The sequence below is a fragment of the Vitis riparia genome, unplaced genomic scaffold (genome assembly GCF_004353265.1).
Source record: "Vitis riparia cultivar Riparia Gloire de Montpellier isolate 1030 unplaced genomic scaffold, EGFV_Vit.rip_1.0 scaffold349_pilon_pilon, whole genome shotgun sequence".
NCBI classification, from domain to species: domain Eukaryota; kingdom Viridiplantae; phylum Streptophyta; class Magnoliopsida; order Vitales; family Vitaceae; genus Vitis; species Vitis riparia.
Genome location: NW_023269670.1, coordinates 283,466 through 355,554, shown reverse-complemented (window position 1 = coordinate 355,554; position 72,089 = coordinate 283,466). Strand labels below are relative to the sequence as shown.

General features: G+C 36.2%; 1 protein-coding gene and 1 pseudogene across 1 annotated transcript; one reads left to right on the top strand and one right to left on the bottom strand.

Annotated features, from left to right (window-relative positions):
- Positions 1–15,304: 15,304 nt before the first annotated feature.
- LOC117909787 (ankyrin repeat-containing protein NPR4-like) lies at positions 15,305–16,458 on the bottom strand. The gene is made up of 2 exons (XM_034823838.1): positions 16,398–16,458; positions 15,305–16,083 (listed from the first exon to the last, which is right to left on the bottom strand). Exons 1-2 carry the CDS (start codon positions 16,422–16,424, stop codon positions 15,481–15,483), a joined length of 630 nt encoding a protein of 209 aa, XP_034679729.1. The 5' UTR covers positions 16,425–16,458; the 3' UTR covers positions 15,305–15,480.
- A 12,055-nt stretch (positions 16,459–28,513) lies between these two features.
- On the top strand, positions 28,514–45,238 carry LOC117909784 (annotated as a pseudogene).
- The last annotated feature ends 26,851 nt before the right edge of the window (positions 45,239–72,089 follow it).

Here is a 72,089-nt window from a genome sequence, read left to right as displayed (position 1 = left end):
TAGAGTGTGCTATCTCTGTCGTGGAGATGAGGTCCTGAAGCTGTTTGGGCTACCATTTGAGGGGGATTTTGGGTTGAGCACTTACCCAAAAACAGAGCAGTGAGTTGTAGCCAGGGACGCCTAGTTGGAGAAGAAGCATTCAGGTATGATTATCACTCTTTTACATCTCTTGTGAATATTTGAATACTCCTTGGTCTGTTTGGGGTGGATAATGAAGGCCACCAGTTTGCTTGTTGAAGTATGACCCTACATTTGTGTTTGCCATTGTCCATTCCAACTTGCTCTGATCCTACTGTGATTATGGAATGCTTAAGATTCGTGCCTGTGAATACATTTGATGTGGCTTACTCACTCACTCAGAAGATCCATGGATGATTCATGAAGTGGATTTTCTGGGATTTTCTTTATTTATTTGCTTTCATCTATACTCTGTTTCTCCATATTCTTCTGTTTTCTGGTATCCCTCCGCGGCATGCGACAAATTTTCTATCTCTGTTCGAAGAGATAAAACCATGTAAGGGGTGTGTTCTTAGACCATGGGTGAACTGCTGCAACCTATTTGATACGGCTGGGTGATTTCATGTGGGTTCCGTGTAGCATCATGTTGGGCCTAGTTGTTTTTCATTGGGGTATTGTTGAGGGCTTTTTGTTTGGTGAAGAAGATGGGTTTTCATCACTCTGACTGCTGGTTAACGTTGTGAGAATTTGGCATGAGAATCCCAAGTGGTTTATGAAGGAAAATGGGGATTGGTGGTTACAGGAAGAATTGAAAATGGAACCCTGCTGTGAGAACATATGGGACAGATGAAGAAAAATAAGCAAATAGAGGAAGAACGTAATTAGAAATGCCCTTTGAGACTTGATTACAGATAAACAGGAAATGCATGGCAGCTCAAGTTCTTAGCTCACATTGCTTTCTGTTGCTGGTTCACTCACCAATCCGTAAGATTTAATCACCACTGTCTGTATTGGAGACTTTTGTTTCAAGGATGACACAACATTGGGTGCAGCTGACATTGACAACAGTGGAACAATGGACTATTTGAGCCATGATGTTCAGGCAAATGAGGCTTCATGATGTTCTTGCAGTCACCAGACTTCTTCAGAACCATTTGAGCCAGTTTGGTGTTGTTGGCCTAGACAAAAATGATGCAGAGCATTGACTTTTTCTCACAAAGAATGTTGTGGACAGTTATTTGGCCGAGAGTCATGAGATCACTAATTTCTGCAGTTCTATTCTCTTCCTTCAACTGTTCTTGGCAATCAGAATTATTCAGACTTCGAAGGCAGCTCATCACCATCAGTTCACAGCACGTACAATCAATTTAAACCTGCAAACAAGGCTGCCCAATATGGTTCGTCTTTCCGGCCAGATAATGCTCTGGGCAAAGGTTTCTATGCTTAAACTTGAGATAAATGCTCCAATGCTAGATCTTCATCTTCAGAGTTAGAGGTTAAAAGGTGATAAGGAAAGAATCAGACAAGGGAAACTGTAGGCAGATATGCAATTCAGTTGGATAAGTTTCAGTACTTCAAATCTCCCCCAATCTGCAGTTTCGGTACCTATTAATTCTTATAGCTCAAGGGGCATTGCAAGCATGATACTTGATCAAAAAGCGGGTGTAAGGACTGCCTCATTGTGCTCTTAAATTTTTAATCAATCTGACTGCCGATGTGATGGAAACATGAATTGGAGAGCATTAACACTAATCCTGCTACTAATGCTGCTGAACATGGTGCTCCTTCAGGTGGACAAATTTGGGGTTCAGGGTATTGCAGAGAAGCTTTCCACATCAACAACTAATGGTATTCCTATGGCCAATGATTTGTTGAATTAAAGAATGAAAATACTGGCCATGATAATATTCATGCCGCCCTTGCAAAAGCTATCAAGAATCCACCATAGCCAAGGAAGAGAAGATCGTGGTCATGGTTAAAAAAAGAATCAATCTGCATGGGAACGGCGTTAAACAATCTGGAATTATTGGTGGTACTTGTGAAGCCTGGTTTGGGGGTTCGAGGGAGCATGGTGATGGAAATTCTGCAGATGCTAAGAAGAGAAGTCCTTTTGGTGCTGATTTATTTGCTTCAGGTTGCTGTACTTTCCAACATTTTGATCCTAGTAACTTGCAGTTATAGTAATTTAGATTGGGAAGTTTGGTTGCAGGCAAAGCTGTCCTCAAACGACGCCGGCGGCTTGCCGCCGGCGGCGAAACGCCTTCGCCATCACCACCACCGCAGCGACCGGCTCCAGCAGTAGCAGCAGTACCAGGCTGCTTTCAATGAGGAGCTCTTTTTCTCTTCACATCCCGGGTTGATCAGCAAAAATTATTTATCACCACATTCAAAATCTGGAACCTGTCACGAGAGTTCGCTGATGGCGTCCTGCACTGGAGTGGGAAGCCTCCTTGCATGCATTTTGAATGAAGGGGTGCACCCTTTGGAAGTTGAATTCGTAAAAGGTTTATCGGAATTGTTGAGAAAAAGCTACTCTAATCCATATCCTCCTATTATCCATTTTGGTAGGATGCTTGGTGTTGTTAATGCATTAGGAGCAGATGCTGTTGGAGGAGAACTGAACCATTCCAGAAACCTTGATATTCTGATGTCTCCATTAACTGCAAAGCGGCAGCTAGTTTCCAATTCAGACAAGGACTCCTTTCACAAGCCCAAACCTGGGATGTGGCGCAGGCGGCTGCTGGTGTGTAAGGTTGTATCCTCCAGTTTCTTCCTCTTCTCCTCCTTGGTAGCTCAGGGCCTGAAGCTCGCCATCAATCTCCTCAACAGTAAGGATGTGGACGAGGCCTTTAGGGTTCATATCAATCTCAAAGCCCTGAGGTTTGGGGTGTTGAGATCCACCATGGGATAGGTGCTCGGGTGCTTTTCTTGGAGGTTTCTTTTATAACAAAGATGAGGAACCGGGTGCGAAGACTATAGAGTATCTTGCAGAACACTCTTAAGGCATATACGGGTTATGCATTAAACATGGGGATAATTGAAAAATCTGATTATGACCGAATCCGCATGGTGTTTCCGGTGCGTGAAGTAGCAATGAGGCTTTGTGGCACCTTTGAAACCCATTCTCTCTTTCTCGCCCGGCATGCATGGCCACCTTTGGTGGGCCACTGCTTAAACCCACGTGCCACACCCCTGTATTCCCATGCATTTGTTTTCAAAAATTGATTCTAATCATTTTCCACTAATCATGCATCTTTTACTTTATTTATTTATTTATTTATTTTACTTTTATTCATATTTTCGTTTTTATTTTTATTTTTTTATTATTTTTATTATTATTATTCTTATTTTTATTATTATTATTATTATTATCTTCTCTTTCTCTTTTCTTTTCTTGACTTTAAATATTTTCTTTTTTTTTAGAAATAAAATTGATTGCCATGTTTATTTTTGGCAAACTTTTTCTTTTGATTTTTAATAATTTCCAAATTTCCACATCTTCTTTGTTTTAAAATGTTTTAAAATAATTGTGAATTTATTTTCGTAATTCTTAATTATAGAATTTATGAAATTAATTTGCTAAAAAATAAACGGGCTTTGGTGGGGGCCCCACATATGTGACTTATTGATTGATTGACTGATTGATTTGATTTGATTATGATACATGATTGATTTATCCTACTCTATGACATGCTCGAAATTATTTCTTAATTATGCACTAACCCTCCTTTTGATAGCGCATATTGGTTCGCCATCCAGGTACGTACTTTCTCGCATCATGGTCACTCCTTATGCTTGTTTCTAATTCTCATACGTGCATGATCGATTTGAGTATTCATTGACTTTTTTCATTGGTTGCCATGTCAGCTTCATATTATTAGTAGAGACCCGACTTTAGGGACTTAGAGGGGTGCTATGGTCTTTACCGTACCTTCCCGATAAGTAACCTGACCCCCGAACCCGATCTGGTTTTTTCGAAGACCACCTTTTCCAAAAATAAGGAGTCACACTTAGGGTTTTTCTTTCTTATTTTGTTTACCCTTTAAAAATAAAACAAAAATAAGTGGCGACTCCAAGTCATTTTCAAATAATCAATAAAAATCAAATTCTCAAATAAAAATCGAGCTCGCCATTGAGTGGGAAACGCATTGAGCCGAAATGCGGGGTCCACACCTATACATAGCCTTGACAAATTTCCCTTACTGCCATATGACTGATCAATCATCCTCCTTGGGAGATTCAAGGGTTTGAATTTTAAAATATAAAAACTTTTTTTTCTTTTTAATTATGTTTTGATTGGTTAATTATCCTTGAGGACCGATGAAGCTTACATTTTAGATCTAGGTAACAATTGCTAGGGAGTATAAGATTTTGTGAAGTTCCTTGGAACAACTTTTGAGACAACATTTAGATGAGTTCTTATGGGTATGTTTGGTTCCAAAAATTTGTGGGCAAATGAAGATAAATAGAAAAAATGAAAGAAAAGAAAAAGAAAAGAAAAATAAGAAATAAATTTAAAGTTAATAAATTATTTTTATATACAACCTCAAACTCATTTAATTTATTTTTCATCTTCAAGCGTTTGGTAAAACTTGATACTTATTATTTAACGATTTAAATTAACTTTAAGTTAAAATATACTTAAATTATTGATTTTAAACTTATTACTTAATTTTTACTTCAAATATCAAGGTTATTTAATAAAATTAACTTAGAATTTATTCTAAATCATCAAATTGATATATTTATCCTCATAAATTTTAATTAGAACAAATGAAGTTGAGTAACAATGGAGGTCATGAAGTAGTAAAAAAAAATTATAGGGGTAACTAAGACAAATGAAAGTAAAAAGGTAAAATGAAGATGTAGATTTAAGAATAATTTAATTGTTTTTACTATTACTTAAATTTATTTTTAGTTGAAGTCATATCATTAAATTATTTACCAAATATATTTAATTTACTCAATGACATAAATTAAGTTATTAAGTCACTTTAAGTTATTAAGTTTGTTTACCAAACACCACATAATTTTAAATTTTAATTATATTTTATTTTTTAAAACTATTTTTCATGATAAAATTAAATATAAAAATCATTTTCCTTTTCTTTCCTTAATACTTTTCAGACTAATCATCTCCCGTAGGTTTTCTTGTGGTGGTGGAACATGTCACAAGTTTTTTTAGGATGATGTTACAAAGATAAAGGTTCTAATTTGAGAGGGTTGGAGAGCTCTAACTAGGAAGGTCGGATGGGACAGCGACTTTATGTGGCATAGTGTTGATTAAGTTCATAGATTTGAAATTCCATATAATTTCTAGTCACTAAAATGGCTTACAAAATCTAATTTTACTTTATATATTATGCTCAAAATATTTATGTGTTAATCCTTAGACCTATATTTTTCAATCTTGCTTAAGGCCGACTATGTTGAGTTTCTAGAAAATTTTACGAAATATACAAGAAAAAGTAAATAGAGAGAAGAAATAAACAAAATTTAAAATTCATAATTTATTTTTATATATATGTTACTTAAAGTAATTTAACTTATTTTAACCCTTAAATCTTCAACATATATACATGCTTTAATTAAATAATTAAGTTTTTGTAATTTCTTTGTATTTATGGACACTGTTGATTTTTTTCTCATAATATGTTTATGCTCTTAAATTAGTTTTTATAACTTTTTTTTTTTGGTGGCTATTAAAAAGATAAACTTTTTATATTAGACAAGATAGGAAGATGTGTACATAATTTCTCTTCCTCTTGATTCAACAAATCCATCTATTTTGATAACGAGACATATGCTAGGAAGGTTTATTATTGGACCAAATAAATTCGGCCAATCAACGAGTAAATTCTTCTAGAACATATACATAACAACTACAAATGAAAGATACATAAATTCAACTACCAAATTAAATAATTTTAACATGAAAGTTCCAAGAACTTCAAAGTTGTTATTTTATGCCCAACAATTAAAAAGTCAAATTTTATGAACAAATTTCAAAACAAAATTTTATTTATATGTAATTTAAAAAATTCAAACAGTGGAATTAATTAATATGATTTGATACGTGTTGAAGAGGTTGAGCAATTTTGACTAGTAAAAGTCCTCTTCAGAGGGAGTTTAAAAGGATGATCAAACTTTCTTCCACGCTTCGTAGTTATCCCTGATTCTTCTCCGGCAGAAATATAGCAATACCAGCAAGCAGCTATGTCGAATTCTACTGCCAAGTCATTCATACCAATTGCTCCACGAATTACAAAGAAGAGTATTGGAAAGAAATCTACTGGCAAGTCATTGATACCAATTGCTCCACGAGCTACAAAGAGGAGTATTGGAAAGAAATCTACTGGCGAGTCATTGATACCAATTGCTGCACGAGCTACATTAAAGAGTATTGGAACGAATTCTACTGGCAAGTCATTGAAGCATGGCAAGTCATTGATGCATGGCAAGTGATTGATGCATGGATAGTTTGAAGGTATTTTGTATTTTTTAGGTGCTGTTGTGTAGTTCTGATATGTTGTTCTTTGCGTACTAAGTTTGGGGTGTTGTTTTATGATTGAGCTAAAGTGTAAGTCTGCTTCTTTCTTCCTTGTCAAGTTCTGATGTGTTGTTCTTTGCGTACTAAGTTTGGGGTGTTGTTTTATGATTGAGCTAAAGTGTAAGTCTGCCTCTTTCTTCCTTGTCACTTCCTTTGTTGTTTGAATGAGTGCCTCAAGTTTATTTGGTTTGTCCTGAAATCTAAAAGTCTTCGTATTGATGACTAATCAGCCAGTGTTTGTTGTATTTTTGTTTTGAATTTCAGTGTTTTCAGAGATTAAAAATTTCCGAATTGATGTTCCCTTCCCCTGCTAATTTTCTTTATATTTAAAACCAAAACCAAATTGCTACTCAGAGATACAATCAACAATCCGTTTTCTTTGAAGCTGAATTGAAAAAATAAAATCACAATAATGAGTAGAGAAAAAAAAATAATCAAAATTCATGGATGCTTGGCTTGCATTCTAGACTCTATAAGGATTATGTATAATATTTGTTTTGGTCAGCATCCACCAAATGCTGCTTACATTAACTTCCAACCTGGGTTCTATTTTATATTACAAAAGGTCACAATCTGATTGAATAATGCAACCACTCCTTTCTTCTAGTTTTCATATACCCAATGGACCGGTCCATCCAAGCTGCAAAAACTTAAATATCTGAAACAATGAAATGATGCAACATGTTCCTACACCAAATGCCACCTAATACTCCCATTAATTTTGAAGTCAACTATCTCTTATTTGGAAAATGTTCACGATCCGTGGAATCATCCATTACATTAATTTTCCAAAGTTGAATTTGTTTTACTTGAATCAGCTAACTCTTTCGTGTCTCATTCAAATATGAAAGGAGATTTACAGTTCCTTCTCATATTCACATTAGAAGGACATCTTTTCAACATAGAATGTTTATAAAATGTTCATTACCATTTAATTTCCAATTTAATTTTTGCTTCATCATGCAATACGTCACTAATAATCGTAGACAATGATTATGGGATGCTTGGTTTGGGGTCCCTGCAACTGCCCCTCCCCCCTCCCTAATTTTCCCCTGTGGAGAAATTACAAACAAGAAAATCAAGAAAAAAAAAAGTAGTGGTTCTATGGTGGGCATAGATTCCAAGAGATTTGGCAACCGCTACACAATAGTCACTCCTACTTCTTAGGCCTCCCAACAGACGTCTCCAAGCACCATTTTCTTCTTTTATCTTCTTCCTCCTGCTTCCATCCTTTGTGCTTCTAATTTCTTCTTTTGCTTTGTTTTACTTCCATCGTTTGTGCTACCAATTTATTCCCAAGGTATTAATGTTAGACACTACTTTGCCTCGTCATCATCTGACAGATCCCTAATGTCTATGAATAAATAGGCGGTTCTTCAGTTATAACTTCAAAATCCTGATGAGTCAGGGTATCGAACCTCATGGAGATGATCTTGGAATGTAGGTAAGGTAGAGGAATCTAGATAGTGAAAGCTAGATTTTGTGGAAAAATCTTTCTTTCAATTTGATTTAAGCAAGAAGATTGGTGAATTTTTTGTTTTAAAAAAACAGGGAAATTTAAATAGTCTTAATTTCCCTGTTTTAAATAGTCTCCTTAAACAGGGAAATTAAGGAGAGGGGGATCGTTCCCTTCTCACCATGAAACGATCCTTAATTACAATAAAAATCTAAGACACCTACAAGTTTTTTGAGTTGGATTATTTTCAACAAAAGCACACTTGAATTGAATTGAAAATCTCAACTTACTAATTGGATTTCTTTGTAGAATATTCAAAATTCTCATTACCTCTTTTGTTTGCCAAATTGCAATGTTAAGGACTCAATAATGGTCAATTCAAATAAAATAGGTGCACCGCTTTAATTCCCAAACATTGAGATATGATGACCTCACAAGATTGAAGGAATTCGAATACTATGTTGAATAAATCTATTAATACCCAATAATCACAAGATCATTCCAATGATGGAAGGGGATGCCTAGCGTCCCCTTTCCTCAACCTACGAAACTTCTCAAAAGAAATTAAAACAAAATTAAACCAAAGGAATAAAACGAAGCATACAAAATTGAACATTAAAAACTCAAAACTCAAATCAATTAATGCATTGATCTAATGACAATGAAAATATAAGGAAAACAAGTTCAAAATAAAGAAAATAATCCAAACAAAAGAAGAAAAATAGAAAGAAACCTAAATTCCAAATGCATCCAAGATCTCGTCTTCCAAAAGTCTAGTAGTAAAATACCAAAAACCGGGAACAAAGTGATGGTTGCCAATCTTCTCTTTTATAGGCTCTCAAACCATGCTCTAAGTGTTTTGCCATGTTGAGGCATCCAAATGGTAAGTGGAATACCTAATGGTTGCTTGGAGTGTGGGCCTAGCTCCTTCTTCACTTTTAGGGGAAATTGGTGGCGCTAATGCCATAAGTGTGCCCACTACAGGATATGGTGCCATTGTGGCACCATATATCTTTAGGTGATTCTAGTTTGCTAACGATGAAAAGTGGCGCCAAGTGCAGTGGTGGCACCATTTTTTTCTAAGAGCTTTATATCTCTTTCTCTAGTTGTCTCCATGGGCAAATGACATCTACAAATGATTAAATTTGGCCAGAATTAACTTCAAGAAGTTAAAAATCCAACTAAATACGTTTCACTCATTTGAGCATCTCTAAACCCTTTAACTAATTCAAAACTTTTTATTGGTTAAAATGGGACAACACCTAAGACCTCCATGCAACCATAGTTTTTTGGTTCAACTCAAACCTTATTCTCACATCCAAGATGCTTGGAGAGGATCTCAAGATCATAGAAAATAGTTGTAAGCATAACTCAAAGAAAATATGAGAAAATCAGACATACATCAAGCACCATACAATTGACTAGTTAAAGGGTGCTTTTAATGTTATAAGCAAGCCTAACATGTGATAATTACCCTCATTTCCATGCAATATATGCCATTAATCATTACCACATCCTTGTGAGTATGAAGGTTTTGGGCTGGGTAAGGATAATATATGACCTTTGCATCTTGGAGAGGTTTATATGCCAAAGGAGCACTAAAGGTAAGCCTTTGCTTATTGTTGCTTCCCTCCACGTGTCCTTCACAGGCTCAAGACCCTTTGGTCGTCCAAGGTAAGTAGATAATCCGTCTGGACCAAGACAAGCTCCTTTTGGCATAAGAGAAAACATAGATTTCCTTCTTCCCCAATGCCAGATGGAATGAACAGACCAAGCCAACTAGGGACTTCCAGACAGACAAACCAAGTCAGTTGGAAATTCCAAGCATTGAGCGGATGATTAACCGCTGCCAATGCCTAAGTGACAATCAAAACAACATTTACGCCTGAAAATCAATGTCCATTAGTCGTTACACACAATCAGTGACATTGACAAACGTAAATGCACAAACAACGATATGATTCAGAATTCTTGCACAATAGACAATAAATGACGTCAATCAGCAGCTCTTATTTGGTTTGATTGCCCAATTCGCGCTGAGAAAATGGCATTGATTATCTTATTAAGGCATAATATCCATCATGATGGCATTCATTAGCGTAGATAGGACATGAATGCACAATCAACGTTGTGATAATGGTGTCATACGTTCTATGAAAACCCATCCAAAAGCATGAAAAAAGTACACATGCACATAGGCATTCAAAAAGTTGGATTCACTCTCGCTAGATTCTAACTTAGGTTTTGGAAGGGCGCGCCCGGACCATCTATCTGGGCATTCTTTTGTGCAAGGAAGCAACTCGTCTGACTTTGGTGAAGCTAGACAGGATTCAATCCAATTGGCACAACATCAACATTGGCATCGTCTATGGGAAATGACTAAGGATGTCCACACCCTCTAGAAACCAATCATCAACAATGGGTGTCAAAGACTATTTTGTCTAGTGTGAAAGAATGGAGAGACGCTAATGAGAAAATGAGTGGCGGATGCAGACTTTGCTTTGCCAAGTGGAACAACTAAGGGATGAAAATGAGGAGTTGTGGGCTTAAATGTCAACTGTGAGCCCCTCACAAAGTCGGCACACTCAAAGCTAACAAATAGTCTCACTACGAACCATTGAGGAATCTTTCCTTGAGGGCACAAAGCTCTCTTCTGGCAACTACTCGAGGTCATCCATGGAGGAACCTTCGCCAACTTGTCAAACATCGTCAGACGAAGGCACCAACTCCACCCGAGTATCAAGAAAAATGAGGCATGGCAAAGGGTTACATTTATCTGACTCTAGACCCTCCATTTTGTCTTCTTAGCACATACCCTATTAGGTATTTGTTCGGTACTTTACAACAATTCCTTGGTGGCTCATTACTACTTGTGTAACCCATCTTTTCTAAGCCACCTTGAGGACTTTGGTTGAGGGATTTGTCTAATCTCATTGTGACTCTTGGCAACCCTAATTTAGATTTAGGCACCCTAGGCCAATTTAGAGGCATTATACCCATTAGGCACCACCTTAGGCCCACTTAGACATCCTAGGCCCACTTAGGCACCTTTAGGCCCATTTAGATGCACTTGGCCCATTAGGCACTCCCTTAGGCCCACTTAGATACCCTAGGCCCATTTAGATGCACTTGGTCCGTTCAACATCACCCTAGGCCCAATTAGGCACCCTAGGCCCATTTAGATGCACTTGGCCCATTAGGCACACCCTTAGGCCCACTTAGACACCCTAGGCCCATTTCGATGCACTTGGTTTGTTAGGCACCACCCTAGGCCCACTTAGTCACCCTAGGCTCATTTAGATGCACTTGGTCCATTAGGCACCACCCTAGGCCCACTTAGGCACCCTAGGCCCATTTAGATGCACTTGCTCCATTAGGCACGCCCTAGGCCCACTTAGATGCACTTGGTCCGTTAGGCACCACTCTAGGCCCACTTAGGCACCTTAGGCCATTTAGATGCATTTGGTCCATTAGGCACCACCCTAGGCCCACTTAGGCACCCTAGGCCCATTTAGATGCACTTGGCCCATTAGGCTCCTCTAGGCACACTCTATCCCACTTAAGTCACCTTTCAAGTAATTTTTGCATGTTTGCATGGCTGGTATGGATTGCATTTTTGTGTGGTTTGCATGGTTGTGTGGCATTCTTGCATGGCTTACATGATATTGGTTGCATTTCTTTCTTGCATGATATTTATTTATTTTTATTTTTTAATGATCTTTATTTTATAACTTTCTAAAATACCTTTTATTCATTTATTAAATCTAATAATTTTATGTTTATGTAGGAAACTTACCAAAGGGGTTTGGCATAGGAAAAAGGGAAAAGGCAGCATGTATATGGATGGAATGAGAGCTTTGTTCAAAGAGGGGAATCAGTCCGGTGAGCGTGAATGTCATTTTTCTTTCTGAAAGGAAAATTACCAAAGCTGATTTAAGAGAGAGGAAAAGGAGAGATTCAGTGTGTATAGGGATGGAATGAGGGCTATGTTTAGAAACGAGGGTTTTGATCATGCTGGATTGACGCGCGAAAAGATATTGGTAGCTCTCTCCGGACTGGTGAGGTGTCCTTTCCAGGCTGGTGGAGTCAACAGGACGTTTATGGGAAGTAGGGTTGTGTTCAGGAAACTTACCAAAAGGGCTGTGATTTTTTGGAAAATGGAGAATCAGTCCCATGAGCAAATTACCAAAGCTGGTTTTGGTAAGTGAAAAGAGAAGGATGCAGCGTGTATGTGGACAAAAAAGTGGGGCTGTGTTCAGGGGAAGATACAGAGGAGGAAGAGGAGTTTTTGAAAAAAAAAAAATTCAGCACGTGGAGGAAGAGAGACTTTTAGTGGGGCAATCAACTGTTAGAAATGCAGACACTGCAGGTCGCACCATGGAGAGGATAGATTGCATCCTTTGAACAAAGCTGAATTCCAGCCAATTCTGCATCTGGGTTTCTCTGATTTGACTGGAAAATCAGCCGGAGTGTCGTCGGTTTTCATTTTTTATGCAGTCATGGCCACATGGGTCTGGTCAAAAGATGGCTTTCTTTTGAGCAGAAAAGGGTGTCGAAGAGAAAGAGAGCGCAAAAATGAAACAACTGAGAAAACTGGAACAAGTGCAGAGGACAATGACATTGATGGAATTTTTATTAATTGTGATTGTGGCTGCAACACCAATCATCAAGATTCTGACCGCTTCCTTGCAAATCTCATCCTCCTCTTGACTCAACAGTCTAATCGATCTTATTAGATAAAGTTGATGTTTTTAATTCCAATTTAATTTAGTTTTAATTTATTTTTTAGTTTAAATCTGTTTGTGTGTTTAATTGATCTTATGCTAGCTCTTGATTTGTTATTCTCAATTTAGGTGTTTTCTTGAATCTTAGTCATTAATTCTTGGTGGATATCTCATTAGTTTATTTGATTTAAGTTTTAATAATTTATTATTTCGATAGTCTCTTGTCAAATTTACTTTTCAGAGGCCATCAGAAAATAGTGAAGATTAACCTCCATTCTCACCACTTTAGTTTGCTTGGTTGTCAAAAATTCTACTTTGTGATTTTGTTTTGTTTTATTTTGCTTGTTCCTTATGTTTTCAAATCAATTTCTTTTATTTTAAAATAAAATACTTTTCTCAAAAGATCCCTTTGAAAAATCTATTTTAAAAATAATTCATTTAGAGTCCTTAGAATCAAAATCTCATTTTTTAAATAATATGCAACTATGTCTTGATCGGTTTGCATCTTTCTCAATTTTCAGTAAAAATTATGGTTTTGAATGGAATACAAATCCAAGCTTGTGGTCCCAAACAAATGGGATAATTTTGGACTAGATTTGTATATATCAATTGGGGAATTGGTAAAACCCCTACATAAATTATTTTTTTCAAAACTCATCTTTGCTACCACCTTTGCTATTTATTTTTTAGGAATTATATACAACATGTATGTGATAATTGATGATTTCGTATACTTTGATCCTTTTTGCTATACTAATTAGACAACAAACATGCTAGGATTTCTTTATTTTATTATTTAATATCCAACCCCTCATGTTTTGTGGAAGCACGTTACAAGTTATCTATGTTATCCAGGCACGCCCTCTATCACCCAGCATCTAAATTCTGTGAATATGCTTGTCACTGTGAACTGTGCTTATGTTTGATCATACTTGGGTGTCTTGAAATTTTTTTCATTGTTCGATTATTTATGATAAAGCGCATGTTGGATGATATACTATTTGAACTAACTTTGATGTCTTATGATAGCACTTAAGAAACAGTCCAGGTACGCACCCTAAATCTCCTTTATGATTGTGATTGGTTTTCTTGTTAGACATGCTATTTTTTTTAAATCACCTAGCCTACCTAGGTATCTATAATCAACCAAATTAATTGTCACATTTCCCTCAACTTAGTCGGTAGAGACCTTTATAGCACTTAGAGGGGTGCTACCTTTTAGAGGTACCTTCTCAATAGGTAACCTGATCCTCGGACCTAGACTCGGGTTTTTCAAAGACACGCTTTTCCAAAAACTATGGAGTCACTTCTTTAGGGTTTTCTTTCTTGTTTTATTTTTCATTTTAAAATCAAATAAAATAAGTGGCAACTCCGACTTTTCCAAAGCTAATTTTTCACCACGTGAAAAATGCCCCCACACTAACGCAATGAGAGCCCGACTAAGACTTGAAGCACTAGACATGGAAGAGCAACCGAGCATGTTAGAAACCTTGAGGGCACGTCTAGGTCAACTAGCTGCCATAACCATATCTGGATGACTCCCTCAACCACCAAGGTAGCAATAGGCGGGAGTGCCAGTAATGCGAGCCGAGCCTGACTCTATTAGTCGACGGTTGGATGACATGCTTTCCACGCTGTTTGGCCCTTATATCATTAGCTATGAACCACCTAGAGGGTTTGTGGTGCCCAAATTTACAATGTACGATGGAACGAGCAACCCGTTTGACCACATCATGTACTTCAAGCAACTCATAACCCTTGATATAGGGAATGATACACTTATGTGCAAGGTCTTTCCTATCATATGGATGATGTATAATATTTGTTTTGATGAAATATTACCTCTACCTATTTCTTACAAATTTATTTTTTGCCTGTCTTTGTTCTGCCCTATTTTTTGAGTGATTTGAAGTTTAATTAAATCTAGGATAATATGAGTATGATCAAGTTTCTTGGCCATTTGGGTTGTATTCTAGACTCATTAAGGATGGTTTATAATTTTTGTTTTGATGTAGTATCACATCTAGCTATTTTTTTTTTGGATTTATTTTGTGCATGTTTCTGTTCTGACTTCTTGATGTGTAATCTGTTTGTTATTTATTTATTTATTAATTTGGCCTCTTTCCACATATTTTTTAACTTCTTTGATCTTTGATGTGTTGTGGACATGTTGTCTATATTAGACAAGCCTTTCTATGGGGCATATTCCCTCTTTTGATATTTTATTTAGCTTGATTTTGTGATCATCAATATCTATGCTCATCTATTTCTGAATTTTTGAACATGAATATTGCACCTTGTTTGAAAAAATAAAAAATAAAATATATTTGAAAGTTATGTTATTGATAAGACTTTCATAGGTTACAAGAATGATAAGGTTAAGTCATTGAGTGACTATATATGACCTTATAACTCCCCAAAAAAATCCATAAATAATTCAGTAACATAATTTACAAAATAAAATTTGTATTGACAAACTCTTTTTATGGTTAGAAAATAAACATAGCTTTGAAAAATGTATCCAAAACTTAGAGAGACACTATTGTAAAGATGCATTGGTATAAATATATGGTGCATAGATGTTGTAGATGCAAATCAAATGTGAAGTAGCTTGCAAATACTATTGGTATTGAACGTCCACTGAACTTAGAGAACGTCCCCAAAGTGAAGTCTCTCAAACTTCATACATTTTTCTAAGCAATTCGAAATGCAAAAAGTAGAAATACAATTAAATTACATCTACTTGAACCACAAATTTTACGGGACAAAACTGCAATGATGAGGCCAGGATTTCACTGGTCAAACATGTGCTTTCTTGGCTCAAAGAGAAACCTAGAACCATATGTAGAATTGATTACATCTGCCAAGAGGGGATATTGCAGTGAAGCAAATAGAGAGACTGGGACCGTGGCAAATAGAGCAATGAGAATAGGTACCCATGCGAAACCATGACGATAAACTATGAAAAAGGTTATGGTAAAAGTTACCATCATGGTTATAATAGAAACAAAGAGTGTTGTGAGTCCCAACATCAATCTAGAGGGTAATGAATGGAGGAAATCCTGTTCCGCATAGCGTGAGGTGAGGATGGATAAGAACATTAGGATTGAAGTTGAGGAGGTGAATAATGCTAGTCCATCTGACACCGCAAAAACCATTAACAAAATAGGAGTGTCTGTTTGCTGACTGTGACCACCTGGTACAGTGAAGGCTGCTGAAAAAACTACAGTGGCTATAAGAGTGGCGACAAGCATAGATTGAGCGGCTGTTTCCCGCATCCATTTCTCTCCATCCTTCATCAAGTCTCTGTGCTCTTCAGTGAACAAAACCCAGGGTGTCTTACCTTGCCTGTTTTTCTTTTCTCTGTATGTAGGTTGCATGAGCTTTTCCACCTCCTAAAAAATAGGGAATTTGTAAGATAAATAATAAGATTTGAATTCTAAGAGGGGGAATGTCTCCATTCCAAGGAAACCTATTTAGATCGATTGAATTGGCTTGTCACTTGCATCCAGCCTTTAAAAACACTTTCTATGCTGCATATAATTTGATCTCTAGTCTTTTATGGCATTGATCCCTAATATATTCAGGTGCTTCAATGAATGAACCCATTCATCTGCAGTCTCAAACTTTAGGGGACATGCTGTTCGAAAACTCATATTTTAAAAGTGTTAACTTGTCAAGTTCTGAAGGGCTATGCTAAAATATTTACCTTAAACCACAATAGCTCTCTTTGCATTTGAAGGGCTGCTCCTGATATAATATTGAGCTCACTTGGACGTGCTAATTTTCCAACCAAATGCAGCATGTTGTTGCCATTCTCATCCCTATATGTCATTATCAAATCCTTAATTGAGCCTATATCATATATAAGATTGAAGATTCTGTCTTGACGATGCAAAGCTGCAATATGAAATATACTCCTAGTTTGGCTATCTACTCTCCATATTAGATCAGGGTAGGAGTGAAGAAGCTCAGTGAGAAAGATGGTGTTCCCTAACTCTGCAGCTACAAATACAAGTCGATAAGGATCTCTGATCAGATCTGCAATCTCTGAGTCAGGTAGTTGTATAATCTGCTGCCAAAGGCATTTGACGAGTTTAAGGGCTTGCTCTTGCTTCGAAATATTGTGTCCTGCTTTCTTACCTGGAACTGTGAGTGAAAGAGAAAATTGTTGGATGGAATAACCACATGAAAAATAATAACCTCATTAGATACTTGTAATGATGACCCTACATTCATGAATAACACAAACCATTGAACAATATTAGACAAATGGACAAGTCAGAAGGGGAAAAAAAAAAGAAGAAAAGCTAGCATGGATGGTAAAAGATTATTTCTAAATTTAAATTTTTTATTTTTGTTGTATTTAACTGCCATTATTGACTGGAAGACATAGACTGATCGAAAAATCGATATTATATGTGGAAACATCCCACCAATCCAACCACCCCGATTTGATTAACGTTAATTTTGATGCATCCTAGTCATCAGGTCAACGACAAGAAGCAAGAAAAATAAAACCTGGGTGCTCTTCATAAAATCAATAGATAATGGCTAATGGCCAGGATGTTCCACCTAATTAATTCTTGTCATCTTCCTCTTGGCATGTGAACGCTTAAAATGTTTTTAGCACATTTTAAAATTAGAATGAACAAATGTAAGTTTGTATGAATTAATAATATATTTACTAAATTTTCTTGAGTAAGGAAATGGAAAGAAATGAAATTGGAATGGGAAAAAAAGAGAATGGAATGAATCTAGAATTTTTTTTTTTAAATCTTTAATATTTTTAGAAGAGTAGGAAATGGAATATGAACGAAATCAAGTGTTTAAAAGTGTTAATTAGTTGAATTCTTTAATATTTTCCTACAAAATATGTGTACCAATTTTGGTGAATGATCACTTCCTTTGCTTTGATTCACTAGAAATTAGGTAAATATGTATAAGTTTAATGTTTACTAGAGCATATACACAAATAGAACCAATGTTAGCTTATAGAATAATATGAAATTTAGAGTACATTTGATAATAATTTTAGGAATTGTTTCTAGTCTTTCTAATACTTGAAAGATAAAAATGTTTAAGTGTTAGGAAGGTTAAAAATACTTACTAAAATCACTACCAAACACACTCTTAATAGCCTATAATAATGTTGGACTATATTAAATATGAAATTGAAGAGCTTGTTGAATGGTGTGATTTAAAAGCAATTTTTTTGTCTTTAAAATTTAAAAACTTTTTTTGAAAATGTATAGGACTATTAGTGAGTTGTTATCTAAAAATAGTTTCTAAAATAAAGTAGAATAAAGAATAGTTTTCAAAAATCATGAAAAAAAGCAACAATACGTAGAAGAAAACAATTTAATAAAAATAGATTGCAACAAAAAAGGACTTTTAATACTACATGAACTTAATTAGTGTTAACTAAGTTGACAGTTGGGCACATAAATTTTGTGAAATCCTACAAAACATGTAAAAAACTATAGAAAAATAATGTGAACAAATACTCGTATTAAAATTAATTGATTGTGGGGTATAATCTTAGTGCTAATAGTTTTTATAAAATAATATTTTCCCTCTTATTCTTTCATTTCAATCACAATCCAACAAAAGACGATAATAAAATCATGATAACCTTAAATGCATACCTTACTCTTTACCAACTCTGAAATCATCGAGTTTGATTGAGAATGCATGAGCTGTGGAAGCATAATGCAAGATTTGTATAAAAATCATGGTTTTTCATTAGCTTAAAAGATCTATTTTGTGGTAGAAAAACATATAAATTAGTCCACTCACACCTTCTTCTGGTGCTAGGACCCTATATTGGGCTTAATGTAGAAAACATGAAGAAAACTTATCATTTTGGATGAAAGAGAATGAAGACAAGAATCAATTACAGATGCAAGAGGAAGCAAGTGAAAAAAAGGGAAGGCCATTTTTATTTTTTTCCTAGTGTCAAAATGCAAAGCAGATTTTGACAGCATAACCGATTGCGGCAATAACACAGGAGGAATTGATGAGGAGCAGGTGGTAATGAAATCAAATAGTTACATGCTTGTGGTGTCAAAATGCAATAGAAGGTTGGAATTTTGGATGAATTGCTAAATTGATACTACAATGTTGTGTCAAAATGCAGTCCGTACATGACTAGTGGTATCAATTTCCTAGAATGTAATTGAACCTTCTGAGGAAATCTACTTCAACACCATCCTCCTTTATTAGAGTCAGATTAATGTGTAATTTGACACCTAATCGACACAAGGATTATGTATCGAAATGGATTTCGACACCAAGACGAAATTTGGGTGTGTAAGGTTGCTATCACGTTATATCAATTTATTGTGATTGTGTACTGACACTTAACCCCTAGTTCTATAATTTTTATTAATTGTACCACATTTATGTGTCCAATAGTGTAATTAATTAAGTCTTGTTCAGAAAAATTAGTAGATGATTTTAGGTTATGTGCCACTTGGCATTTGAAATTAACTTTATAATAAGTTTAGTTGTGAAGGAGTTTTTTTTTAGTGAGTTTTAGTTTTTTGATACTGTAGAGAAATTGAATTTGAATTTTTCTCTCTATTTATTTTTTGTTCACTTTCTTGGCTGACAAACATGGTGAAGGAGTCATTCCTAACCATGATTAATAGCTAATTAACTTCTTTTCTGGAAGAGGCTTGCTTTAAATAAAGATCATCACTAGAAAGAACTAATTCTTAAGTGTAAAGATATATCTTGAAATCTCTCTTGGATTTGACATAATTGATGTTTTAAAACAATTTTGAATGCTTTCCAATAGGTTAGATTCCCTATGGTTCATTTAGATCAGTTATGTGTGATTAATGTTTGAGTAGATCGAGAGATGATCTACGGATCCAATTCAATAGAGACTCCAAATTATAAAAGTGTAATTGAATTTATACTTGGAATTGATCCTATTCAAAGTGTACATCTAATCCGAAGCATGAATCTCTTTGGATGACATTTCATTCAGTTGATAATTCTTTGTTTCTCTTGTTAATCATCAAAAATCTCTCAGTCATTACAAAAAGTGCGTTTGGCAATGATTTTAAAAAATGTTTCTAGTCTTTTTTAACACTTCAAATTTTTTATCTTTCAAACATAAAAAAACTAGAAACACTTCCTAAAATCACTATCAAACGCAATCTAAATCATCTTATCATAAATGTTTCATTCTACTTTTTACTTCATTTGTAACTCAATTCAACTACAAATCTTCATTACTTTGATTTAATATCTTAAACTTTGCATAAACAATCCTTGTGGAGATGATGAACACTATACTAGTTGTTCGTTTGTTTAAAGATTCTTTCTAGCTTGAAAATCAAATAAAGATACTCAAAACTATTATAATAACAAGATGGATTTAAATCAGGCAAGACTTTAGTATGAGAAAAAGGCTATTGCCATAATTTGTCTCTAAATCAATCTTCTCAAAGTCATAGAGTTACATTATCCAACATATGTATAGCTGAAGCCAAAGCCAATGCACCTGTTAAACAAGAGCGTTCAATGAAATAGGTAGAAAACTTCAACTTTGTGGCATTGAATTTCTACAATATATACACGTATAAAGGAGAAACAAATACTATTTACAAATTATAATGAGAAAGTAAAATGTGAATACACAATTGGTATATTAGCTGAACAAAAATAAATTAATGGTTCAGTCTTCCATCTTCGATGGTGATTTGAAATTGATTCAGCAAGAATAATGAATTGATCATGGAGGAATATTGTGCGGTGATTTGTTTTGAGATTTTGGACTTTCCATAATACGCCCTTGAAAGATGGTACTTTGATTAAGAACACCAATCTTGGATCAGAGCAAAGTAAAGCATCGGAAGCTTTGTGGTCTGGTTAGAGCATCAATCATTGCTCTATGGTAGGAACATGAGCCACGAGTAGAAGTCCTTTAGAGACTTGATCACTAACGAAATGTTAATCAATAACAAGAAGTTTGATATGAGAGTGAAATACCAAATTAGCACAGACATAAGTGGCCTCAATATTATCACAATTTAGGATCGGAGGGGATGGAAGCAACAAAATCAGGCTTCTTGTTTATTTAAGAAGGTCATGTAAAAGAGATTGTACCCGATTCAATTCTGTGGTAGTGGAAGCAACAACATGATATTCAGTTTCAATAGAAGAGTGTGTGATTGTTCCTTGTTTATTTAAGCACACAAAATCAGGTTTTTACCCAGATATAGAACAAAGGCAGTAGCAGAGGTTTGATCATCCTTATTACCAGCCCAATCTGCAATGTAGAACCATTGGAGAATGATGATGAAGGAAGAGCCCATGATAAATAGTACTCTTAAGATAATGTGCATAGTAATCTCTTCATTACAATCAAATGGAGTTGAGATGGAGAATGCATGAACTATGAGAGTTCATTCACAGCATAAGTGATGTTTGATCGAGTTAAAGAGAGATACTAAAGTGCACCAATTACATGGCAGAACTCAATCGCATCTACAGTCAGCGAGTTATGCTGTAAAACAAGAGTACTATTGGTTGTTTGATAAAAGAGTGTTGATAGATTTAACACGATTTATGCGTGTGCTCTTGAAAAGATCTCGAACGTATTTTTGTTTGGTAAGAAATAGATTGCGCTTAGTGGGAATAAATTCCCAAAAAATAATGCAGAGCACCTAAATCTTTGATAGAAAATATACAAGAAAGAGCTTTTGTAAGGGGATTTTCCCTGTTAAAAAGGAACTCGGATGGAAGTATCCAATGGTATAAAGAAAAACTAGTTGTCAAGGGCTTTCATCAAGGCCTTGGACTAGACTACACTGAGACCTTTAATGCGGTAGTTAAACTTACTACCGACAAACAATTTTATGTCTTGCTCTCTCTCATGATTGGCCTATATACTAGTTTGATATTGATAATGCATTGTTTCAAGGGACTTTGTATGAGGAGATTTTTATAGCTCAACGACATGGTTTTGTGGATCCTAATTTTCTATCTCATGTTTGTAGGTTACTCCACAAGGCTATCTATAGCCTTAAGAAAGTTCCTCAAGCATGTATCAAGAACCCAACTCTTTTCTACTATCCTATGGATTTCTTAATTATAAAGTTGACTCCTCTCTATTTATTAATCACAAGGATGCTGTCAAACTTTATTTTTTTGGTTTGTGTTGATGATCTCATCATCACTAGTAACTATGACTCAATTGCTCAATTTATTAGATTCCCACAATGTTTTGAAAGGAATGTGAGGGTACCAACTCCCAAATACCATTTCTAACCAAAACAATAAATTCTTCACTCATGGCTATATGCCATTGGGGATCCTTCAATGCTTAAGAAACACAAGAAGGCTCAAGAGAGGAAGGTAAATGATGTTTGGTTGTATTATTAATCAAACTAGGTTTGAAAATATAATTTTGAGGAAGAGTTCTCATAGAGTGTGTATGTAATGAGATAAATGGAGGTAAAGAAGATTGTGAATAAGGAGCAAATTAATAATAAGGCTTAATAGGAAAAGTGAGCAGATCTAAATTGGAATTAAAATAAATATTTCCAGGCTAAGCAATATTAGATGTAACAGATATTAGGAACCCTGGATTACTCTATTCCAATGCCCTGGATCTCATAGGGTGCATGCATCTATCCTTAGGGCTCTCTAGATTTAACGCAGCGGAAAATAATGGCTTCAAAAACTATATTAAGATAAAGATCTAGAGAAAAAGTGTTCATACCTAGATCTGGATGTTCCCAGACCAATTTGTTGTGGTGAAAAACATGCCTAGAAAAAAATGAAGAATCTCTCCTCATGCTACGCCTGTGCGATTCTCGTGCACGTGGTCTATGTACATCTCGTGCAATTCTCCTGCATGTGGCTTGTACGGTTCTCATAAACCCAAGATCTTCCACCGGATGACTCTTCCTTGTGTTTAGGCATTGAGATGGTGGAGATCTCAAGGGTGGAGGCTAGGGTTCTCTCTTTGGACTGTAGAAAGAAAATGGCAAGACATGGAAACCCTAACCCCTAAAAGGGTATTTATAGGCTTTCTACTAGGCTTAAGTAATTTAAGGCCACCATGGGCATGGGTCACTTAATCTAACCCAAAAAGGTTGCTAATTGATTAATTAACCATACAAAGCCCTAATTAAACATTTAGCCTAGTCTAAAGATAGCACTCACTTATCCTTGTGGAACTTTGTGTAGTTACCAAAATGCCCTTATGCACAAAAGTGAAGTAAAAACTCATCTAACCCTCATATATCATGTCATCAAGGAATATAAGTTTAGAGTGGGGACCACTAGGACCCGTAGGAGTAGTGGCTCCCTTAAAATCAAATTTTGAAATTGACTCAACATCCCACTATAGAGAGTCAACTGCACTCCAATATCCTATGTATATTACAACGAAACACTGTATGCGAACTCCTCATAAACTAGTGTTTGTAATCTAACACAGTAGTGTTATCACCTATCAAGATTACTTTTTAAGTCCTTGAGTTACAAATCCTATTTATTCTGTGATCAAATGATATACTCTACCTCTAAGGAGTATATGTCAAATTCCACTCAAGGAATTATTATGGCCACAAATTTCATGATCACATGGTACCTCTATTGAGAATACCTATTGTTAGTAGCATTCATCAATAGTGACCCAATCCATAGGGATATATGACCATTTTAGGGTCTCACCCATAAGTCAAAGCTTCTGATTGATTTTGGCACATGTTTAATATCCTCTCAAGGTTGATAGTCCATGTAGTATAGTAGCTTGATGAATCATGATAATTGATAGTCTTGCATCATGATTCACCATAGGCTTAGTCTAGTATACATCACATACGTTAGTGCTCACCATGGGAAACTCATCCTAATGGCCAAGACAAGTCATTCCTCCAATTAGGGGTTGATTCACTATAGTCTCTACTGGATTGCCTAAATCCATGAGTTAACTATGGAAAATTTATCTACTTACAATTAGGAATGGTAATTTCGCGGGTCAATCGGGTCACCTGCCCTGCCCCGCCCCTATTGGGACGGGTATGGGATAAATTAATCGGGTATGGGACGGGTATGGGAAAGCTTTGTGAAACCCGAATCGGGTTCGGGGCGAGTATGGGTTTGTAGTTACCCGCCCCGCCCTGGAATTAGAATTACCAATTTACCCTTAAATATTATAACATACCCAAAATCTCCTCTGTATATATAATTTATTTTTCCTATATTTTTAGGGTTTTTCTCTCTCGGAAGAAAGACTTTGTCTTCTAAGTTTGAACGACCCTAAAAGCAAAATCTTTGCTCTAAAAACCAGATTTGCAATCTCCTAAACAAGTGATTATTGGAGTTCTTGTGGATTCCTTCATTCCAGGTAAGAAAACCCTAACTTTTTGAAGCTTTGTTAAAATTTTGGCTTGTTTTTCAATTTTTTTTTGGTTTTAGTTTATGGGTTTAGGGTTTTTGTCTCTCGGAAGAAAGGTTTCGTCTCCTTAGTTCGAGCGGCCCTAAAATCAAAATCTTTGCTCTAAAAACCAGATTTGCAATCTCGTAAACAAGTGATTATTGGAGTTCTTGTGGATTCCTTCCTTCCAGGTAAGAAAACCCTAACTTTTGAAGCTTCGTTAAAAATTTGGCTTGTTTTTCAAATTTTTTTGGTTTTAGTTTATGAGTTTGAGGTTTTTTCAATTGTTTATCAGTAGATTTGTAATTTATATGCACTCCTGGTCTTCGTCTTATATGTATTTTTAAGTTGAATCAATTTTCGTCTTTGGCTCTTATTGTTCATGTTTCTGACATTATTTTTCACCCTGTCCAAATCAATTTCATCCACATATAAACTGATTTTTGGGGTTTATACAAATAAGAATGATGATTTATGGGTTTTTCATTATTTTAGGGTTCAATTTTGGTATTCACGTTTTTGCATAAACAAGTTGTTATAATTTCATTATTTTAGGGTTCAATTTTGGTATTCATGTTTTTGCATAAACAAGTTGTTATAAGAGAATGATCTAATTTCATAGATGAAAACCCTATTTTTTTTTTTTCTAAACAACTTTTGGAAACATATTATTCATGCTTCCAGAAACATAAAAATAGAATTTTATTGTGGTTAAATTGGTTTCAAAATATTTCAGAATATCCTAAGGATTTAGCAAAATGACATCAGAAGGGGAGGAAAATTTTTTCATGCCAAGTACTGGTTCTAATCCAGATACAGGTAGTACTTCAACTACTGATGGATCATTGACATGTAAAAAAAGAAAGCTGACTTCAATTGTTTGGAATGAGTTTGAGAAAGTCATAATAGATGGACAAGATTATGCTGTTTGTAAGCATTGTAAATCAAAACTCAAGGCCGATAGTAAGAATAGGACTAAACATTTGCATGTACATTTAGATAGGTCCATCAAACGGAGAAATGTTGATATTAAGCAACAATTTTTAGCAATAGAGAGAAAAGACTATGGAAAAGTGCAAATTGGTGGTTTCACATTTGATCAAGATATCTCAAGAGAGAAGCTTGCACGTGCACTTATATTGCATGAGTACCCTCTTTCAATTGTTGACCATGCAGGCTTTAGAGATTTTTCTAGTAGCCTTCAACCTTTGTTTAAGATGGTTTCCCGCAATACAATTAAGGATGACATAATGAAGATTTATGAGTTTGAGAAAGGGAAAATGAGTAGCTACTTAGAAAAGCTTGAAACTAGAATGGCTATCACAACTGATATGTGGACATCTAATAAGAAGAAAGGTTACATGGCTATCACTGTGCATTACATTGATGAGTCTTGGTTACTACATCATCATATTGTAAGGTTAGATATGTTATTTGTTCAAGTTTTCAATTTTTATTTTATTTTATTATCGTTTAATGATGTCACTTATATTAATAATATGTTTTTATATATCGTTTAATGTAGGTTTGTTTATGTGCCTCCTCCACATACAAAAGAAGTTATTTCTGATGTGTTATTGGATTTTTTATTGGATTGGAATATGGATAGGAAACTATCTACAATCACCGTGGATAATTACTCAAGTAATGATGGCATGATTGATATCTTCTCAGAGAAATTATCTTCAAGTGGTTCACTTTTATTAAATGGAAAAATCTTTCATATGCGATGTGCAGCACATGTCTTGAACTTGATTGTGAAGGAAGGTTTAGATGTCATTAGAGTAGAAATTCAAAAAATTCGTGAGAGTGTTGCATATTGGTCAGCAACACTATCAAGAGTAGAAAAGTTTGAAGATGCAGCTCACCAATTGCACCTTCCATGCAACAAGAAGCTATGCCTTGATTGTAAAACACAATGGAATTCTACATACTTGATGCTATCAATAGCTATAACTTACAAAGATGTGTTCCTGCGTTTGAAGTAACGTGAAAAGCTCTACACCATAGTGCCATCAGAGGAAGAATGGAATTTAGCAAGAGAAATATGTGAAAGGCTTAAATTGTTTTATAATATAACAAAGTTGTTCTCAAGGCGAAATTATCCCACTGCGAATACCTTTTTCATCAAAGTGTGTGAGATTAAAGAAGCATTGTATGATTGGTTGATTTGCTCAAATGAAGTTGTAAGCACAATGGCATCAAGTATGTTAGAAAAATTTGATAAGTATTGGAGTGGATGTCATATTGTAATGGCAATAGCAGTTGTATTAGACCCAAGATACAAGATGAAGATTTTAGAATTTTATTTTCCGATAATGTATAGGTCTGAAGCTTCAAGTGAGATTGGAAAAATTCGTCAACTATGTTATGATTTGCTTTCTGAGTACCAATCAAAGTCTAAGATGGGTCAACAAACTTCATCTCATGGTGATTCATCAGTTTCAAATCTCTTTGAGTTGACCTATGACGAACAAGATCCTTTTTCGAAGTTTGACTTATTTGTTCATAGTACCAATGAAGAGGGTCATGCGAAGTCGGAGTTAGACTACTACTTAGAAGAAACTGTTTTGCTAAGGATTTCAGATTTTGATGTTTTGAGTTGGTGGAAAACAAATGGTATTAAGTATCTGACTTTACAGATGATTGTTCGAGATATCTATGCCATTCTAGTATCTACAGTTGCATCTAAGTCAGCCTTCAGTACGGGTGGTAGGATGGTATCAAAACATCATAGTAGACTCCATCCAAATACTTTGGAGGCCTTAATGTGTGCTCAAAGTTGGTTGGGAAATGAAATGGAAGGTAGTTAATCTAAAATATTTTCAATCTTATGAAACAACTATGTTGAATTTTTTAATAAAGTTGTTTCTTGTTATTCTTACTTTTATTGGGTGATTCTTTGCTTGTTAACCCAAGGGGCAAACTCACAATCATGGATGAAGATGATGAATCACTCTTGTTGTAGGTTCTTTTTTTGAAGTGAAGTTGGTATTGGAGATATATTTTGGGACCCAAGATACACTTTTTATTTTAATGCTATTTTTTAATCTTAATGTGGTTATATGTATGAATATGTTGGGAAGACTTTATGTTTAATGTTTTTTTTTTTAATGTTGCCATATCCATGAAGATTTTCTATTTTTATATGTTGTAGTTGTGATATTTATTTATTTTTCATTTTTATCTTAATGTTATAATTTATATTGTTATATCCATGGTATTAAGCATCAAAGTTGTATTTTTTGGCAAAGAAGGCCTTAGTGCTGACCTAATTGCAGTAAATGAAGACGTTGGGGTTGCTTGTTGGGGCATTAGTGTTTATATTTCTCCAATGCCTCTCGGAATTGTTGTTGTTGGTGCTAGATTATTAAATAACAAAGGCATACTACCTAAATAACTTGGATGATTTGGGTTGATAAATCTATCTTTTCTTCTAGGGTCAATCACATTTAATTTGTTCCTAGGAGATGGAAAACAAAAGAGAGAGGGCCCTTGTGTTGGAACCAAGGGCTTCCGGGCACCTGAGGTAAGAACTTGTAATCATTTTTGCTTCAGTGACTACATTATTGTTATTATTTTCTATGTCCTGTTCATTCGAATCCTAACTCACTCTATTGGTAAAAAATGGGTAATGATTAGTGCTATCACAAGTGGGCAGATTGCTGATTTTATTGGTCGAAAATGGGTAAGATGGAGGATACTCTGTCGAGATTGTTCATATTTGAGCATTTTTCCTACACAAACCTTCTCTCACAACTTGCTTTCTTTGTGGGTGGAATCAGGCCATGGGGATGTAATCCATGATCTATATAGCAGTATGGCTCACAGTCTACTTTATCTTTTGTAGGATATCTCCAATTTTCAATTATAATTTTGATATATTTGTATATGCTTTTCTTCATGTTTTACCATCTGGATGTTTCAATGTGGGGATCTTTTTCTCTTTATTTTAGGAGATTTCTTCATCTTATATGGAATTGGTGTTCTTTCTTATGTGGTATGCTTTTATGAGAAACTTCTCTTCTTGGATATGAAGTTCCAATAATTATGCAACTTAAGAAGCATTAAACATCTCTCTCTTCCTCTAGATGAACAGGTACTAGTCTTTATTGCTGAAATAACACCTAAGAATCTTTGAGGAGCACCAGTAACAACAAATCAGGTAGAAGTTTTTATTTTATTTTATTTTATTGTTTGCATTGTTTTCAGAAGCAATTTTTTTGAAGAATAATTTATGATGGAATGATTTCAATATGACTGTAAAAATGTGCTTTAATATGTTGGATTGGGTTTAAAGCTTGAGGCATTAACTTTATTGAGAGGCTTGTGTGCTCTTAGTGCTTTGGATGGTAACAGGCTCACTTAATTTTTATTCTTTAAACCCTGTAGTTTTTCTACTCGTATTCTGATTAGGTTGCAATTAAAGACCTGGAGCATATCTTAAATGAGGTGAAGACCCACATCCTTTCTTCTCCTCCTGATCCATCTCCTATGAGGACAATGGCTAGGGCTAGTGTTGCCAATACTATTCGAGGACTCTCTGCAGGCTTTGGGGTCAACTGTGGAATACTCTGAGCGTGTGGGGATGATGAGCAAGGCGGCTTGTTTGTAAGTAACATGGGCTCTAGTGGAGTGAACTTTTCAGCATTAAAGATAAAGAAGGGGCTAACAACTCAAGTGAGCTTCATATTTCTTCTATATAAATGGACTAGCTCTTTGACATTTTCTCATTGGAATTCTGGATGATAAGCGCTGGAAATTTATTGACACTGGTACATCACAGTGTGTTTGCCTGGTTGATGCATTGGGCAATCGTACTATGCGGCCATGTCTCTCAAGTGCTGTTAAGATTCAGGTGCATGCTGCTTTTCTGGTTTTATTTCTTTTCACTTAAAATAGTTTAGGCTCCAAGTCTTTCTTTTCATACAGTTTTCTTATTAAGATGAGCATACATGGAGTCTTATTATTGTTTTGTCCCTTGCAGGCAGAGGAATTAACTAAAGAGGATTTTAAAGGGGTAAAGGTAAGGCATCTCTAGATGGAAATAGGATATCATGGATCAAGTGTGACCATGGAATTTCTTTTTACTGTTATCTTATTATTCTTTTTCTTCTTGACATGGTAGGTTAACTTACTATTAACTAGTTGGATTAAATTTGTATTCCAACAAATGATATTAGCTACTTTGTAAGTATCTAAACTATAGGCATAAAGGTGCATCTATACGTTTAATTTATAGCTCAGCTTCAAATACATAGATGCAATGTGATTACTACCAAAAAGTGCTATTTTGTAGACCTAATTATAATGGTTTTAAGCACCTTTGAGTAGTAATCATATTCATTTAACCCAATTAATTCATTAAGGTCCTTAGTAATTGGTTTTAACCATTTTGTGGCAAGTTTACATGTTTTTATCAGCTTATAAATCAATTCAAGGATGCCAAATGATGGAGGAGCTACTTGGACAAGTTAAAGGAAGGATTTTGGAAGTTTACAGGCTTGAATTTCAAGTGGAAACACGAGCACAAACAAGAACAATGGAGAAGAGGAAAACAGAGTGAAGAAAATAGAGGACAGCAGCTGCAGTCTTCTTTTGCACTTTTGGAGTACTTCCCGAAGTCCATTTTCTACATGCTATATACCATTTCAAAGCTCAGGAAGTCAAGAATCCAACGCTTCAAACCGTGTACGATTTGGAGCTGAAATGAGGAAGATATGGCCTTCGGAAGACAACTGCATCAAGCCATGGGAACACCATTTCTCACCTTGCGAAAATTTCGCAAGGAGATTTTCTTCATGGTGCGAAATTTGGCCATTTCGCACCATGAAGAACCACCTTGCGAAATTTCACAAGGTGGATTTAGGCACCTTGCGAAATTTCGCAAGGTGGATTTAGGCACCTTGCGAAAATGCCTTTGAAATCCTCTGTTTCTCCACGCACGCACCACCGACTTCCCAGATATTTTTAGCTTGATATTTTCTCATGTAAATTCCTTTTGTAACCTTGTATTCAGCGACATAAGGCTTTATCTTGTAATTTTGCTATATATAGGGGTGCACAACGCCTCGAGGAAAAATAAATTATTGGGGGGATCGATCCTCTGTACATTAACTTAGAAATATATAAAGCTCTTTTTTCTCTCTTCTCCGGTTCTTCCCCATTTCTATTTTCTTAGTAGCCAAACATCCTCTGAGGACTTTTCCTCAGAGGATAATTGGCTAAACCTTTTAAGTTTCTCAAAGTATGGATGTTATGTGATGGCTTGGATGCAATCCCATGGAAATTTCTCGCACCTGGAAGGTAATGTAGTCGTTTTTCATTAATGGTTCATTAATGCAAAGTTTGGTTTTTATTTCCTTTGGACAACTTCCAACGGCCAATACTTGATAAGCTTTTGGATTTCTATCCATTAGTTATCTCCTACGAGCTATTGGAAGGTGAGGTTTTCAATTCCAAGTTTTGCATTAATCCGTTAGAACCAATTTCAATGGCCATTGAAAGGTGAGTTTATCACCTGGAATGACTTTGAGTTGCCAATATTTGGTAAGCTTTTGGCTTTAGACCATTAGTTATCTCTTACGAGCCATTCAAAGGAAGTCTAAGGTGAATAACCATTGATGAAATTCACTACCATCTGTTTTGCCATTTTAAAGGATTAAAACTTGATTTGCTAAATCCATACCGGTTCGGGAAGCAAGCATCACCATATTTGCAACCCCAACACGAGGAGCCTATCCTGAGATTTCCAATTTGCATAAGAGCCAGAGCATAGCTATCCTATCTTTGAGAAACTTGTTTTTACACCCTTTCATTTTAGTCTTTAATGTTAGCTTAGATTAGTTTAAATCTTTCTAAAACATTTACATCTTCTTTTAAAGCCAACATCCATAAGAAAATCACCTATTTTCCTAATTCGAAATATCACTTGTGTTTGCGAAAACCCTTCCCAGTGAACGATCCTAGAACCACTATGCTATAGTAGCTTGGCTACTTTAGTAATAGTATTTAAGGTATAAATTTTGTTGATACACCTTTAAAGCTAAGCTACCAAGAGTCGCATCACAATGTAATTGCTCTGTTTGGTTATTGGTAGTGCATAGCTTCTGAAAAACATATCATTCATCAATTGCTGATCCATCTGTTGTTATAGTGGTTGGTAATGAGATATGGGATATATAATTTGGAAGTTATTCATGCTGTAATTCAGATGGCCAAAGAGGAGGGCGTATTTGTATCCTTGGATTTGGCCAGTTTTGAGGTATGAGTTTCTTTGCATGTGATTGAAAGAAAGTCTTCCATTTGGTTTTCTGCATTGTGATAAACAAAATGAAATTATCACCAAAATGTTAATGAAAAAAAAAGGAAATGGAGCTTCATAATCTTTATAATTAGTTCCCCTACACTCCCTAAAATGATCATACCTTGTATATAGAATTTTATGCCCTTTTCAATTAAAAGACTCACTAGTCCTCTAGTGGCATAATACCATGTTTGAAAAACAAAAAAAAAAAAAATAAGGGGTTGTTGTACTTTGACTGCAATATCCTACTTATACACTGGAACAAACTTGTTCTGAATTAGTGGGTGAGGAATTGTCTCTTTTAACCATTGTTTTTTTTTTTTTATTACCTTGGCCAGATGGTTCGGAACTTTAGAGGACCTCTTCTAAAGTTACTGCAATAAGGGGATATAGATCTTTGCTTTGCCAATGAGGATGAAACAAGAGAGCTGTTAAGGTGATTACCAATTGATTTTTCCTAACCTATCATGCTAAAACAATTGGTGATGAAAGAGAATTAATCCTCCTTATCCAGCTTAAAATTTTTGGTGCAATCTATGGTAAATGGTGCTAATTTCTCTTATGATGGTTTTAGAGATGACGAAAATGCTAGTCCTGAGGCTGCTCTTGAATTTCTTACTAAGCACTACCAATGGGCAGTGGTGACACTAGGTTCTAATAGATGCCTTGCAAAATACGGAAGAGAGGTTAGTGCAATGTAGCTACACTACACTTCTGTTGATGTCACCAATAAAATGCATTTTACTTGTATTCAGATGTGCCCTATGGAGAATTAGCTGCATTCTGGTTGTTAGTTTGAGTAACGTATAGAATGTTCCATTTTTCTTTCAGATGGTCCGAGTTCCAGCCATATATTCTGGGACAAGAAACAAAAAAACCATAAACTTAATGTCTTTGGTTAAGGCTACACTTTTTTCCCAATTCCCAGAGGCAAATTGATGTAGACATGTACATTACGCATCTGAAGCTTTATGCTCATCTTCTGCACATTGCTGTTGGTGGATGTTGCACAGTGGACAAGTAATCGTATAAGGATGTAGGTGATGCCGATTTCCAATGTTACCCAACTCTAAAGTATTTTCTGCATAACAGAGGTGGGTTGCAGTTGCTTCAGAGTCCTCCATTGTGGTCACCATTCGAATGGCCACTGGAAGTTAAATTACTTGACTGTTTTATATCTCAGAGGTTTGAAGTGGTAAGGCAACATCACAATTAGCCATTTCGTTAATTGTCTATCAAGTAACAGTGAAATTTTAGCAGAAAGGACTTGCAGTTTTTTGTACTTTGAAATGTGGCTCAAACAATCTCTTTCAAAAATTTTAATTACTCATCCCAACTTTCTCATGGGGCTGAGTCTACGAGTACTCCCAAAAAACATTGTGCCAACCTGGAGAAGTGGTTTATAACATGGAAAACTCGTCTATTTAAGAAAGGACGAGCACGAGTTCTTTTAGTATAATTCTAAAAATTGCCTAAAGGAGGATAAGTGAGCGATTTTTGGACTTTCTAATAATATTTTTCAAATTTTATTAGACATCTGATTTTTTTTATTCGTTTAAATAAATGCTTTTTAGACTAGAACTCTTAACGGACGAAAGGAGCATGGAACTCTTCTTTGAGTTTCAACTTTCATCTTTCGGCATGCTCATGATGGGGAGGTGCCTTGGAGGGCTCCAAATCCTCCACAAGTCAGGGTTGGGTAGGTTTTTCCACCCAAGACATTTATCTCAATATTTTGAATCCTTGGTGTTTAGGAAAAAGAGTTAAAGCCCTAAATAGTCTCTAAGCCTTTCCTGTTGAAATGAGATCAACCAAAACTATTTGCCATTGGAGCAGGGGACCTGTTTGTAGATGGGTTTTTGTATGGGTTAGTGAAGGGACTATCACTGGAAGAATGCTACTGAGTGGGCACATGTAGTGGTTGTGTTTGTTATTTAGGTTGTATTTTTTGCCATAGAAAAACATATTCAAAAGATTGTATATTTATTGAAAATAAATTTTTGTTTTGCCACATTGACTGAATCCTGAATAGTATGTGAAGAAAATGCTAATTGTTGATGTTTTTTAGAGTTGCAATCTATATCATTGTGATGTTGAATAAGACAGGAAAATAACCATGGAACCTATGTCACAGAATTTTTCAAACTGGGAAAAACCCAATACCCGAACCTGAACCCGAGCCCCGCCTTTACCCGACTCGAAAACACATTTGGTACAGGGATGGGATTATCAAGTCTATTCTAAACGGGAACGGGACACATTAACCCACCTCGCCCCGGGTTTGGGACGGGGATGGGAAAGATATTTAGATAATTGGGATGGGAATGGGGTAGGGGTGGCCCGGCCCAAACCCGCCCCTTTGCCAATCCTACTTACAATCCAAGAAAACAAATGCCAAGGAAAATGATTTTTTTTCATTTTTGTTTTTATTATGAAAACTACAAAAGAAAATAAAATATAATGCAAATTAGTTAGGGTGTATGTGTTATGTTTGGTTCCCAAAAAGTATGAAAAAAAGAAAGAAAATATCAAGAAAAATGATTTTTCTAATTTTTGTTTTTATGATGAAAACTATAAAATAGAATCAATTATAATTCAAGTTAGTTAGAGATGTATGTATTTTCCAATTATTTAATTTTGACAAAAGAGTTAAATAAGTTAAATGAATTTGAAATAGGATATAAAAATAATTTATCGATTTTAAATTTATTTTTTATCTTCCTTAACTTTTTTTTTCCTTCTACTTCTCCTTTCTATTTTTTTCCCCTTATATTTTTCCTCAAACTTTTTGAGAATCAAACATAATTTTAAGTTATCATGAAAATTTATTAATAACTCATCTTCCTTTTGTCCTCTTAGTTATTTCACGATTAAAGCATATCATTGTCATATATGTGGTCTATGTAATACTGTATATAAGATAAAGAGCTTTTTATCTTTAAGTTTGTGATGCATTTTGCTAAAATGGGTAGCAGCCAACAGTTAGTTGTTAGCAATTTATGTTGTCATTATCTACATGGACTTTACCTGTTTAAAGCATTAAAATAAAGGATCTTTCACTTTTAACCTATATATTCACTCATCGCAAATTTTTGAGAATTTTTAAAATGAGGAGAGCTAAAACACCATATATTTGTTTTTCTGCATGCTTATCATATCCAAACTAGCCAAAGATAGGACATGAGTGAACCTATTCCAATATACAAGGCCAATTTATATTTCTTTCTTCATTGAGCAAAACAGTGTAATGAAAATTTGAATTGGTCAATTGTGTTGATTTTAGCCAACTAATAATTATGTGGTCCAAATTGCAAACTAGGATATCTTAATGTTGCTTTTACGTATGATGCATGTATACAATATGCCTATCATGTTCTACACAAGCAGTACTGTTTTAAAAGGGTAGAGGCAGTGTTGAGGCATTTTTCCCAAATGAGGTGATTGAGGTGTAAGCCTTGAATTGGAACAAGGTGCAAGCCTCTAATTAAAGAAAACAATAATAAATAATAATGAAGAAGAAGAGAAAAATATCTCAAAAAATGAAATAAAAAATTAAAGGAAAATTGAACAATAAGAAAATCATACAATTCATAATAATCAAATTAATTGTTTGTCATCATCAATAGTTTGTAATTTATTTCCTCTTTCTTTCTATTATAATCCAACTCTCTCTCATGGCTTTATCAATTTTTTTTTTAACACTAGCATCACAATCACAAGTAAGGATCATCCAGGGAATCATAATCATATCCAATTGTTATATTATCCTCCACATCAAATTTAATGTATAAGGATTCTTCTTCTTCATTCATTAGTTATAATGGTCGTTCTTCTTCCTAATCCCTTTATTCCCTCTCCATTTAAAGGATTAATTGGTTGCTAAGTAAGCTCTTACTCCAAAACGTTTAATCCTAGTCTTTTCTTTTGAAGGTAAAATAGGCTATATATTAACAACACTTAACAAAAAAGCGCACTAGAGTATACATGATGTATACAATAAACACCATTAGACAAGTAAAAAAAATGAAAACAAAAAACAACCTCCTTCTCCTTACTTGGAGCTAAGTCAATCAATAAATCTTATCATAATCATTGAATGATCATATATGTGCCCATTAACCCTAGTCTTAAACTCAAGAAAAAATTATAAATGTATACCAAAACCTAACAAAAGCACAATTCATTAAATCTATTGAATATTGAGGCTTGAACATCTTATAACATATATCAAAAAGCTCTAAACCCATTAAAATCCTTTGAATATTTGCGGCTTAAGCCTCTACAGCTTTGAGGTTGTAAGCCTTAACTCGGTGAGGCTTAAGCCTCAATTACCCTATATTGAGGCTATAGCTTCAAGGCTAATTTGCATAGCCTTGCCTTGAGGCAAGAATCAAGGTGTAAGCCTTAATAGCTTTTTAAATCATTGTACGACAAGAATGTTATTGTTAATGGGTGTGTAACTGTAACTTGAGTTTAAGATAGTGGATAAAAAGAACATGGAAGAGGAACACAAAGTTGTCTTCTCTAGTAAAGTCGGAGAAGTGGACTATTTGCACTTTTTATAGGGCTAAATTATTAAAGGTAAATGTGTTTTCTTGCTTGGAATGCATTTGATAAACATTTGGAGACATTGAAAAGGTAAATTTTTACAAGATGGTCAATAGTATAATGGATGGCCAACAAACTTGATAAACTTGAGAGATAATTTGAGCAACCTACATAGTGTTTTTGCGAAAACCATGTTGGGCTTGATAGTGTCTTTATTTGATGCTATACATATGTTGATTGAAATAATACATATATAGAGTTACCTTTCCATCATTATTTGGTTCTTAACGCTAATAATTGAGTCTAAAATGTATTACATGTGCTAAATTTTGTGATTCGAATAATGCTTGGGCCCTTAATGCAAATAAGGGGACCACATTCAAACTTGATGCAATTAGCATATGGACAAGGCAACAATGGAAACCTCTCATCCGCATCCTTTTGGTGTAGGCCATCAATTCTATGAGTTTTCCATTCATTTGTTTAAATTATTATTAGCAATATAGTACTAGAGCATCAACTACTTCATATTCGAGGTACTATCCTCTACAAGTTCCTCTACAAGGAGTGGTTCATAACAATCTTACCTTGGCTCCTGGTTTCACTCTATAAGAGTAACACCGACAACTACACATTGCACACTTGACAATGTCAACCATTGATCTAACATTCTCACCAAGCCATCGATACTCGGAATGGGCTTACTAGATCTTTTACATAAAAATAAGGGTAAAGAAGAAATTTTATCCATCCTTGAATGTGTACCAATAGATTATTTGATCCATATTGATGTAATGCAACTAAATGAACTAGTAAATATGTTCCTTCTCATGTCAACATATTTTATTGTCCAGAAGGAATTACACTTACTTTCTTTTTAATACAAGTATTCATAGTCCAAATTAGATGCCAAATCCTTTCATGTATAGTAAATTTCTCTCCTACTATTACAAACAAATGTATCAAATTCTTTTAAGTTCACTTGTCAACCTCTTACTTTTCTACTATCTCGTTAAAACTCAAACTAGTTAAAATACAAATCTTATTCAGCTTAAACTAGAGCTTTTGGATTTCTTCACATTTTTTATAATTGTTGGTAATCTCTCAATGCTATCTCCATTGCTATCATACCAATCTATTACATATAACCTCTGCCTTTTTCCAGGATTGTGGCTAACACTATAATTGCTATTAGAAAAAGCCATGTGGGTTAGAGTTTCAATGAGTTTCCTTTGTCTTGTTGCTGCATCAAGCTTCCCATTAATATTGAAGTCTCCATCAAGAGAGAACTTTAGAGGAAGGTCTTCTTCATCCCATAGGGAGTCACTCATGGGTTCTTCAACAGTTGGCATGATCCTAAGATGGGTGTTGGAGTGGCGGTTCTAGTAGTGCTCAAGGTAAGTAGTTACATTAGAAGGGCATTTTTATGATATGTTTTGATCGTGAAAACTAGTGGATGTTCTTTATCCCATTTTTATGGCAATGAATCATAAGTTATTGTCAACAAGGAGATTTAGAAGGGCATTTGCTATGCCTTTTTGGTCATGTGGGTCAACGAGGAGTTAACTATTATGTGATTGGAATAATTGGGAGTTCCTTGTTAGATAAAACAAGTACGTCTATAAAAAAAATAAAAAACTATTGAAAGTCTAATATATAAATTCTTATGATGATGGGCTAGGATCTAAATAGGAAGTGGCCTACTAGTCCAACACCTAACCATATTAGTCTAAAATTTACCTTGATCATAACCACAAGCCCACCATTTTTTGTAGAATCAATAGGTAAACCACTATCTAACAAAAAAAATGGGGAGAACCATAAGACCAAATAAGAAATTCATCTTAGAGTCAATGTTAAAGTTGAATTCATTTTCTATTTGGATCATGACAAAGTGCTTTGAAATGCAACTTTTTACCAAGTTGACTATCTCTCGAAGTTATTGACATTCCCTAAAAATGCTTTGAGCAGAGTGGTGACATTATTCTTAGGATCAAGACAAGATAGTGCAAGTATCATTATCACCTTCTAAATCTTGCATTGTAACATAACTGAAGTAACCAAACACTAGGGAAATTTAATACTACTTGGTTTAGTTAATATATGGTTTTGCTATTGCTAGAATCACTTTCTCTATTGTTTGTGGCTGGTGAGAAATGATTGTAGTATGGGTAAGTAAGTTGCACTTAGCAACAATGAATACTTCCTTTTCTTTTCAGGTTCAAGAATCGATCATGTGGTTGTTTCTATTCATTCCATTAGGTTAGTGTGTTTCTTTCATGTTGTTTTCTTTAATTTTCTCCTGTAGTAATGGATTACTATTTTTTCCTACTAGTGTGTTGCCGAAAGCATATATGAATGGTGGTATATGCTTGCAAACAAATGCTTTGTCACCCCCAAAAGTCTTCAACTATTCTCTCTCCATGTGACCAGTGAAAGGATGCAAAACCTATTTCCACAAAGGACGATGGAGTCTCTATTGTACCAACAATTGATGAGCCAACGCATGTAATCATCGTGCTTTCTTCTTCAAATCTATGTTTTGTACTTTTCTTTTGACTTGGATGATTGGATCTATTGAATCCTATTTGCTAGAGTACACTTATTTGCTACAATGCCAGGCTAGCTTCTCCCCAAAGACATTGTGCCTTGACATATGGTAATCACAATTTTATGATGTCTTGTCTATGTACATTCATACATTCAATGACTCTTTTCTTATTTTTTTTATAATAGATAGATTACACTCTTAGAATGTGTTTGGGATTTTTTTCATTTGAAGTACTTTGAGTTAAAGCACTTTAAAAAAAAAAGTTTTTAAGTAGAATTAGCTATCAAATCCTTTCCAAGAAATAGTACCAATGATTCTTCACCTTTTAAAAAAATGCTTTTAAAATTTTATCAAGGCTCGTAGTATGATAATGATTTTAGGAAGTGTTTTTAGTTTTTCTAACAATTGAAATTTTTGAACTTTAAAATATTACAAAGACAAGAAATACTTATTAGAATCATTGTCAAACACAATCTTAATTTTACATTAAAAAACATTTACTAAAATATTTTCTAAAAGCAATATCAAATTGGCTCTTACTTTCTTTCATTGAGAAGGAGCTAGGAGGCGCCTTGACATAATGGCAAAGTAATAGAACATAGAATTTTGGTTCATTTAAGGCCAAAGATGACAAAAAAACCATTTACGGCCTCAATAGAAGCCAAGTTTTTGGGCTCCAAATTGGGATAACCTAAGTGCCTAGACTCAACCCGTATGCTAAACATGCATACTACATAAACAATAAACTCTACTCTTAGAATTACCTTCTAATTGTTTTTCTTTTTTTAAAATTTTTTTTTGTTCACTTGATAGTGAAAACCTCATATGGCCTAATAAATATTCAAACATTTTGCATGGTATAAAATATTGTTTTAGAAAAGAATTATTTTCATAAAAAACTAGAACCTTATTTGCTAACTACACATTGATTTTAATATTTTATAGTGACAATAAAAAGAAAAACAAAAGTTTAAAAAATATAAGAAAAAGTTTGGTTACATAAATATTGATAGAATAAAGCTTATTTTAGGTTGTTGTATTTTTTTATTTTTTATTTTTATTTTTTGATGTTTACACTTTGAATTTTGATTCTTAACATTTGGTCAAACATCAAATTAGTGGATGGTATTGCTTCCTTGTATGAGGGAGTTACACAACTTTTCATTTCAATTTAAAAAGTTGTTTGTGTAACAAAATTTAAGAAAATTGATCCACCGACTTTTTTGTGTCACTTATCATATTGGGCTAGTAAATGAGGACAAATGGGCCCATTCATTTCGTGCTCTGCAAGTAGAATTTGCAAAAAAGAGTTAGGCTTTTAAAGGAAAAGGCAAGCCCAACTTGATGGTGTTGGGTTCATTATCTGAATCAATTGGCTCAACCATACTTGGCCCATAAAGGTTTGGGTAGTTGGAGCTAAGAACAATCAACTTGATGTCTTAAGTGGAACTAAGGACATTCATTTGGGCTTGATTCTTTAGACATGTTCATGTGGGCTCACTCATTTTCCTCTGGCCCATAATGATATGGGTAAGTGCCTATCCTTTGGGTAATCCTTTTGGGGGAATTGTGTTTTGGGCCTAGCAGGGCCCAAAAATTAACAAATGGTCCATCTATCTAACAAAATTAACAAGAAGGCTATGAGATATTAACTGACCAATATGCCCTTCATTAGTTCCAAGTCAGCTAGATGTTGCCATGTCATGCTGACTGAAAAATCTCAAATAATAGCAAAAAGGGTCACCACTCTCCTGCCCCTTTCTCTCCCTCCGTAAACACCATGGTCAAAGACGAAGCCAACTATGAATGTCCCCCAATCGTGCAGCCGAGGATTGTGAGCAACTCAGAAAAGCCTTCGCATGTATGTGATCATCATCATTCCCAAATCGAAATGAGGGTGGGTGTGATTAAATTTTCTGAGATTTTGATTTCATGTTGGTTCCTTTGATGATGTGGTGGATGTTTGTTTACAAGGTTTGAGGAAAGACGTCCGTTTTGATCTGGTGTTGGGGTGTTCTTAAAAAATTTTGAACTTAATAACAGCGTGTTTTAGGGTGCAGGGTGGGGCATAAATGAGGCTTTGATCATATCCATCTTGCCTCATACGAATGAGGCACAAGGTAAGTAAATGAAAGAAACTTCCAGTTAATCCGTCGGAAAAGATCTCCTCAAAATTGGCATTTCAACTGTTTGAAAATTCCTCACTTTATAATCTGGTTGTTGGGTTTATATTCTAGAGAATGAATGGGTATGGTGCAGAAGGTGAGCTGTGGGGACTAGTTAGTGCACTTATGATGAATAGGAAACTAAATTGAGTTTCATTTTCGCCCTTTTCACTGAGCCATGACATTGGGAAGTGGTTAACCAGCCCATATGCACTCATTAAGGTGTACCTAGGTCGATTTCTTGCAACTGTACAAGGCATTTACACTAAGTGTACAAGGCCAATGTACTAAATGTACAAGGGTGTACAAGGGTGTGTATCTTAAGGGTTTTCAAGTGATTTTGAAGAACTTACTCATTTACTTTTTCCAATCGTCGGGGACATTCCTCACACATATTGCTTGAATGGTGCCTCATTGCACGCATTTTATGTGATGGCTACGATGTTAATTCATGATATTAGCTCCCCTACTAATGATGCATATGAAACGAAACAAGGCTTAACTTTTTCATCCTTTTCCCTTATCCATGAGAGTGGAAACATTGTTTTCCCACCCATGTGCACTTGGTTGGTCGTCCCTATTATGGATTTGCCCAATTGTACAAGGCATTTACACTAACTGTACAAAGCCAATGTGCTAACTGTACAAGGGTGTACAAGGCTACCTAACTTGAAGGATTTCAAACAATTTTCGCAAAATTCTTTGCTCATTTCTTTTTTCAAAAGGGGGACATGCCTCATACTCCCTCCTCATTTCCCTTCATACACATTCATTGGAATGTGCTAGCACACGTATGATGAATGGGAACCTAAATTGGGTTTCATTTTCATCCTTTTCACTGACCCATGACATCGGCGAGTGGCTATCCCGCCCATTTACACTCATTCAGTTGTAGCTATGTCGGATTTCTCCAACTGTACAAGGCATTTAAACTAAGTGTACAAGGCCAATGTGCTAACTATACAAGGGTGTACAAGGCTACCTAACTTGAAGGATTTCAAACGATTTTCGCAAAATTCTTTGCTCATTTCTTTTTTCAAAGGGGGATATGCCTCGTACTCTCTCCTCATTTCCCTTCGTACACATTCATTGGAATGTGCTAGCACACGTATGATGAATGGGAACCTAAATTGGGTTTCATTTTCCCCCTTTTCACTGACCCAGGACATTAGCGAGTGGCTATCCCGCCCATTTACACTCATTCAGCTGTAGTTATGTCGGATTTCTCCAACTGTACAAGGCATTTACAATAAGTGTACAAGGCCAATGTGCTAACTGTACAAGGGTGTACAAGGCTACCTAACTTGAAGGATTTCAAACGATTTTTGCAAAATTCTTTGCTCATTTCTTTTTTCAAAGGGGGACATGCCTCGTACTCCCTCCTCATTTCCCTTCGTACACATTCATTGGAATGTGCTAGCATACGTATGATGAATGGGAACCTAAATTGAGTTTCATTTTCCCCCTTTTCACTGACCCATGACATCGGCGGCTGGCTACCTCGCCCATTTACACTCATTCAGCCGTAGCTATGTCGGACTTCTCCAACTGTACAAGGCATTTACACTAAGTGTACAAGGCCAATGTGTTAACTGTAGAATGGTGTACAAGGCTACCTAACTTGAAGGATTTCAAACGATTTTCCCAAAATTCTTTGCTCATTTCTTTTTTCAAAGGGGGACATGCCTCGTACTCCCTCCTCATTTCCCTTCGTACACATTCATTGGAATGTGCTAGCACACGTATGATGAATGGGAACCTAAATTGGGTTTCATTTTCCCCCTTTTCACTGACCCATGACATCGGCGAGTGGCTACCCCGCCCATTTACACTCATTCAGCTATAGCTATGTCGGATTTCTCCAACTGTACAAGGCATTTACACTAAGTGTACAAGGCCAATGTGTTAACTGTAGAATGGTGTACAAGGCTACCTAACTTGAAGGATTTCAAACGATTTTCCCAAAATTCTTTGCTCATTTCTTTTTTCAAAGGGGGACATGCCTCGTACTCCCTCCTCATTTCCCTTCGTACACATTCATTGGAATGTGCTAGCACACGTATGATGAATGGGCACCTAAATTGGGTTTCATTTTCCCCCTTTTCACTGACCCATGACATCGGCCAGTGGCTACCCCGCCCATTTACGCTCATTTAGCTGTAACTATGTCGGATTTCTCCAACTGTAGAAGGCATTCACACTAAGTGAACAAAGCCAATGTGCTAACTGTACAAGGGTGTACAAGGCTACCTAACTTGAAGCATTTCAAACGATTTTTGCAAAATTCTTTGCTCATTTCTTTTTTCAAAGGGGGACATGCCTCGTACTCCCTCCTCATTTCCCTTCGTACACATTCATTGGAATGTGCTATCACATGTATGATGAATGGGAACCTAAATTGGGTTTCATTTTCCCCCTTTTCACTGACCCATGACATCGGCGAGTGGCTATCCCGGCCATTTACACTCATTAAGTTGTAGTTATGTCGGATTTCTCCAACTGTACAAGGCATTTAAACTAAGTGTACAAGGCCAATGTGTTAACTGTACAAGGGTGTACAAGGCTACCTAACTTGAAGGATTTCAAACGATTTTCACAAAATTCTTTGCTCATTTCTTTTTTCGAAGGGGGACATGCCTCGTACTCCCTCCTCATTTCCCTTTGTACACATTCATTGGAATGTGCTAGCACACGTATGATGAATGGGCACCTAATTGGGTTTCATTTTCCCCCTTTTCACTGACCCATGACATCGGCAAGTGGCTACCCCGCCCATTTACACTCATTTAGCTGTAACTATGTCAGATTTCTCCAACTGTACAAGGCATTCACACTAAGTGTACAAAGCCAATGTGCTAACTGTACAAGGGTGTACAAGGCTACCTAACTTGAAGGATTTCAAACGATTTTTGCAAAATTCTTTGCTCATTTCTTTTTTCAAAGGGGGACATGCCTCGTACTCCCTCCTCATTTCCCTTCGTACACATTCATTGGAATGTGCTAGCACACGTATGTTGAATGGGAACCTAAATTGGGTTTCATTTTCCCCCTTTTCACTGACCCATGACATCGGCGAGTGGCTATCCCGCCCATTTACACTCATTCAGCTGTAGCTATGTCGGATTTCTCCAACTGTACAAGCGTTTACACTAAGTGTACAAGGCCAATGTGTTAATTGTACAAGGGTGTACAAGGCTACCTAACTTGAAGGATTTCGAATGATCTTCGCAAAATTCTTTGCTCATGTCTTTTTTCAAAGGGGGACATGCCTCGTACTCCCTCCTCATTTCCCTTCATACACATTCATTGGAATGTGCTAGCACACGTATGATGAATGGGAACCTAAATTGGGTTTCATTTTTCCGCTTTTCACTGACCCATGACATCGGCGAGTGGCTAACCCGCCCTTTTACACTCATTTAGCTGTAGCTATGTTGGATTTCTCCAACTGTACAAGGCATTTACACTAAGTGTACAAGGCCAATGTGCTAACTGTACAAGGGTGTACAAGGCTACCTAACTTGAAGGATTTCGAACGATATTCGAAAAATTCTTTGCTCATTTCTTTTTTCAAAGGGGGACATGCCTCGTACTCCCTCCTCATTTCCCTTCGTACACATTCATTGGAATGTGCTAGCACACGTATGATGAATGGGAACCTAAATTGGGTATCATTTTCCCCCTTTTCATTGACCCATGACATCGGCGAGTGGCTACCCCGCCCATTTACACTCATTCAGCTGTAGCTATGTCGGATTTCTCCAACTGTACAAGGCATTTACACTAAGTGTATAAGGCCAATGTGCGAACTGTACAAGGGTGTACAAGGCTACCTAACTTGAAGGATTTCAAACGATTTTCCCAAAATTCTTTGCTCATTTCTTTTTTCAAAGGGGGACATGCCTCGTACTCCCTCCTCATTTCCCTTCGTACACATTCATTGGAATGTGCTAGCACACGTATGATGAATGGGAACCTAAATTGGGTTTCATTTTCCCCCTTTTCACTGACCCATGACATCGGCGAGTGGCTACCCCGCCCATTTACACTCATTCAGCTGTAGCTATGTCGGATTTCTCCAACTGTACTAGGCATTTACACTAGGTGTACAAGGCGAATGTGCTAACTGTACAAGGGTGTACAAGGCTACCTAACTTGAAGGATTTTAAACAATTTTCGGAAAATTCTCATTTCTTTGTTTAATATTCTTTCAAACCTCCCTTCTTCCTATATTCATCCTCTTTACTTTGGATGTCACATAATGTTGCCTACCATGACAAAGTAATTTTGAGTGACATAGTCTCTTCTAATTGCCTTGATTTATGTAAGTGTTGTATGTGTGCATGAAAAAGGGGAAGACAACATCCAAGTTCTGACATGATGTCATATTAATTTATTATGAGTCATTAATTCCTACTATTTCAAGGCACCTTGGAGGATGCGAGACTGACTTTACGCTCTATGTTTTGTTTTCTCTCAGATTGAATTTTTGGTTCGTATGACCAAGAACTTTGATGAGTTGATGGTTGCTACAGCTGAGGAAAGCGAATGTGGAGACTACAAGGAACAAAACTGAATTAACATGTTATGATATACTTGTGTTAGGAGTTTTGAATTAAATATAAACAACAACAAAATATCAATTGATGTACATAATTCATAATGTTTTTTGAATTATTACCATTACTTAAGTCTTGACATAATGGACATGTTGATCTACTAGTTACTGTATTTATATTCTTGAAATTTTATCCGAATGCATTATATAACCATACTATAACTGAATATAATTGGAAGGACCCCTTCCATTTACGGTTGCAAAATTGAAGTAACCCGTAGCCTTTCTATGAGGGCAGTGATAACTTTCGAATGGGGCCTTGTATTATCCCCTTCTCCGGCCCTGTGTCAGGCCCTTCGGACATGGAGCCAAGGCAAATCACATTGAAAACTTAAAAAGCAATGTCATTTCAACAACCAATTACTAGTTCATAATTTAACCCCATATAATGCAAAACCATAGTCATACAATGTTGACTTTACAAGATGCAAGTAACTATTCGAGAGATAATGAGTTGGCCACCGCGACTGGTACATGACCGGTACACGACTGGTATTCGACCGGGAAAGTGTAATTGGTCAACCGGTTACCTCTTTGTACGACCGGTCGCACACACTCTCGCCTGTAACAGCCAATCAGATGGATCGGTTGAAAGATGGAGGTTTTACTTTAACTTCATACAAAATTTTTAGCACCCACATAATTTTTTTGCACATAATTATTGTTTTGATTTTGGGAACAAATAGTTAAAAAAATTGCCATTGGGCCCCTTAAAATGAGAATCATTTAAAATAATAATAATAATAATAATACTAATAATAATAAAAACAGCTTCTCTTGACTATGCCTTCATTGAACCCATAAATGAATTCATTGATTTTGCAACCAAACACCGATCACCCACTTCTCTGGAGAATTTAATATTAATTTTTATCAATTTATATTTATTGAAATAACATTTTAAATATATAAAAATTTTATTATTAAAATATATTTTAATTTCACCATTAAATTTTAATTTAATATATTTTTTTATTTAGGTTATTTTTAATTTAATTTTAAAGTTTAACAACAAAATCGCATTTGATAATTAAAATTTCAATCCAAAATTGATATCGTATTTGACAATTGAGACTTCATTTAAAAATTGAAGCCACATTTAATAATTGAGGCTTTATTTTAAAATTACAGGCGTATTTGATAATTGAAGCTTCACTTCAAAATTGAAGTTGCATTTGACAATTAAGGTTTTTGTATAAAAATGAAGTTCATATTTATCGATTACGACTTTAATTTAAATTAAAAAATAATAATAATACCGTGGCTCCTTCATGACAACAAAAATTTCATTTTGAATATAAATTTGAAAAAGTGGTTAACATTAACTATTTTTTCTTCAATAACAGGGTTATTTTTCCCCCTTAAACTCCCCAAAATGAACAGAAACTTGAGAATGAATCCATTATGATAAACTGATCAGAAATGAAGCATAGGGCTGAATTTGCAAAGAAGAAGGATCTTAACCTGGCTGCTGCTTAATAGGTTGCCATTTGGAGGAACTGCAAAGAAATGAAAAATTCAGCGTTTCAAACAAATTGGCAACAAGCCCAAAAGCTATGGCGGCCCGCTAAATGATGATATCTATCCAGGAAGAGCTCACTTGTTGACTATGCATCATGTTTGTAGCAATAATGAAGGAGGGATACAGATTCATATTAAACACTTGAGCAAGCAGGTTTATCCGTGATCATAAAGATGGCTCTACTAGAGAGGGCAAATTTGTTGGGCTTAGTTTGGTTTTCTAAGCAACCAACACAAGTTTATGAAAAGAATTTCAGTAATGACCTTGACTACCTTAATTACGGAGGCATTAAAGCTCACCAGAAGACCAACCCAAAACCAGCAGCATCATATAAAAAATTTTCCAGTTTTTATTAGAATGAGTACCATCACACGATAATTCATTTATGACGAGTTAATCAAAGGCCATATAATACTAATCAAAACTAAACGTATAATTCATATAAGACAAAAGAAATCATATATATATATAGTTAGCTGAAATATAGAGGAAACATAGACATATATAGACATAAACATAGGCATATATATATAGTCAAGTGAAATATAGAGTAAACATAGACAACAGAAACAAAGATGGCAATGATTTGCATCTACGTATGCTAATCCTAAATAGCCCTCACTACTATCACGGCTTAGGAGGTGGTGGTGGAAACACCGATCGGATGTAAGCCATCATGTCCTCATGCTGACTGTCCTAGCGATCAAGCCTCTAGAGGATATGCGCAAAGGTAGCCTGCTGCTGATCCATGCGATCCTCAATACTCTGAAATCTTTGCTGCATACATTGGAATTGGTCGGTGAAGCCTGTCTGATAATGATCCATGCGATCCTCCATAGAGTAGAATCGCATACCCTTCACAACTGCTAGCTCCTCAATCCGAGCCCCAGTGAGCTGATCTGAGCAGCTAAATCCATCCAAGCTTGACTAGGGTCGTATGGAGCTTGATGAGGTGATGTATGCGCATGAGGTGGATCAGTGAATGATGGCTGCGAAGATGTTCCCGCTGTGTGCATGATTACTACTCAAAAAGTGCTATTTGCTAGCTTCTAATTAATCCTTTTAAACACTTTTGAGTAGTAGTTAGTGCCTTTTAACCCAATTAGCATGTTAAGGCCCCTTTCAATCAATTCTAATCAAATTGTGTAAGTTTTGGTGTTTTTGTTAGTATTTTGATCACCAAAACATTATGTGATTGAGGAGAGTTATATGGAATCCTTGGCAAGCAATGGGAAGCTAAGAGGAATGAAGAATCAAAGCTTTGAAGCACTTTTGCCATAAGCAAAGTGGAAATGCAAAGGGGAAGCAAAGAGGAATCAGCCATGGAGCATTCTTGATGACAGTCACTGCAGCTACTTTTGGAGCACTTCCTGATGTCCAATTTATGCATACAATATGTCATTTGAAAGCTTAGGAAGTCAACAATCCAATGCTTCAAACCGTGTGCAATTTGGAGCTGAAATGAGGAAGTTACAGCCTTTGGAAGACAACTGCTCCAAGCTGAAGGAAGGCTTCAGAAAAGTGGCTGCGGAATCAGCCTTATGTTGCAAGATATTTCGCAACACTTTTGCACAGTACTATGGAGTTCCCCTGAAGCTTCACGCCGCGATGGAAGCCAAACACCACATGATGGAAGTCCACTTTGCTAAGGTGTTGAAGCAGCTGGCTGCTATGAAGAAATTTCGCAGCCCTTCTTGTGCACCTGCGAAATTTCGCAGACCTCACTTGTCACCTGCGAAGTGGTCCTGAGTGCTTCCCGATATTTGTAACCGACACTTGGAGATATTTTTCATTAGATTTTTGTTGCCCAAATGGCCAAATTCTCCTTGTAAGTCACCAATGATAGATTTCCTTAGCTTTTAAGTTAGGAATTTGGCAAAATATCATGTAATAGCTGTAATTGTATTTTTGGTTTAAAGAGAGCCCGAGGAGCCTGTTCTGAGGGTGTTCTGGTTGTTGAACCTTTTGTAAGTTTCAAAAGAAAGAAATATAGAGAGCTTTAGCTCTTTTCTACCTTACCTTCTCACTTTGTATTTTAATATTTTTACCAAGTTATGCACTCTCTGAGGAGCTTTCCCCAGAGAATGAGTAGCTAAGCTTTTTAGTTCCTTGGAGTTAAGGTTGCCGGGAAAGGTTCCAAGTGCATCAATCAGAAGCTTTGTGGTTTCAGCTATGAATGAAGAGTAAGTGTGTCCCGTGAATGGTTTCTAATGTTTTTAGTTAACTTAAAACACCTTGGAGTCACCTGGGCCAACACTTGGTAAGGCAAGTGATCTCTAACCATGGAGATGCACTAGTTTACCCCTTGCGAGCCTCTGGTAGGTGACTTGAAGGTAGGATTTTCTAGAATAGCCAACACTTGGTAAGCTTTTGGACTCTTAGGAGACATCCATTAGTTACCTCTTGCGAGCTTTTGACGGGTAATCCAAGGTTAAAGATCACCTTGAATGGTAAAGGCTAAGTGAGAGGCTCAAACCATTGCAAGTTGCATCGGTGAGAGAATTAAAGCTGAAATCCAATTGAGGGATGCATTTATGCTGCACCTGTTAGAGAATTGACTTTATGTTAATTCTCTAATGTGAGGAATTGAACCAAGTGACCGGAGCTATGCTTTTGCATGAGAAACCTCCCCTGTATACCTGAATCTCCAAGGAATGCTTTTTCTTCTTAAGTTATTTTCATCACTTGTTGTGTTGTTAATCTAAGTCCAAACCTTTTTCAACCAAAGTTTGTGTTTTATTTCTTAAGCTAACCTTGAAATGAAACAACACCAATTCACTTTGAATTGGTATCATTTTCAACTTGAGTACCCTTCCCAGTGGAACGATCCTAGAGCCACTATGCTATAGTAGCTTTGTATTTGCTACCCTAGTTCATGGTGTTATAGGTTATAAATATTGTTGATTACTCTCGCCATCAAGGAACACCAGCTGGACATGAACCAGCTGAGACACCAATTAGGCATGAATCAAATGGCGGCGTTGCCGGGGAAGGTGTCAAGAATCAGTGATACTATTTCAGTGTACTTGTGATTTTCATCACAAGTGTGGTAAAGTTTCTTTAGCTTTATTAATTCTCATTATTTTCGTTTTACTAACTCATAATCTAAAGTTAGTTTTTAAATTCAGCTTAGTTTTATTTTGTTTTGGTAGCTTTGTTTTCTTTTTGTTGTCCTCTGTTTTCATTTTAGTTTCAAATAGTTGCTAGTTGTGTATGCCAAGGTGGATACGAGGCAGTAGAGGAAGGCTTGTTAGAATTGATTCACCTCATACTAAGAATTGGAATTGAGCTTGAATATCATGGAAACTGCTCCTGAAGATCAGCATAGTCACCAAGTTCGTCAAGACAATCTCAATGAATTTAGATCAATGAGGGATCGTATGCATCCACCTCGTATGAGTGCACCATCATGTATAATACCTCCTACAGAGCAGCTAGTGATCAGACCATATATTGTTCCACTTCTACCAACTTTCCATGGAATGGAAAGTGAGAATCCCTATGCACATATTAAGGAATTTGAAGATGTTTGTAATACATTCCAAGAGGGAGGAGCTTCAATTGATTTGATGAGGCTTAAGCTATTTCCTTTTACTTTAAAGGATAAAGCCAAAATTTGGCTTAATTCTTTAAGGCCAAGGAGTATCCGTACTTGGACTGACTTACAAGCTGAGTTCCTTAAGAAATTTTTCCCCACTCATAGAACAAATGGCTTGAAAAGGCAAATTTCAAATTTCTCAGCTAAAGAGAATGAGAAATTCTATGAGTGTTGGGAAAGATATATGGAAGCTATTAATGCATGCCCTCACCATGGTTTTGATACTTGGCTATTGGTGAGCTATTTTTATGATGGGATGTCATCCTCAATGAAGCAACTCCTGGAGACAATGTGTGGAGGAGATTTCATGAGCAAAAATCCAGAGGAAGCTATGGATTTCTTGAATTATGTAGCTGAAGTTTCAAGAGGATGGGATGAGCCAACCAAAGGAGAAGTGGGAAAGATGAAGTCTCAACTGAATGTTTTCAATGCTAAGGCTGGAATGTATACTTTGAAAGAAGAGGATGATACAAAAGCAAAGTTTGCAGCTGTGACAAGAAGATTGGAGGAGCTGGAACTGAAAAAAATGCATGAAGTACAAGTTGTTGCTGAATCACCAGTGCAAGTGAAGCTATGTCCTAAGTGTCAATCCTATGAACACTTGGTGGAGGAATGCCCTATAGCTTCAGCTGAAAGGGAAATGTTTGGAGATCAAGCAAATGTTGTTGGACAGTTCAAGCCCAATAACAATGCTCCCTATGGAAATACTTACAACTCAAGTTGGAGGAATCATCCAAATTTTTCATGGAAGCCTAGAGCACCTCAGTACCAACAGCCGGATCAGCCATCTCAGCCATCTTCAAGTCTTGAACAAGCCATTGTGAATCTCAGCAAGGTAGTGGGAGATTTTGTTGGAGAACAAAAAGCCATCAATACTCAGCTTAATCAAAGAGTTGACAGAGTAGAGAATATTCTGAACAAAAGGATGGATGGAATGCAAAATGATATGACTCAAAGATTCGATAATCTTCAGTACTCAATATCAAGGCTCACAAATTTGAATACAGTGCAAGAAAAGGGAAGATTTCCTTCCCAACCCCACCAAAATCCCAAGGGTGTCCAAGAAGTGGAAAGCCATGAGGGGGAATCATCACAGATGAAAGATGTCAAAGCATTGATCACTCTAAGGAGTGGTAAAAAAATTGAGCAGCCACCACCTAAGCTACCTGTTGAAGAAGAAGAGACAATGAAGGAGGAGGAAATGAAAGACAAAGAAGGAGAGATCAGTGATAAGAGAGAGGACTCTGAGTCAACAATGAATGCAAATCCAGAGAAGGAACTTCTGAAGGAAGAAAGGCTGAAGAAATCAACTTCTCCACCTTTTCCTCAAGCATTGCATGGGAAGAAGGGGGTTAGAAATGCAGCTGAAATTCTTGAAGTATTGAGACAAGTTAAAGTCAATATTCCACTGTTGGATATGATTAAGCAAGTCCCAACATATGCAAAATTCCTAAAGGACTTGTGCACTATCAAAAGAGGGTTGACTGTAAATAAGAAAGCCTTCTTGACTGAGCAAGTAAGTGCAATCTTACAATGTAAGTCTCCTTTGAAGTACAAAGATCCGGGAAGTCCTACCATTTCAGTCATGATTGGAGGAAAGGTAGTGGAGAAAGCTTTATTAGACTTGGGAGCAAGTGTTAATTTACTTCCATATACGGTCTACAAGCAATTGGGACTTGGTGAGTTGAAGCCAACAGCAATTACTCTATCTCTAGCAGATAGGTCAGTAAAAATTCCCAGGGGAGTAATTGAGGATGTCTTGGTTCAAGTTGATAATTTCTACTATCTGGTGGATTTTATTGTTCTTGATACGAATCCTACTATAAAGGAAGCTAATTTAGTTCCTATCATCTTGGGAAGGCCATTCCTTGCTACCTCAAATGCAATTATCAACTGTAGGAATGGGCTCATGCAACTCACTTTTGGTAACATGACACTTGATCTCAACATTTTCTATATGTCTAAAAAGCAAATCACTCCGGAAGAAGAAGAGGGTCCAGAGGAAGTATGTATTATTGACACTCTGGTAGAGGAGCACTGCAATCAAAATGTGCAAGACAAGCTGAATGAAAGTTTTGCTGATTGTGAGGAAGGTTTGTCTGAACCCCCTAATGTGCTTGCTACTCTACAAAGTTGGAGAAGGATAGAAGAGATTCTACCTTTGTTCAATAAAGAAGAAGGAGCAGATAATGAACAAAGAGAACCATAGAGGATAGTCATCAAGAAAGAATTGATGAAGAAACATATGCCTCTACTTTTCCTCCAAGCGTTGTATGGCAAAAAGGGAATTGGTTTCGTTGCCATCATACACAGCAAGCCTCAAATGAAGGATACTAACTTCATATGGGATCCGGGCAAGCTTAATCAGGATCAAATTCTTTGATGGACTTAGTCTTTCTTAAGACTAGCTAGTCCATATCTTTTTGTTTTACTTATTACTTCTTTTAATTTTGATTTCAATGCTTTAATTTTGATTTTAATGCTTTAATTCTATTTTGTTTTGATGTAATATAGGTTTTTGGATGATCAAAATCAGGAGAAAATGCAAAGGAAGAAATCGGGAAGAAATTGGAGCGAAAACAGAGCGAAAACAGAGCAAAAACAGAGCAAAAACAGGGGAGGAAAAGAGCTCTGCGAGATTTCGCAGCCAAGAAGGAATTCTCTGCGAAAATGGTTTTTTGTTGCGAAATCACTTCGCAACACTTTTAAGCCCTCTGCGAACGATTTCGCAGCTGCGAAACCGGTCTTTGGCACACGAGTGCCACTCCGCAGCACAGGAACCCCCATTTCGCAGCTGCGAAGTGCTCTGCGAACCACTGAAGCGTAAAAAGCCCCAATTCCGCAGCGATTTCTCAACGATTTCTCCATTCCGCGGGGTGTTTCGCAGCTGCGAAACCAACTTTTGGCACACGAGTGCCATTCCGCGGTACAGTGACCCCAATTTCGCAGCTGCGAAACGGCTGCGAACCACCAAAGCATGAAAGATCCCATTTCCGCAGGGAGAGCTCCATTTCGCAGAGGATTTCGAAGTTGCGAAGCCAACTTTTGGCACATGAGTACCATTTGGAAGCCCCGTACACTCATTTCGCAGCTACGAAATGGCTGTGAAAACCTCCACACCTTAAAATCCTTCAGTGCACACACCATGAACAGACTTGTCACAGCCGCGCCCCTATTTTGGCAACTATTGGACACATTTTGATCACTTTCTGAAGTTCATTTTGTGCATACCATATATCGTTTGAAAGGTTGGGAAGTCAGGAGTCAATAGCTTCAAACGGTGCTCAATTTGGATTTGAAACGGAAAAGTTATGGCTGTTTGAAGATGACTGTGCAAACCATAAGCGGAAATGTCGCACCTCTATTTTGCTACTGTTGGACACATTTTTGAAGCACTTCCTAGAGCTCAAATTATGCATACCATATCTCGTTTCAAAGCTTGGGAAGTCAGGAGTCCAGCGCTTCAAACGGTATGCAATTTGGAGGTAAAATGAAGAAGTTATGGTCGTTTGAAGACGAGCGCGCAAAGCTGAGCGGGAATTTCACAGTCGAGACGCCATTTGGAAGGGTGTTTCCAGCTGCGAAACCACTTTTTGGCACACGAGTGCCACTCCGCAGCACAGGAACCCCCATTTCGCAGCTGCGAAATGGGTTGCGAAAATTTTTTTCCTTCTTTTCATCACTTTTGAGCTGCAAAATCATCTCCAAGCTTCAAAATGGCTGCCAAATCACCTCCAAGCTTAGAAATGGCCTTCAAATTGCGAAATTGACTTGCAAAATGGAGGGAAGTTTGCAAAAACACCTTGCAAAGCCAGGGGAAGTTGCTAAAATGCCAACAAAGCCCCACGCACTAGTTGAGTACCCTTTGGAACTCATGAACAGCCACCCTTCTCCATTTCAGCCATGGCCAAGACTAGAGGAAAGCCCCACGCACCCTGAGATCACACACATGAAGCCTCTCAGTCCATTTCTTACCTCCTTAAACCATCAAATCCCATAGCTACCAACTGAGAGCTCCAGTTGAGAAGACTATGCCACCTAAGGAGACTACTAGAGCAGAGGCCAAAGTCCTGATCCAATCCACTCAAGAGGCCACCACAGATGCATCAGCTCCACAGAACCCTACCACTACTTGATCATCTTTTTATTTTTTGTATTTACTTATTATATTAGTATACATAATTCCATGTTTTGATGTCTTATATTCTGGGATTGGATGTATTACCGATGATACATCATACATAGACATCATTTTTGTTTAAACTTGGCATTTTTCTATTTTCTCTACTCACTAACTCTTTTGTTTTTTTTTTAAACATGTGGTTTCTCCTATACGACTCAGACTCCATGTCACTCAAGAGGTACCACTTCCTCCCTATTTTTTAATCGCTTTTGTCACATTGAGGACAATGTTCAGCTTGGTTGGGGGGAGAGTTGAGGAAGTAAGTATTGCTATTAATGCTAAGTTATTTTGGTAATTTAGTTGCTTTTTGCTTAATTTTAAAATTTTTTATAGTTTTTATTCTACTCTCCATGGTTATTAAGGAAAAATTTTCAAAATGAAAAGGGAGAAATTGAATTTTTGTCTTTTTACTTGACTTAGAGTTTGGATTATGCTTGCTAAAGTGGTTCAATTGTTGAAACTTCTATTGAAATCAAAGTTTAGTCCTTCCACTTTAAGCTATTCACACACTGTGCACAATAGGTTCCAAGTATAAGATGAAAAACTATTTCCCCCTTGACTTAGAAAATTTTGGGACTTGGTATCTTTGACCTCATTTTAATGATATTGAGACACCCTATGAAAGGCCAATGAGCCTTTGGAAAAAGAAAAAGAAAATGTTTGCTTGCCTTGAAACCCGAGCAAGGTCTGAAAGGGTATATGGTGAAAACCTTTGAAACCTGGTGCCCTAAGCCTTCATTGGTTGGGAGTCACCGGCCTCAATGCTCGTTACAAGGGTGGATAGGTGGAGTTAGCATATGGTAGGCAAAAAGGGTATATGAAAAAGTCCGGGGCGAAATCCGAGGAGTTAGTGGTTGAAAGATCCTTAAAGCTTGATGCCCTAAACCTTAATTGGTTGGGAGTCATCGATGGACCCCCGTTACATGGACAATTCAGAAAAGGATGCCCCTTAAGCCTTGTACCTTAAAAACAAAAATCTAAAAAAAAAAAAAAAAAAAAGTGTGTTCTCTGCTTATTGAATTTGGTCAGTTTGCTAAGTGTTAAAAAGAGATAAGTTGGGGAGAGAAATTAGTTTAGCATGCTATATTCGGAAGCTATCATCTTACACTTAGATTTTTGTGGAAGATTGAAGTTTGGTTCTTTGGAAGTGAAAATGATTCTAAAACTTCAATTTGCATAATGCATTCCCTTGATCAATGGTATTTAGCAAAGTTTTTGATATCTCTTGTTGAAATTTGAAGTCATAGTTCTTTAATGTTCCATGTGAGATTTTGTCAGTCATGCCACTTAAATATTTTTTGGAAGTGATTAGCATGATGTTGTAAATTATGGTAAATTTTGTTTTGTTTTTCTCTCCTTTATTGCTAAGGGACTAGCAATATGTCGGTTGGGGGGAGTGATTACTACTCAAAAAGTGCTATTTGCTAGCTTCTAATTAATCCTTTTAAACACTTTTGAGTAGTAGTTAGTGCCTTTTAACCCAATTAGCATGTTAAGGCCCCTTTCAATCAATTCTAATCAAATTGTGTAAGTTTTGGTGTTTTTGTTAGTATTTTGATCACCAAAACATTATGTGATTGAGGAGAGTTATATGGAATCCTTGGCAAGCAATGGGAAGCTAAGAGGAATGAAGAATCAAAGCTTTGAAGCACTTTTGCCATAAGCAAAGTGGAAATGCAAAGGGGAAGCAAAGAGGAATCAGCCATGGAGCATTCTTGATGACAGTCACTGCAGCTACTTTTGGAGCACTTCCTGATGTCCAATTTATGCATACAATATGTCATTTGAAAGCTTAGGAAGTCAACAATCCAATGCTTCAAACCGTGTGCAATTTGGAGCTGAAATGAGGAAGTTACAGCCTTTGGAAGACAACTGCTCCAAGCTGAAGGAAGGCTTCAGAAAAGTGCTGCGGAATCAGCCTTATGTTGCAAGATATTTCGCAACACTTTTGCACAGTACTATGGAGTTCCCCTGAAGCTTCACGCCGCGATGGAAGCCAAACACCACATGATGGAAGTCCACTTTGCTAAGGTGTTGAAGCAGCTGGCTGCTATGAAGAAATTTCGCAGCCCTTCTTGTGCACCTGCGAAATTTCGCAGACCTCACTTGTCACCTGCGAAGTGGTCCTGAGTGCTTCCCGATATTTGTAACCGACACTTGGAGATATTTTTCATTAGATTTTTGTTGCCCAAATGGCCAAATTCTCCTTGTAAGTCACCAATGATAGATTTCCTTAGCTTTTAAGTTAGGAATTTGGCAAAATATCATGTAATAGCTGTAATTGTATTTTTGGTTTAAAGAGAGCCCGAGGAGCCTGTTCTGAGGGTGTTCTGGTTGTTGAACCTTTTGTAAGTTTCAAAAGAAAGAAATATAGAGAGCTTTAGCTCTTTTCTACCTTACCTTCTCACTTTGTATTTTAATATTTTTACCAAGTTATGCACTCTCTGAGGAGCTTTCCCCAGAGAATGAGTAGCTAAGCTTTTTAGTTCCTTGGAGTTAAGGTTGCCGGGAAAGGTTCCAAGTGCATCAATCAGAAGCTTTGTGGTTTCAGCTATGAATGAAGAGTAAGTGTGTCCCGTGAATGGTTTCTAATGTTTTTAGTTAACTTAAAACACCTTGGAGTCACCTGGGCCAACACTTGGTAAGGCAAGTGATCTCTAACCATGGAGATGCACTAGTTTACCCCTTGCGAGCCTCTGGTAGGTGACTTGAAGGTAGGATTTTCTAGAATAGCCAACACTTGGTAAGCTTTTGGACTCTTAGGAGACATCCATTAGTTACCTCTTGCGAGCTTTTGACGGGTAATCCAAGGTTAAAGATCACCTTGAATGGTAAAGGCTAAGTGAGAGGCTCAAACCATTGCAAGTTGCATGGGTGAGAGAATTAAAGCTGAAATCTAATTGAGGGATGCATTTATGCTGCACCTGTTAGAGAATTGACTTTATGTTAATTCTCTAATGTGAGGAATTGAACCAAGTGACCGGAGCTATGCTTTTGCATGAGAAACCTCCCCTGTATACCTGAATCTCCAAGGAATGCTTTTTCTTCTTAAGTTATTTTCATCACTTGTTGTGTTGTTAATCTAAGTCCAAACCTTTTTCAACCAAAGTTTGTGTTTTATTTCTTAAGCTAACCTTGAAATGAAACAACACCAATTCACTTTGAATTGGTATCATTTTCAACTTGAGTACCCTTCCCAGTGGAACGATCCTAGAGCCACTATGCTATAGTAGCTTTGTATTTGCTACCCTAGTTCATGGTGTTATAGGTTATAAATATTGTTGATTACTCTCGCCATCAAGGAACACCAGCTGGACATGAACCAGCTGAGACACCAATTAGGCATGAATCAGTGCACTGCCTCAGACGTCATCCCCCCTGATACAGTCGCCCCCAACTGGCAACCCTCAGACTGTTGTGCATGGATATCAAACTCAGTCTGTGTATGCTCATAATCTCTCTCAGGGGCAACCCCACCCTCCATCTCCCCAATCTCCGCCTCCTCCTCAACGGCAGGATGTGATACAGGTCGTTCCACTTTCCTAATCCATGATCCATCGGGCCCCTTCTCAAACTTCATACAGGCCAACGATTGCTCATCATATGTGTCATAACTACTTGGGGCCTCAAAGTCCTACTCCTTGCTCAAATCAACCCCCGCATCCTTGAATACTCGTGTTAGAAAATGGCCATAGGAGAGAACGCGGGTGGAGCTATCGCAGCATGCAAGCATGTGCATCATCATCACATATCCAACGTCAATCCGTCTCCCCGTCATAATCAAATCAATGAGAGATGCCTCTAGATATGATACCTCATCTCGGTGGCCGTCTCGTGGCAAGAGAATGTACAGGATCATGTGGTGAAGGATGCGACATCTGACTGTCAGGCTATGTGCCGATGGTTTGCCCATCCCCTGAGCATCAGGAAGGCCGCACATCCTCTGTATCGCCTCTCTAGGCTCGAAACCCGCCACAGTGGGCCAAGCCTTAGACTCATATACCCTAAGTCCGACTGGAGCGATGTCTAAAATGCAGCATATGCTCTCCGGGTCAAGCTTGATCTGCACACCTCTAACGGTTGAAACAATCGGCCCTCCATGTCCATATGTCACTCGTGAATAGAATGCCCTCACTAATGTGGGAAATATCGGCTCGGAAATAGTCACTAATGATAGCCACCCCATACATGTGAATAGTCCCTCAAAGTCGAAATGCTGTAGTTGGGAGAAATTAATATTTCTCCCTAGAACAACCTTCCTGTGGGAAAACTTCTACTTGTACCTTTGATATTCCTCCATGGAAGTGAAAAGACCGGTGTCAAACCTTGCCTTTCGGCTAGCCTCCACCTCACCGGGCTGAGATGGCTCAGCAGGGTGCTTGCCCTGTGCCCTAGAGCCAACCATATCTCTCCTAGGCGGCATCAGAGAGTCAAACTGAAGGGGACGACGGTGGTAGAGAAATAAACGAGCGGATCACAGTGTTAACAAACCTTAGCTAAGCGGATTGGCACGCGGGAACAGGTGAGAAACCGCATTTGACGCGCGCTGAACAAGGAACCCTTCCTACACACGACCGACCTCCCAAAGATCATTCCACACCCTTCAAAACCCACTCCGAAGCCATGAAATAGCTGCAATGCCATTCAAAGTAGGTTTCCCAAGCTGAATACCCAAAACCCTTGAAGTCTGAGATTGTCAAAATGCCGCGCGGGGGGTATTTGAAAAGACAACCCCACCAATCGCTCGACCGGTCCACCCGCGGTTGACCCCCTCTGTAAGTAAGAAGCCGAACAGTCGCTTTGGGTTGGAAAGTGTGAGAGTTGCTTTGTCTCTTGGAATTTCGATACTTTAGAACAATTAAATGAAATTGAATTTAAATTTCATTTCTAATTGATTTCTTTTCAATTGAATACCTATGAGTGGAAACATATATATATATATATATATATATATATAAGTGATAATTTAAATTTATAAATAAATACTTCAATAATTTAAGAAAATTTCCTATTGAGATATAAAGTTTTCTTAAATTGTTGGAATAGTTGAAGATAATTACATTTTGTAAATTAAACTAAAATAAAATAAAAAAATTCCGAAAAAATGTTTTATTTTATTTTATTCTTTTGGGGTTGGCCTAATGTTTATTTTGTATTTTTAATCTTATTATTGAATAAAATAATATTGATTTATTATTATATATAGATATACATGTTACAAAATATAAGTATTTTAAACCACTAGTATAACAAAACTAACTATAAACTAAAGTATAAATATGAAAATCGTGGGAAATAGAAAATGGGAAAAATAAAATAAAATAGGAAAAATTGAATTATCTTGTGGTTATCAATTGTTGGTGGTTGTCAAAATAAATATCTCTATACCTTGTACATTTGGTGCAAATAAAGGTATATCATGAAAATTGTTACAGGTATATCGATCTTGAAATGTCAATAAATAGAAAATATAATAATTAAATTTTTCCGTTCAAAGCTTAATGTTTATAATAAATCACATGTGTGTAATTTGTTGACCATTAATGGTATCGGAGATATGACTTAATCTTTTGTGCGTCATGGGCCATGAACATGTCCATGATTAAAACCGACACAAATAATTATATATGTATGTTTTAATGTTGTGAAAATCCAATTTTTATTATTATTAAAAAAATATAATTTAATGGATATTTTGTTTTTATTTTTAAAAAATAACATTTACCACTCCTAAATTTTACAAAATAATTAAGATGTTACAAACTAAATTGGAAATAAGCATTTTATGCCATGTTTGGAATCGTGAAATAGAGAATAAGAAAGTAAATTTTAAAGTATTTTTAGTTTTAATGGTATTTTTAATTTTAAAACATTATTATTTTATTGTTGTTCAATATTAAAATAATTGAGATTGATAATTGATGCTTCCTTTCAAATTTATCACATGGAGAATGGAAAATGAGTTTTTAAAAATTCATTTTAATTGAACTAACTTAATATTTAATTTTTAATAAATTTCTTTATATTGGATACTTTCTATTAACATTAATGACCATTTTTTAAAAACAACACAAATCCTCTATTTCTTAGCATCAAATTGTGCTTAAATAATAAAATACAACATAACGCTAACCTTTTTTCTCTAGCTATTATATCTTTTATCAATAATTAAATACAAAACACCTATTTTTTCATAGCAAAAACAATGGCAAATGTAGTTCGACCGATCGTAGAAATGCGCGACCGCTTCAGAGACCAGTCGACCGGTTCACTTCAGCCGGTTGACCACCGGTCGAAAAACGCTTATCATTTTCTCTCTCTCCCAGTAGCTGGGTGTGACCGGTCAAGGAGTCAGCTTGACCGGTCGAGTGGCGGTCGATACCCGGTCGAAGACTGGTCGGAATTCTTTTTAACATTCTCTCTCTCCTAGTGGCTGTGTGTGACCGGTCAAGGATGGAGGCTTCCCGGTCGACAACTGATCGAATTCCGGACGAATGTGTTTTTTACATTCTCTCTTTCCCAGTGGCTGTGTGTGACCGGTCGAATCCCCAGGCATCCCGGTCGACACCCAGTCGAATTCCGGTCGAATTCCGTTCGAGTGCATCTCTGTGTAACACAGGTTGACCGGTTGGTGGTTTAGTAACCGGTCAACCGGGTATGTTTGACCGGTCGATCTCTGGACTCGGCAACTGTTTTCTTTTTATTTAATTTAATTTTCATGACATTATTTTCTGACGTAGCCCTCATACAGTCATACCCACTCAACAGAAAAGTAGGTACGTGAACCCACCAATGTACAATCACTTCAACGCCCTTGCACCCTCTCTATAAACCTGGTACAAAGATTCTGTGATAGTGTGGTCCATGAGAGAAATTGTATGGCCATGCTTCATTTCATCATGTGACGGTGGTGGAAATTAAAGACATGTGAGAGTGAGAGTGAGAATGAGAGAGATTCATGTAAATTGAAGTAGCAATGTGTGATCCATGGAATGACAAATCAAAGTACAACTCTTTTTCCGACTCAATTGTGTATACTGTATACATTTCATCACTAACTTCTATATACAATACATTGAAAATAGTTTAGGTTGAACGCTTAACTTGTTTGGTGTCAAAATGAATCGTACTGTTGTTAACCTTAGTAGTGCATTCACCACTAACTTCTATATACAATTCATTGAAAATAGTTTAGGTTTCACAAAATAATGTACAATCAATTGAAAATATCCTTGCCACAGCCAATTGAATAGTGTCCCTCAATCCACGAGAAAGCGATGTCAATGTGCATTATGTGAGGAAAGCAACAATCTCCCTAATATCTTCAATCTATACTTGTTAATCTTGCCCTGCATTCATTAATGTTTAAAAGGCATATTAGGAAATGTTAAATATGTTGGGCATGGAATGCAACTTTGATATAATCATGGTATATTAAAATTGTGTATGGTCATACAACATCGATGGATTTGGAGAGGCCTCCATTTGACCAGTTCTCCATGAATTTCATAACAAATACTCCACAGTCATTGCTAACACACAAAGTAACGAGTAATTATTTATTAGGCGTGACATGGCAACAATAATATACATAAATTGACTTGCAATAAAATTTAAATCTAGTCACGGACTGCAAAGTAAACACTAACTCATTTGGTTGACTTGGTACATCTGGCATGACAAAACGAAACATCTTGAAGTCTACATCAACCATTTGTTTCTTGTAGGCAACAAGCCATAGAACAACCTTGGCCTTAAATAAAGAAAGTAGATGTATTCAAATTTCCCATCTTAGGTACAATGGAAGCAAAAAAATTTACGCAACTAACAGCTACTTTACCAAATTTTGTTGTATCCCACTCATACAACTCCTTCTCCTTCCAGGTCGAGAATCCAAGAGCTGGATTTGTTTGTTATGGAAGTCATAAACATAAAGCGACCAATGGTTTTTGAGAAGGACCGGTAAGTACACCTGCATGATGCCAATCAGAATGGATTATAACATATATTTGGGTGAAGGAGATAACAAGTGTAGAAACCTCGAACAATGCATTTAAGCTGACCTCATTAACATTCTGATAGGAAACATCGATGGGATACAAATATGGCTCAAAACAGCCAATTACTGCTTCCCGCATCAAATGTTTGCCATTGGAACGCATAACCATTTCCTGCATACGATATGAAAAAAGTTTAAGCTTTAAAGGATAAGGAAACTTTGTTGACATGTTATAACAAAATAACATTGAATTGTAGTGTCCATCAAAGCCCTCCATTACCGCTATGTAGGGCGATAGATAGAGTTTGGTCCTTGATGCATCAATACGCATCCACCACCTAAGAGAAGAAGTGATTAATATGTAAGCAATATTCAGAGACAGTAATGACAAGATGGTACATGAATATTAAATTAAAAATATTGCAAAGTAATCGAGAAATTGATATATTAACATGATTGCCAATCCAGTTGTCTCCTTGGAAAAAGGCGAGGTTGCCTCTGCTTAAACTTGTGTCATGCAGTGCAACAAGTTCCTCGCTATCAACAAAACCATCAACGTTAGGGTAATATCAAATATGTGGAGGTGAATACATTTGAAAGTGGAGTATTATATGTTATGTCAAACCTCGGGTCCAAGGCGCCATAAAAAAAAATTGCAGCCGCTTCTTTAAGGTCCATCTTGATGGTAAACTGGCGTGTTTGTGGTTGCGCTATGAATGGCGACAATAGATTGGGAGCCAACCGACGCACTCTTCGTCGCCTGCCACTCCTATTAGATGGAGCCACAACCATAGATTGCAAAGGCAACCGTTCAAGGACGACTACTCTTCATTGGCTGTAAATTTGGAGTAACAACAGTTAATTCGTAATGCATAGTAGTTAATTCATAATGCATAGTAATATAATATGAGTTATTATGTACAAATTCATGCAGTAATGAATGTCCCCCATACTGTTGCCAATATCTGATGGATGCCGAATTGGTGTGTCAGGTACGTCTGTAGTGCCATGGGAAGTGATGTCATCTCCGCCATAGTCTGAATGCGGATCGGGCTGCAGAAATTCATGGGCTGCATAGCTTGAGTCACCTGCAGTCGGCGAAGGTCGACTTCGTTGTTTTCGACCATCCAATGTATGCATCACACCACGCATGATACCTAGCTGGTGTTGAATGCCCTTTTGATATTGATATATTGCACGTTCTGCTGCATAGTATTGCTTAAGTAGTTTCTGTGACATGTTAACAAATAGCTTGCACATAAATTACTATAAAAATATTGAAGAAAATATTTAGAACCAATGGTTTCAAACAATTGAGTCAGTAAACCTAATTGTAATGGCATTTAGACAGAGTTAATGCGTAAAGTAACAAACAGTATCCGTACATGACTACTTGTTAGCCCACTACCAGACTCCACATGTGTACGAGGCGGTGAGGTACGGGGCGGTGACGAATAATCAAACCCCTATAATTGATTTCATGACGCAAATTAAGAATGTATAAACCTTGAAGGTATTCAATTTTGATGTCATCAAATTTCATAACAAAATGAATGTGGAGTAAATGGCTACCTCGCCATGTCCGAAACTACCAAACTGACTTATCTTAGCAGCTAAGCGCTCTTTTATCAAATCATCTGACCATGCGGAGAGGAGGGGTACTGTCACGGGAACATGAACTGAAGGAATCTTGAAATTAATTACGTAGTGGAGCTACACAATGGAAATAAACAAATGTGGATTCATTACTTGATGGTAGTGATGTGAACAATGTAAAAGTGACAAAGTTATCAATGTAAAAGCAGGGCAATACCTAGAGGAAGAGGATGCAACCATGTACCCAAACACTGTTCCATTGTTTAAATCGTCTAATACCCTCAACCAGCTGGTCAACAACAAATTGGCCCCAGTTTACATCGTTTCGAAAACCATCTTCATGGATGGTATGCCATAAGTTTCGGCATCCATTTATCCTTGACGTTGACGCCAATATCGTCGCACATGCGTAGTAAAGGAAGCATCTACGGAACTCCTCCCCGACAGGTAAGTTGAGGAGTCTCTCCTCACAAGTGTTGAGTGTACCAAATGGATGCTCAGATGGGGTTGATGCAATTTGTAGAATCTGTCTGCTTGTCCGAAGGCCAAATACAAGGCTAACATCTGCAGCAGTCAGCTCATAGCTTTTGTCAGATGATATGTCTATGCGTCCGAAGCCAACGTTAAAATGGTTGATCAGCCATAGACATATATTATGTCGTATCTCCTTGCAATTTAAGTTGAGAAGACCTTTAAACTGAAGGTCTCGAACAACTTCCAATTTATCAACTGGCAGCCTATTGCATAGTTTTAAGAATCTCGAAGATGAACAACGTGTGAACAATCTTGTGGGCTGCATTAAAAGTGAAGGACATAATTAGTAACTTAGAGATGCATTTTAGTAATCGACATAAAAATAACAAAGACAATATGAATACATAAACGTGGTGCAAAAGGAAATACAATTGAATGAACTAACAAACAAAATAATGTGGATGAATGATTTACAACTCGATGTTTATATGATAATGAATATGTAAGACCCATAACAAGTAATTGTGTTAAGTAGGTTAAAATAGCAAGTATCCAAAATAAGTAATGAAAAATAATAACAAAGAAATAATGCAATACCTCCACAGTGGCCATTGAAGAATGAATTTATTGCTGGAGGTTTGAACCTTAGAATAACCGGTGACTTCCAAAGGCTGTTATAGTAGTGATCGATGAGCTGGAGAGACTAATAATAAAGGGAAAGGTCATTTCACTATCGTACCATTAATCAGTTGGATAAATTTTGTCAGGCTATACCATATTCAGCTGTATAAGGTAAAAATAAATTAAATAAATTAAAAAAAACCATTTGAGGAAAGCTCTGACAGTTTGGGTGCAAACATGTGAGTGAAGTACTATACTACTGCCAACAGATCATATGAATTACAAGATTATAAATGCAATGCTTACAAAGTGTGAAACGAGTATATCTCATTCAAGACAAATGGAAAGACATTTTTTAGTAAGTGGAACCACAAATGCTTGATAATGTAGAGACACTGATGGAATTAAATAACAACTTTAAAGAAACCACATTCAAATTGCACTTTTAATTACGTAGGTTAAGCAAAGCAACTATAAATCATGAAAATAACAAGATAGTGCATCGTGCCTATAACTAGCCCAATACATAAGAACGAAAACAACAATACCGTACCATATACCCTACAATAGAATGTATGGGCTGATACAAAGTATGAGAATCGTACAAGCACAAACAAGCCACATGTCACGACAACGGATTATTACATTTAGAGCGGTTGTGACCTATGCCACTACATCGAGAGCAATGAATTGCTCTCTTATGAGTAAACTGTGACTTAATGCGCCTTTGGCGGGGTCTTCCTGGAGGACGTTTGACATGAGGGGGTTGGAGAGTAGAAAAGAAGTTGCCGACGCAATCTTGCAAACTCCCATCCTCACAAACTTTCGGCATATTGTGTGTTGGTAATGGTTGAAACTGACCAGAGTAAATCAAATGTTGGGTGGAGACATTAAAACATGGGTCAATATAGTCATACACATCGTGTCTGAGTGTGCGGATGACAGCACATACGTGGGAACACGGCAAACCGGACATTTGCCATGTCATGCAAGTACACGTACGTTGATTGATATCAACAACCAAATAAACCTCCTCGGTAAACACCTTAAACGTCCCCCCCAAATATGGCAACACACTAATCGGACCGAACCTCATGATATTTGACATTAGCTTCTCTTCAGTTTTCGGTCCAACCACGTTCTTCCACTTTTCTATACCACGCATATGGGTGTCCAACATGGCTACAAGCTTATCCATATGCATTAACAATAACGTATAAATTGTTTGGTGACGCTCATCTCTTAACCACGCATTGAAGGACTCTACAATGTTACTTGTCATTTTATCCCATCGTTTTTTTAGAAACTTTGACATTGCCCAATGTTCCGGATTGTTATCCGCAACCCATTTACCAAGGTTGTCATTGAAGCGCACAAGTTTTTCAAATGCCTCGTTGTAGTCTATCTCCAACCTAGCGTATGCAATGCTGTCTAGAAGTAACAAAGCATCTTCTTTCCCTTTCTTTCCTCTAATGTTTTGCTTATTCAAGAAGCTAGAAAAGTTTTCCTTAACATGTTGATAACAATATGCATGATTTCCTATCCCGAACAACTCGAAAACACTACGCAAGATTCCTTGATGTCTATTAGATATAATAACAACTTCTTTACCATCTAAGACCCCCTTTAATTTCTCCAAAAACCAATACCAATCCTCATAATTTTCTGAATTGACCACACCAAGGGCAAGAGGGAACATTCCATCATCTGCATCATATGCAATGGCGGACAAAAGAGCTCCCTTGTATGGTCCGCTTAGATGGCAAGAATAGCCAATACTGGTTGACACCCCTTGATGAACCCTTGAATTGAAAATGCATGGGCAATGAACAATTGCATGAAGTGACCTTCGTCGGAAGTGTACTCTGCAATTGTGCCAGGGTTGATTTCCCTTAGCCTATGGCATAACCAAGGGACAAACGTGTAGGACTCACGTAGAGCTCCATATATGCGTTCTTTTGCCTTCTCTTTAAGGTGCCATGCTTGGTTATATGTCAATTGAACTCCATGATCACGTTCAAAATCCTTACAAATTTGACGGGAAAGATAGTCTGGAGTGGTTCTAAACACATCTTCAACAACAACCGCGCCTCTCTTTGAAGAAACCTTGACCTTAGATGAACACTCATCTTAAGCTATATGATTATGATTCACTTGGTAAGTATGAACTCGCAAGATGACATTTCCCTCGACAGCGTGAGCTGTTATCTTCCAAGGACAACCCTCAACCGAACACTTTACAGACATATGCGTAGGAGAATTTTTCTTGTACTTGTATACAAACCTTCCACCTAATGACATGTGGTAAATTGCGTTGCGAAACTCCTTTGCATTTTTAAATGTATGTCCTGACCCTAATATTGCCTCACGAAAACGAATCGATTCCAAAGGGGTGTACTCACTATCTGCACAATGTGACACAAAACCTCTTGATAGCATCATAGTATTAGGAATTGCATCGCATGATGCATTAGAGGAAGGAAATGACGTAGGTGGACCTCTGCATTTACATACATTAACATAATTAAACTACGTGATCCATAAAAGTGATATTCACAATATTTTAAATAGACATTCATGTTAACGTCCATTACCCAATTGCCAATTCTGTATTTGGTATATTTGCTTCAATGCCTTCCACACAAGGTAAGTCTACTAGGTATACATTTGCAAAGTCATCACTGTGGGAAACCACCTTATCCAAGTCATCCTCATCTTCTAAATCTTGGATGACTCTGGGGTTGAACTTGAGGGTGTAGTGCATCTTCATCACATCAAACGAGATGTCGAATTTTTCTAAGATTTTTTTGGTGAATTCTTCAAATGGCATTCCTTTATATATGTGAATACCTTTGCTTCTTCCACCCACATATTCCCATTGCCCATCATTTTTTTGGACAAGTTTGCCTCCCACAAAAATGTAACAATATATCATATTAGTTGCGTCCATCAACCTATACAAACATAGCAGAAATTTCATATTATAGAACAATCAATTATGCATAGTATAGAAAATGGGGTTGATCTTCTCTTCCATGTGGCCTTTGGCTTTGAAGTTGACATTATTATTAGTCTCCATGTCAAGTATATAATATACCATTTATACATATACTTTTCATTTTGTTACTTCACTTATTATTTTTTTTTCCACAAATTGGTTGACTCTTTCTCTATTTTTGCATACTGCTATCACCCTCTGGATCCCAATGGGAACATAACAGTTACTTTTGACACTCATAAATGTACATATGATAGCTATGTGGTTAGTGTTTTGAATCAATTCAACTGATTTGTTTCTTTATTTGCCACTTATATTCATGTTAGCTACAAATTTCATGAAGTTGGAAATGATAATCTATTGACACATACTAATTACACAACAATATCTCATACTATAGGCTCACCATAACTTGGGTCTTATCGAAGAAAGTTAACATACGAACTATCGTACTTAACTAGACTGCCACACGATGAAGTCACTATAATGCTGAAAGATTTGATTTCAACCAATGGAGGAAAAATATGTCTGCACTAATGCAAGGGGAAAAAAATAGAAAAAATATAACCAGTAAATATAACCAATACGGAGGGCACTGCCGGTAGGGATGGATCAGGCCACAATATATGGCAAACTGAAATGGCGAGATAAATTAGGGCAATGTATTTGGGCTGAAATCAAATGGTCTTGATAGCCGAAATGAAGCATAAAAAAGATGAAATTGATCAACCTACTAACCTCACCTATAAACTGCTTCGCCACGGAGCTGAAATGTAGTTGTGATTGTCGACGCCAATGGATCGATACAGATGAAAAACGAGACTACCTACACCAACAATCAGAAGGCCGAGAAACACGAGCTTAAGAGATCATGAGATTGGGACTGAGGATTAGGGCATTCTTTGGGCGGAAGAGGGGGACGAAGCCGGGAATGTGAAAAGTTCAAAACGAGTCCAATTTGGGGAAAACAAAGGGAAATCCAATGTGGATTTTAGGTTTTTTTTTAAAAAAAAAATCCCCAGCCAAGGGCATTTTCGGAATATTATAAATGGGATATCCTTCTTATCAATATTGAGACTTTACCTGGGTGGTGGGCTTAATTTTGTTAGATACATGGACCATTTGTTAATTTTTGGGCCCAGTTGGGCCCAAAACACAATTCTCCCAATCCTTTTATACAAAAGAGTACAAAAAATTTTAACAGTAATATTATTTAAAAAAAAAAAAAAACAAATCCTCCTTTCAAATTTATATATTTAAAAGATTATACTTTTCTTTTTGCGAAATATTAAAGTGATTTAGAATTAGCCATGCAAAAAATTTTAACCCATATAATTGTAATGAAATTTGGATGAAAAATATTCATATTTTTTTTATTAGGAATAATGAAGAAGAAGAAATATTCTTAATCTTCTTTACAACCTTTGAACTCAAGAAATTTATCAATATTTACATAAATAAAATAAAATAAATACAAAATATTAGAATTAATTTACCTTTAAAATGATAATGTCACACTAATTTGATATTATTTAATATATAAATGCCTTCAATTTTACAAAAATCTTTTAAAGTATCCCTTGATTTTTTTCTTGCTCCAAAATTATGGCTTCAAATAATAGAAAACAAAAGTTTTAACTCTTACATGAAAGGAATCAATGAGAGAACCAAGACTTTTGATATGTTCAATCCTAGAAAATTTTAGTATTTAAATCTTAAAATTGTTGAGATAAGAAGTGAAATATTATGGTGAAATAAGGAAGTTAACTCATTACTAGCAATGACCTTATTTTGATGCATTTGAATTAAGAATTCAACAATGAGTCATAAGTAAACTTCTACTAATACTTCTCATGAGAAATATAACACAAGATGCAAATAAGTTGTCAAAACATCTTTTTCTTCGGTCACAATGTTGAAGTGATGAGAAGAATTTTCAGAAGATTCTATTTTCAAGTATGATATGTCCACCTTTAAAGATAACATTGAGGCAAGTTCATAATGGGTCATCCCAATCTCAACTTGATCCTTACTATTTAAATTTATTCTTGTCTCAATTGTAATAAATAAATAAAGAAATAAACGGGACAATTGACAAGGCAGGTGGATATTCATACCCATTTAGAAATATACTTCTCTTTTTTTCCATTATTTTTTAAAATATTTTAATTACATAAATATATAATTTATAAATAAACAAATATCATAAGTTTAATAATTTATTATATATATATATATATATAAGACAATCTTGAAGAAGGTAATAGTCAAACTTGCCCATGAACCTGACCTAAGTTTTAATTTTTTAAAAATTTATCCCTAAATCGTTTGTCATTGCCCTAAACCAATCCTACTAGGAGTGGGGTGGAATGAAGACCTAAAAAACTTGTTTTATTCCATTTGCATCCTTATTCACATTGTTTGCTCAACTAACTCAAGAAAGCATATTATAGCCTAAGTGTTTGAGATTGTTACAAGAATCATTTATTGCTTTTTGGCTCCAGATTGAAAAATTGAGACTAATACAATGCCTGACATTCAAAAGTAGGTTGTGTACTAGGTTCAATTTCCCTGATATCACTCTTTGACCATACTTTTGAATATTTATTATACATTTTATAATAAATATTTTCACCACCTAAAAATATTTTAGTAAATAGTTAGAAAAATGAATTTTTAAATAATAAAAATAATAATTTGACAACCATGCACTTATGCTATATCCCAATTTGGCTAAAAGAATGTCAAAATATTTGTGTTCAAATATCCATGTAAATGATTTTAGGGTTAAGAAAGAAAGGAACAAAATATTTGAGAATGATAAAAAAAATAATAATTTTCTAACAACATTCATAGGAAGGTCATTGCCATTGGATATGACCAAATAATATTTTGAGGAAATAATTGGAGAAGAAAAAAAAAAAAAAGCACAACAATGCCAAAAGTTTCATGAAATGAATAAAGTGTAAGGGTTTTTATTTATTTATTTAATTTTGGTACTCTTGTAGAAACTTCATAAAAAGAATTTTATCCATTCATATCTTCATTTTTTCTGCCAAAGAAAGAGCTTAAGTATTATGCCAAGTCTCACCCAATATTAAGTTAAAAAAAAAATAAAAATAAAATCAAAACAGGATGAATATCTTTTCTCATTTATGTTTTTTTTATCCATTTTAAAGAAAGAAATTATAAAAAAAAACATATATTTAATATAAATTTATTCCATTATATTAGATACTTTTTTTATCATGGGCTTATCATCCTACTTCTTTATTTCATTCTTACTATAAATTCTTAAAGTGAGAAATTTAGTTTATAAAAAGATATATGAATAAATTTGATTTAAACTTTTTTTTAAAATTCCTGATTGATTTATTTCTAGTTAATTGCCTTATATGAAAAAAGAATAAGGTATAAAAGTAATTTTGATTTTCTATTAATTCAATTTTTTTTATTAAAAAAAAAAGAAAAGAAAAGTGAGAGATTTGTATGAAAACCATTAACTAATTATTTGATCAAATAAAACATTTACAACCAGATAAATCATTTTACATTTGCACCATGCTAAGACACTTGAATAAATTATTGGAGTTTATTGTTTTTAGCTTTAAAAAAAAAAAGTAATTTCAGGGGTATTTATACTGTATCTTTATTCACTAAATTAAGTCAACATTTAACTTGAATATCATTTTTACTTAATCATATCTATGGAGATGTTGGAGTTGGGTTTGGGTGCCCAAGTGGGCTGACCCGACCCGACCCAAATAAATGAGAAAATAGGGGAGCAGTTCCTAGGAGTCTTAAAACTACCCATCACT

Bases quoted from the DNA above. Each gene is read 5' to 3' on its own strand.
- LOC117909787 (XM_034823838.1), bottom strand. From the start codon at position 16,424: ATGCAAAGAGAGCTATTGTGGTTTAAG. The intron at 16,084-16,397 runs GTAAATATTTTA...CCTATTTTTTAG, and splicing joins GAGAGCTATTGTGGTTTAAG to GAGGTGGAAAAGCTCATGCA.